Consider the following 67,470-nt stretch of genomic DNA (forward strand, 5'->3'; position numbering starts at 1 on the left):
TGTATCTTTGTGTTGTCTTAGGTTTTTTCTACTTTACAGTTGTAACATTTTGTTTTTGAATTTTAGTTTCTGTTAATAAAAATAGCTACAACGGTCCATAATTAATTAAGCAAATAAAATCAAGTCTCTGGAAATAACAATGAAGCAGTAAAATCTTACTTTGCTTCTAATCAAGCTGCAGCGATCCATCGCTATAGACAATATCTTGCATTTTCCGAGCAGCAGCAGTCAGTGTTGCTTCGCTCTTGCAGAAAGCAAACCTAATGTATCTATTTGGATAGATCTCACCATTAGAATCCAAATGGAAGAACCCGGAGCCGGGCACTGCTGCCACACTCGGCTTTTCGAATCAAGGCTCTAACATAATCAACCTGCAAAGCTTCATGTCAATTAAGATATAGCAGCATTCAACTTTTTCAACCATACACAACCAATTTGATTTTCAGAAGCATTAAGTATTATAATTTCAAAATCGAAGAAAATGTGTGATGCATACATCTGAGTGTAACCAGTTCTTGGGAATCTCTGCAAAGTGCAAACACAAATACTGAACCCTGAGGTTTGCACTGGATTTCAAAGCCGAGCTTGGACAATATGACCACAATGTGATCTCTCATGGCCTCATATTCCTTTAACCACAAGCACAAGTAAAACCAAAGCTGAGCCGTTCATTGCTCGATAAAAATTTATATCCATTAAGAGCATCGCGTGATAGAAAGTTGAAAGTTGATTTGTGATGGTCACTCTTCATAAGGATGTAAAGTAGGATGGGGAGCTCGTCAAAGCAGTTAGTGCGGCTTCCTGAAAAGGTGAGGGAGCCGAATCTGTAATCATGATGTGAATGTTTCTGATTGCAGATGCTATGTTTGCTGTCGCACAAGCCCAACCGATCCTCCAACCCGTTTTGGTTTCATAAACATCACAATAGTGTGTATTGTCTAACAATTAGAGCATCTTTGAAGCAGTTCTTGTTAGTCAAGGACTCAAATGACTCAAGTTAAATCATCAAAGAAACAAAAGCAGATAAGAAGTTAGAACTTTCATAGGATCAGCGTATTAAACAGCATAGAAGAAGTAAATCCTCAACTCTAGTGGTTCTTATTTCTTATTGATGTGAAAAATATTAGATTAGATAACCAAAGCTTCTTGTTGCTACCTGTGACACTGAAAGTCTTGGATAGTGAGGATGTCACAATGGTCCTTTCTCGCATTCCAGGAAGAGAAGCAAGGCATATATGTTTGTGATCGTCATATGTTATATATTTATAAACCTGGAGAAATTCAAGATATTAATAATCTCAATATATATATACATACATACAAAAAAACAACTTTTCAATTAAAAACTAGTTATATAATGACAAATTGACAATAGAAATGTAATTACAATTGAATGATTGGAGACTTTTAGAATTTTTTTTCCCAGTATTAGAACATTAGAAATTAGCTATAGTAAAGTGTTTAACACAACAAATGCCGTGAAACTTAATTCAGCTCCCAATTCTCTTCAATATTTTTTGAAGTCTTAGATATTGAAAATTGCAGCAAACGAAGGCATTCACATCTTGTACTTAATATTAAGAAAGTAAAAGCAGAATTCATACTTCATCAGTAATGGCAAAGCAATTCATTTTGCCGCAAGCTCCAGCAATGACTTCAAGCTCTTCCTTGATGAAAACTTTCCCAGTTGGATTATGGGGACTGTTTTAATGCCAGTTAGTGTTTTGTGAGTTCTAAAGCATAGGGAAAAAAATAACAAGTTGTCACTTATTTATGGCCAAGGCATGTAGCTAATTGGATATGCCAAAACAATTTTAACAGAGGACGGAGCAAAGTGCATGCATATATGTTCAGTCATGACTACACTAAACTGGCACTGTGTACATCAGTGAATGGGAAGAATAATATGAAAACATAGATAGTAACAAATATGATTTGTTCTTAATTTGTGTCAAACAATAAAAGAAAAGTTACCATCACAACAACATCAAGTTCCATGACACAAATAATTCTTATATAGAACAGATTTCCAAATTGCTCCTCATTGTTATTGATCAGAAGACAAGGCTGCCAACATACAAACAAAAAAATATAATGCTTCTTCTTCCCAAATAACTGGCTACATCATGAGTGAATAATTCTTTAAGAATATAATCTTGGAAAATGAAAGCATAATAAGCGGCTACCTCTCACCTGTTCAAAACCACAGCTTTTGTTCGTGCATTACAGGATTTCATGAATTTATCCATATTTAAACTCCAGTGAGATGGATCCAGTGGCACATAAACCTAGTAGAATCAATTTGACAGGTCATTAGTGAAAGTAGTATAGCTGAAACATAAAATAAGCATAAGAAACTTATCAGATCCAAAGTTAGTACTGAACATATAAAGCATTCGATCTAGACATGTTAATTTAATTCAGCAAATAATCCATGAAGAGCTCAATTATGCAGTTATTTATAACAAACTCACAGGCACTCCTCCAGCCAGCTGCCAGACTGATGCATGTTTCGTAAGTTTCATAAGCAGGATCAAACAACAAAACTTCGTCACCTTGATCTATTACTGTTTCAAAGCCATCCAAAGTCCTGAGTTTTCATCATTTAAAGTGTGTTTAGATGGAAGAAAAACAGAGGAAAAGAGAAGCAATAAGACATTTTTTTTTTCTCTTCCTTTGGTTTCCACTTTCCATCGACCACAACACTGCATTAAAAAAAACTATACACAAAACATAACATACTTGCAAACACTGTTGCGGAAAATGCTTTAGTCTGGTCACAAGAAATCACATAATCAGTAAGAGGATCAGTATCAAGACCATAACTCTCTTTCATCTTCATTGCCAACAAATCACAAACTCCTTGCACATGACTGAAACAAAAACAACTTTCACCAGTAAAAACATAACATACGACCATCAACATCAAGAATAAGATCACAGACTTAATAAAGTTACAACAAGAATTAAAACGAAAAACTCTCGTGTAAAAGCATAACAGGCCATAACTTGCTTTCATCTTTATGCCAACAAATCTCCAATCCTTTCAACATGCCTAAAAACAAACAATTTTCACTACTAATAACATGAAAGTGGAACAGAAGCATTAAGAACAAGGCCAAGATTTGAATAATGTTACAAAAAGAAGTGAAATAAAAATAATAATCTCCAAGTGGTTAGTATGAAAATCATAACTTTCTTTGTCTTCGTTGCCAACAAATCACAAACCTCTTGCAAACGCCGAAAACCGACTTTCACCGCTAAAAATATGAAGTAAGAATGTCAGCATTTACATCAAGAATTGGAACAAAAAGGTAACATTTGAATGGCTAGTCTAAAAAAAAACCAACTTTCACCGCTAAAAAATAAAAACATAATATAAGAACAGTAAAATCAAGAGAAACTCAACAGAATTGAAGAAATTTAGAAGAAGATTTGAGAGCTGGGTGAGAGAATGCCTGTATTGATTGAGGTCCGCATCAATGGCCGAGATGGCGGCCTTTTTGACCGCAATAGGGGCAGGGAAGTCTGGAAATCCCTCGGCGAGGTTAATGGCTCCGCAACGCTGCGCTAAGTGGGAGAGCTCTTGGATTGGCGATGGTTTGAGCTTCAGAGCAACCTGCGAGAGCTTCTCGTCCATTGCGCTCTCTCTCTCTCAAACTCTGTTTTTTTTTTCTTGAGATAATGTGTTTTTCTTTTTTCCGGAAAACACCCTCAATTTTACTTTAATTTTAAGCAACTGAATTAATTTTGGTGTATTTTAACGTATATATACATATACTTTTGAAAATGGGAGGGAGGTTGGGGATGCTGATCTTCAAAGGCTCTGACCGGAGACTAGGTAAGAGAGTTCTGATAGTCTTCTCAAATACAGATTCTGATTCATCTGAGTCATAGTCTATCTCAGGGAGACCGCTCTCTGTAGCAGAGACTCCCAGAGAAAGATCTTTGGGAAGGCCACCTCCCAAGTTCCCCGAGGACACCGCCTGAGAAGCGGGAACCGTCGTGTCAAAGGGCGCCAAAAAGGTGGGCGGAGGTATAACTATTCCCACAGACGGGACTAGAGACCACAATCCAGCAATCAATTGCCATTTAAAACCACTGAGGGAGCAACATAAGGGAGCTTCGAAGCTATGCCCAACTCATCCCCTGGTACCCTTAAAAAGAGATCCCTATAAGGGTCCCCAGGTCAGGTTGCATCACCACTCTCCGCACCAAGCGTGTCTACCACCACTTCCTTTGTCACAAGGCCCCCACCCAAGTGCTTTCCCAGTCACCTGCAAAGGTTGTTCACCCAAAGACACGGGGTTAACTTCGCTAACAGGCTGCACCGGGGGCCCACTACCGACCAGGGTGGGCTCAATCTGAACAACCAAACTTCAGCCAGCATTAATACAATTCACCTCCAATTCTGACCCAACATAGGAGGGATGGCCCACGGGAGCTGAGAGTTTCTCATGAGACGGGCCGAGAATTCCATCCTGGGTCGTCTCAACCTCATCCAATACAAGGGCAGCCACAACACTAGCACCCTCGCGGACCTCACGTGCCGCAGAGTCACCCGTACGAGGTAACATGGCTCCATATGCGTGGGCCAATAGAGGATCGACAGCAACCATATGGTGAGCTGGCGGGATGGTCGACACATGGCAGCGATGCATGTGAGGGGGCGACACGCATTGTTTCCCGATTCTCATGCACGTCCAAACCTCGGACGTCGCTCGCTTCACGATTTTTCCAGAAACCATCAGTCCGTCCGCGATCTCCCTTGTGACCATCGGTCCGACGAGGCCTCCAGGTTTTTCCGTTTATCTTCATCCGCGTGACGGGGACACATCCCTCGGCACCGGTCTCCGGTGACCATCACCACCGCGGGAGTTGCACTCCACCGCGTGTAATGGTTTGGAGAGAGCTTGAGCCCCCTGCTCTGGGAACACAGTCCTCCACACCAGTGTGACTCTCGAAACTTCTCGTCTCCAGTGAGGAATAGTTTGCAATCTTCTGAGAAGCCACCGACACCTCCGGTTTATCAGTTCACACCGCCACCGGGGGCTGAGTCATCTGGCTTTTCCCTTTATCCGTCGCCCCATCACCCGTGAGGCCGCAAGGGACGGTAGAAGACCTAGGTAACACATACCTCTCCAGATCCCTGCGATACAAAGGAAGCTCACTTCTATCTCCGGTGATGAGGACCCGGCAGCGTCTCATCCCGAAACTCAGATCACCCTCCACCGGTAAAGACACCTCCATTTTCCGACGAACAAGAACTAAGATGAAGCTCTTGTTCGGCTGGGACATCTTCGACACAACAACGAGATCTCCCACCGGCTTCAGGATCTCAGTGATTACGCTCCCACACCAGCCATGTAATGGCACGTTCCACAAATGCACCCATTGACCAACCCCGGACGCCTTCCCCAGCGCTCCCAGATCTGTCGTCCAAGGAGCAAAAGACATCGAGCAAAGTCCCTGCCTCGACGAGAGCTCAAAGGTACCCAACGAGCAAGCTTGGTGAGCATACTTCTACACTTCGTCGCAGCTTGGTGTTCTCTGGGCAGCAGGAGGATCCCATCGGTGGAGATGCTCCCAGTGGAGGGGTCTCTGATCGAGGCTGGGGTAGTGCTCATCTGTGTGGGTCCTGGCCAGTCCGGTGTTTGACTGGCATGTTTTGTTCCCATTTCTAGTGGGACTTTTGTGTTCTGTTATTGTATCTGACCGGGTTGAGTCTGACTTTTGTTCTTTCTCTTTTATTTATTGCATGTGGTTTATCCATCTTTTTAAAAAAAAAAAAAATTTTTTTTTGAGGGCTGCCAATTATTTTTATGAATTATTTTGATTTTATAAGTTTGTATATCTCTGGATTTAAACTTTATAGATTTATCTTGAGATTGAGATTTTAAATTGTGAGTTATTTTTTCAAAAAAGAAATCTAACATGCTGGGGTTTTGACTTTGATTGAAAAAGTAAATTATTAAACAAACTTTCCACTTTGATGAAAATCAGTGAAGGAAGAATTTCAAAGAAAAAAGAAATTGGTGGTTGATTCCAAAATATTGTTTTCGGACCATTCAAGTAAATTTTTATTATATTACGATTTCATTGTTGTATGCGTACATCATATGCAAATTATATATTGTTTTATATTGATTAGTACTTAGGAGTTATTATAACATGATAATTAAGCTTTACAATATGATAATTGGAATTTCAATCCCTTTATAAGCCGAAAGTTAAATGTTCAAATCTCTCTCCACATGAAGATTGGCGGTTTGTTGTTTGCCCACATCTATTTTTAAAAAATGGCTTGATATGTTTAATTAGTATAATAAAAAGATTTATTGATTTTTTTCTCCATTTATAGTATAATTGGTAAGTTTCACGAAGGCGTTTGTTGCTTCTTTGATTAAATTCAAAGAGATGTTTCGATTTGAAATTCTTTATTTTGTTTTGTTTTTGTTAATAAAAACTATTTTTTTTAGCAATAATTGATTATGTAGAGTGTGGATTAGATAAATTATTTCTTTATCAAATAATAAAAATTTGTGACAACCACTGTGTAGCAAGGTGGGCAAACATAGTGTCAAAACTCTGCTCCATGGTATTATAGCAATACTTTTCATCCATTGTTCTTGAGCCTAGGTATTGTTTACAACATTGTTCAAATAGATCCCGAGTGGGTCCTCTATGGGAGGTGTCGTATCCCTCCTTTCCAATGTTTCATGTTAGGGAGATTTATTAGCTCAGTATAGTTTTTATATATCTCTTGGGCGGGAATGTGGTAAATTTTCATTACCCCATGTGACACATGACAGAGTTAATAAATCCTTAAATGATCGATAGGCCATCATAACTAGTGCACTTCTGTACTTGTTTGTCCTTTGATAAATCTTAAACGGAGAGTGCTTGTCACCTATTGTAAAAAAAAAAAAACTTGATTTGTTAGCAAAATATTCAATTTTTCTCTTTTAAAATTTTTTTATGTAAAATTATGTTTTTAATGATATTCTAACTTGATGCAAGTCACTTCTCCTAATTCATGTAATCAATTTGTAAAAAAATTAATTATATGATTAAACATAATTTATGATATTGATTATGTTAAAATTAGGCTAGTTGCTAAAGACTGTTTAATCTATTGGTGGTATAAGGTGTTTATGTCCGCTGAAGAAGCGAACTCAATTTTTAACTCACATATAGGTGAAAGGCATAGGTGTTGTAGAACTTGCATTCTCCCTCCTCACGTATACCATCCCTAACAAGTTGCTTATCCACATTATTCAAAGATTTTCCACTCTTTGGATTATCTATACTGAGTGACACTAGAGATCCTTACACAAAGGCGGAGAAATTATTTTTAGGACAGTGCATCACACACCTAATCCTAGGTTTTGAGTTTCTAACTTGGATTTACTAGTTTTAATTAATTGATTAACATGTTCTAGTCTAATCATATATTATAATGGATTAGATTGATTAAATAAAAATATAAATCAACACTTTTCTATGAATTTAGATTGAGTTCAAACTTTTAGTCTTACTTGAACTTTATTCATATTGAAATCGTTTGTAGTTTCAAGTAAGATTAGAACTCTTATTTCTAGTCTAGTTTGGAATAATAAAACTATAAAAGCTTTTTGTTATCCAATAATATGATGTAAGAGTTTTATGTAGAAGAACAACGTAGTACACATCACAGTTGTCTAACTGATTTGCAGGGAAAAAGCTTTTGAAGGTTTGGTTTTTTTCTTTTTCATGTTATATTTACTGTAATATATGTGGAAATTATGTTATCGTTTCTGAGATGAATAGTTAATGATCTTGAGTTGTTCTCTTTTGCTTTATCATTATTTTTGTATGCATATATATAAATAACTTTTAATTTTTGTGTGAATCATGTGAATTAATCATGACTTAATCTAAATTTATGCATCCATTTAAGAAATCCTACTTTTAGTCAAATTCAAAGTAGAAAAATAACTTTTAATTTTTTGTGAATTATAGGGATTAATTATGACTTAATCTAATTAAATTTATGCATACATGTAAGAACTCCTAATTCTACTCAAATTCAAAGTAGAAAAATAACTTTTTAATTTTTTTGTGAATTATATGGATTAATTATGACTTAATCTAATTAAATTTATGCATACATGTAAGAATTCCTACTTCTAGTCAAATTCAAAGTAGAAAAATTATAATACTAGATATTGGATAATAATTTAGAGTATTGCTTTCAATGCTTAATCCCAGGCTTTGAGTTTCTAATTTAGATTTAATGTTTTAATTAATTGCTTACATGCTATATATAGTCTAATCATGTATCATAATAGATAAAGAGATTGATTAAATGAGAATATAAATCTATAATTTTATCTGAGTTCAAACTTTTAATTTTACATGAACTTTGTTTATATTAAACCCTGAATAGTTTAGAGTATGATTAGAACTTTTCTTCTAGTCTAATTGGGAAATAATGAAGCTATAAAAGTAAAATTGTTATTCTGCTGAATGAGTTCTACATCCAACAACAACATAGTGTAAAATAATTATTATATAAAAGATTCTTGAAAAAGAATTTCATGTATATTTCTTCCTCAAAATTATTTATATGTATTTTGTGCAGATGGGAGACTATATGAGATCAAATACAGTAAGAACATGACCAATAGGATTATCTTTAGGAGATGATGAAACTTTTCTAACACGTGTTAGAAGAGTGTTTAATCTAAATAGAGGAATCAACGAATCACAAGTTCAAAATTCATTAATACCATATCAAGGGAATAATAGTATTCAAAATAGAGGAATTAGTGAAGCACAAGTTCAAAATTCATTAATCCTATATCAAGAAAATAACAATACTATTCAAGTTGAATGCAATGACACAAAAAATCAACTTGAGAACACCAAAGCTTCACACGTGCCAGCATTGAAACTCAAGATTGGTTCTTGGGAGGCGAGTTCTATTACTCTTATTTATCTTTCATATAAATAAATTCACCTTTCTTTGATATATACATACATATATATATATATATATATAGAATTTATTTATTAGGTACGTATTTAACTTTCTAAAATCCATGAATGTTTGAGAGTAAGCTTTAAATCATAATTTAACGATTGCTATTTATAAAAGTGGTATGCAAAGTTTACTATTAACTATTGTGGTGCTACATCGTCAAATGCTATTAAGCACTGTGAGATATTGTCAACTACTGTTAGTTAATGTGCATGAATGAACAGTGTTGTTAGATGCAAATCTAACCACTAATCTGGGAAGACCCCTAGAGGATGTGCCCATATATATATATATAGGTCTTTTACCCATTGGTTTTCTAGAAAGGGTGAGAGCCATGGCTATGGAAAGATAGACCTTTCTATTAAAATTAACTCAAATGATTATCTTTTTTATGTTAAAATTAGATTTCATTATCAACTAGTGTTGGTCCAAACAATAGATTCTTGAATTGCTTAAGCAAGTAATTTTGAGTTTGATTTTTGTATATGTAAAAAACACTCATTGACAGAGGTTTATCTCTTATAAGCTTCCTAGTATCTCACCCTAAAAGCCTAGTTAAAAAAAAATACATTATTAACAATTTATATTTTTTTTTTATAAAAAAGGAAAGCAAAACCTAAAATACTCTTTTGCCTATCATTATTCTTTTGAACATTATTATCATTTTAAATTAAGCTAGAGGTCCATACTTAAAAAATTCTAATTAGTTTTTTTTTAATTCTTTTTATTGTGACATTTTATTCAGAAAGAAACAACAAGTGATGGTGAGGTTAGATTATTAGCAAAATTTTATTATTTGAAGAAAAGAATCATTTGGGAAATATTAGAAATCAAGGTGGGCAGGAAGAGGAAGGTAGAGATGAGATTTGATGATATTTTAAACATGAGAGCAAATTTCATGGAAGGAAGAACAAGTATTCTCAGAGTTGAGGTTTGTCCATGAATTACCAAACCTTTTCAATATTTATTATACATATGTATATATGTTTTTTTAAGCTAAAGTTTATGTCAAATTATGTGATATTATTAGCTAAAAAGAGTTCCTGAGATGGGTATTGAAAAAGATCCTGAACGTGGCAAACATACTATTTGGATTCGAGAAGAGGATTTCACTAGAGGCCAAGCACATGTGAACATGTAAGTAATAGTTCGACATCGATATATATATATGGAAAATTTCATTAAAAAAAAATCTTGTGACTTCCCAGTTTTACGAAATAAGAATAGAATTTTTTTTTTCATTTTAAACCTATGTGATTTTTTTATATAACAAGAAAAGAAAAAACAGTTGATGGTGTTAACTCGTCCTTATTTGGCAGGGGTAAAATTGTCCATCCTGATAAAAATATGCCACATGGCATAAAAACAACATAATTTTCAAACATGATTTCCTTTGTTTTTGTGATTTTAGGTTTATTTTGTTTTCTTAATTAAATTTTGGGAGAAATTAATAGGAAAAAAATTATACCATATGAGCACGCTTTTTAATGAAATGACAATTTTGCCCAATTAAATAAGTAGAAATTAACAACATTAATGGTTTTTTTTGTTAGCTAGAGAAACTACATAATTTAAAAACGGAAAAAAAACCTTCTCCGCAATGACTGTGGAAATAACTATATTTTTTTATAAAATATGTATAAGTCACGTGTTAGGGGTATCAACAAGTATGAAGTTAATTCCTCAATGCATTTATGGGCTCACTCCACGTGAGTTGAGCTTCAAATCTTTTTAGACATGGACACAAGCGGCCTATGTAGGGGAGTCATTGGCAGTAAACCAAGATGTGATTGGCCGATATTGATAATTAAATAAATGTTTGTTTGATTAATTTGTGTGCTTTATTGTTTTAGGATTCATGATGTTGAGTTTGAAGAAGGAATCTTGGAGCAGCACTATGAAAAACTTTTGATTGTTGAGCCTCGATTCCGTGGGATCACTCAATTAAATTCATCATCTCAACATTTTAATTCATCCATGGAAGGTAAATTTATTTCATTAACATTTTAATTCAAATTTTTGTTTTAATTTTTTTTTTCTTGATGTTAATTAATCCTTATTTGAACAAAGGTTCAGCCTTCAAACCGATAAGGAATGATGTTGGAAGCTTAGCAAATCATGCCAATTTCAACAATTCAGGTATTAATCCAACAAACTACATTGGAAAGTTAGCAATTAATATCAATTGTGAAAGGGCCTTTGGTCCAATTGCACTGATCCTACTATGAAAAACTTTATTTGAGGGACCCTCATTGCTAGAGTTCAAAATACACTAGATGTAGTGGTATCAAAGGGTTTTCGACTGTGAGTGCGGTCCTATAGCCCAATTCCCTTACCAACTAGGTGAGGGTGCATGGACTCAACGATTAGTTCTCGGCTGTGTGCATGCCTCTACATGTGGTTGTCATGTTTGTCAAAATAACAATAATAATAATATCAATTTCTGGGATTTAAATATTAAACCAATAATGACTACTCCCTCTTGTCTAAACTAACTGTCACTTTAAATATTTTCATTTTGTTTCAAATTAGTTATCTACCAATTATAAGACTTCTATAAATGTTAATTATGATTTTTCCAATTTTATCCATCTTATTTAAAAAAGTTTATTTAAAAAGAGTGTATACTAATTGTATACTAATGGGAGTAAATAATCCCAACACAAGGGTAAAATTGTTCTATAATACTAATTTTTTTTAAAAAAATTTAGGAATTTTAATAGCCCTCTAAATCTTTGTGCAAAAGCCTAAAATATAACATATAATAATTTTGACTAAAGGGAGTTATAATTTTATATTTTTCAAATCTTCATTTCGTCAACAATGTTAAGATAGATAACATATGAAATCTTTGTTTAAATGCAGTTGTAAATGCCCAACTAATCAATAGATTTGGATCTTTTGATGATCAAAGACAACTAATTAATGAGTTTGCATCTATCCAAGAGACTCTGACAAATAATGAATTACATTTTGGATTAAGTGAAGGTGCAAGAGCAGAAATAACTGAAAATAACTCGCAACTAGTGAACGGTAACTATATTTTTTATTTTATTTTTTATCTTTAATGCATTGACAATATTGATAAATCTAATTAATGAAATTTCTGTTTAAATGCAACTCTAAACATTCAACCAAGTAACAATTTTATAAATTTTGATGAGACTTCGACATATAACAGATTGCACGACGGAGCAAATGAAATTGTAAAAGGGACAAATTGTCCAAAATGTAGATTTTCAAAAGATGGAGAATCTCATAAATAATAATAACTCAAGGCATTTTCAAGATGAGAATAATAACAACCCCTCTTCCAACTAATGAGGAACTTCAAGATATATATAAGGATAATGACTTTACTACTATAAATTGGTCATTTGATGATGTTGATTTTCCTCCAATGTAATTTTTTTTTTTCTAAACAAATATTGTTATTTTTATAGGATAAATTTAAATTTTAATATATTGATATTTGATGATTAAGAGATGGGTGAGAAGATGATGGTGAAGAAGAAGAAGAAAACAACAATGAGGGGACGTGCATGGAGATTAATACGTATAGCATTGATATGGGCTAGAAAAGGTGGTGCATTCAAGCAAAGTCTTCTTCTTTCTCTTTAAAAAATGACGTGGTCACCAAAAAAATTTTACCCGTAGATTTTTTTTTAAAATATATGTGAGAAAAGCAAATGGCGCGGAGATGAGCACGTGAGAGGAACGCCTCCATCGAATCGTCTTCTCACCTGCGTGAGACGTGATATATATGTTTTTTTTTTAAGAGTAAAAGCTAAAAAAAGTATTTTAAAATAAGATTATTATTATTATTATTATTATTATTATTATTTTAAAACAAGATTAATATTAGTATTATGTATTACCTTGGTTCTGTTTATGAAGTTTTTTTTAACTTATATTAAAAAAAAAATTAAAATTAAATATATCGAAAACTTGCAGCAGTAGAATAATAAAACTAAATCCATGCAAAATAACATTTGCTTATATACTCCCTAAAACTTATTTATATTTATTTATATATCTCCGACCAACTATATTAATAAAAATTCATATATATATATATATATGAACATTTTTTTAATTAAAAAATAGATTTTTAAACCAAAGTGAGAAACTAAGAACAAAACTCAAATTTGTAAGTTTTGCTTAAGAAAAATTTATATCATTTTTGTTGCCACTTGCTGTAGTATTTATTTCCATTATTGTTAGCATTTAAATCTAATATTTTCTCTTCGGTTTCATAACCTTTAAATTTTTTATTTCGAACAAAAAACACCTATTACCAATAAATCGAGCAATTTAATTAATTTTGTATATTTTAATCTACTACCAAGTCTACCATTACTTTTAACATAAAAATAAATATAAATGATTGGATATTATTTTCAACTGACATAAATAATTTTTGAAGTTATTAAAATCCAAAAAAAATATTTTTCAATATTTTTAATCCAAAATAATTTGTGAAATATCTGCTTTACTCCTACCGGAGAGATGAATTAGAAATTTATTTAGAACTTGAAAAAAAAAAAATTATTTAAGCAGGATCATGCGATAATTTCACATTATCAGGGACTGATGGGGCGTTCGTCTTCTATTTGTGAAAAAAAATTATCAGGGACTAATGAGTAATTTACATTTTTTTATTAATTATTTAATTCCCAAATCGTAATTTAGTGACTATGATTCGCAAAGTTAGGGCACACTCTTTGGAGGTTTCGAAAGCCCATCCAGCTTCACCGAACCCTTCTCACTGCTCGATAGCACAGGGTTGCTCCCCGCCGGCGAGTCCCAACGGCCGGCGACGATCTCACCGTGGTCCCTCGCCGTTTCCTCCGTGGCAAGAGCTCTGTTTGGTCTTCGTTTTCGTTCCAAACTTCTGTATTTAGCTGCAGGTCGGCCCATCATTCTTTTTTCTAGGGTTTGCCCTTCCTTCTTGTTTGGAATCAGGGTTTCCTTTAGTTCATGCAATTTTAAAGTTTATATGTGTTTTTCTTTGTCGATTTGTTCTTGTGATTTGCTGAGTTTTGAATGGATGTTGGTAGTATGTTATTGTTGTCGCATTTGTTTGAAGTTTTCGTTTTTATATGGCTTGGTTTAAGTCGTTCTAGCATGATTAGTTAAGAGAATTTTATGGAGAAACTGGTTAATTCAGGATTCTTGAGTGTTTTCATTTGGTTTGGTTGTTCTTGATTGATTCTGATTTTTTGTTGTTGTAAATTGATTATTCGTATTCCAAAATCAGGATGTTGGATTTGTTTTGGACTTTTGATTTTTCGGATTATTTATTTATTTATTTATTTTATGTCAATGCGTCACATAAGAACAACTTTGAGTTTCTATTTGAAGTTTGTTTGCTCTGAACACATATGTGTCACGTTTTTCAGTCAATAATCTTGGCAATGACAACTCTATAAAACTGGTATTTTTCTGATACAATCACTGTGAAATCTGAGACTATATTGCTGTCAAGTTTATACTTTCTAGTCTTTTGACTGTTAAGATGAGCGGGAATTGCTATATCTCTCTGGAATGTCTATCATTGTCTGTTGTCACTACAAATATCCACAAATCCCTTATGGTTTGTTTTTCCTGTTTTGTTACAGGCAACTATGTCATCACCGCGTTTATTAGCACAGGAAACACAAGTTTCAGCTCCAGGGGATTCAGTGCAACAGCAAGTTTCAGAATCACCAGTTGGAGGGACACCTGCTGGTTGCTTAAATCCAGTTTCTGCTTCTTCAATATCAGTTTCACCTGCTTGTGGTCCAGCCACTGATGGCGTCACTCCGTCTACATCGTTCCCTTGTGCAGTTAATGGGCTATCAACAGCAGTCTCTGGTTCAGCTACCCCTGCTTCTAGTTTGCCTAATCCAATAGGAACACCCCATGGAACTGTAAATGAACCATGGAAAGAACCTATTTGTGCAAATTTGCTTACTCCACCTGGTTATGTTGTCTCTTCATCTTCATTTTCTTATGGTGCACCTCCACCATTTAATTCTGCCTCAGGAAGTACGCAACAGTCCTCTATCAATCCTGTTAGTTTTCACTTTCCTTCTCTGCTCTCATGTGCTCCCTTTCCTCAAATGTATATTATGATGCTTGAACATGGTGTTTTTTGTGATTCATGCAGGCTCTAAAGTTGACTCCATCTGTACCTGCAGCAGCTCTTCAACCTCCAGTCCCTGGGCATTCTTTTGGAAACAGGCCATCCTTTTCCTATAATGTAGTTTCACAAGCTAATGTTGGCTCTGCATCTGGTCAGCAGTTTCAACCTGCCATTGTAATTATCATGGTCTTTTCTTAGTTTTAGTTTGGTACAGTATCATATATGTTTCAATAGCTAAGCATGCCCTTCAAAGTTATTCGAAGTTAGTCAAGTAATTATTTTTTGCTTTAATCTTCAGGCAACAAATTTATCTCCCTTGCCAAGCGGGAAATTTACTCCAGCAATGACTGCTGCATCCTTGCAACCTCCGGTTCCTGGGCAACTTATGCGACCTCATTCAAGTGTTCTTGGAACAACTGCACCCAATCCCTCACCTCAGATGCGAATGCCTTATCCTATCTCTAAAGGGCATGCACCAACGCCAATGAGTTATTCTTTTGGTGGGACCTCCCGACCACCAACCCTAGGAGCTCCTGATGTATTTGCCCACAAGTCGGTATGTTCATCACTGCATCATGCATGATACAATTCTAAATGTTTTGGGTGTAATAAATGATTTTATGTTCTATTGGATTGATACAGAGTACCTCAGATACTGCTGTACCTGAAGGTGGTACTGGTTCAGCAACATCCCTTGGTTCTCAGTCCACGGAGTCATCTGCTACTTTAGCCTCTAGCTCTGTTATGCCCTCAGCTGCTGGTCCTAGCATGAACCACCCCCCTACACTGCCGCCAATGGCCTCATCTTTTCCTGTGCATTCTGGGACAGCAGGCCAACTAGGTGTAGCTAATGCAATGGCATTCTCTCCTAATGGTACAACAGCATGGTCAAGCATGGGTTCTTCTCCATCTTTTGGGTCCGTGGTGCCATCTCATGCCCCTGTACCTCCAAATCCTGCTCCTACTCAAATTGCACAAAATGTGCAGCAAAATTATCCACCTTATGCCTCATTGCCTGCTAGTGGTCCATCCCCTCAGGCGCCTTGGTTGCATCCCCCATTTCAGGGTGGCATGCAGCATGCTCCATTTGTACCATACCCTGGAGTTGCCCCTAGTTCTTTTCCTCAACCAGCTCGTAGCATGCCTTTTCCGTCAGGTTCATCACCGATTGTTCAGCCACCTGGTGTTTCGAGTGCAGCAGCTCATGGAGGAACAATTCCATTTAACCCAGCATCTTCCCAAACCGGGGTTAATTTGGGTGCGGCATTACTTTATCCAGTTAGATGTATGATTGTGATTCTTGTTTGCCAAATGATTAAAAAAGGTGACTGTAATTTTTCTCTGCCTGACAGAGCATGAAAGACAAGGCAGTGAACTGTCTATGGGAGGAGGAATTCCCAAGAATGAAGAGGTAGATGCATGGACAGTACACAAGACGGAGGCTGGTACCTTATATTACTATAATCGTCTCACCGGAAAGTCAACATATGAAAAGCCTTTGAACTTCAAGGGGGAGGTACTTGTAAAGAGAGTTGATTGTGAAACTCTTGTAATTTTGATTCTGCAGTGTTTTTTATTCTAATAGATATTTTTTCCTTCTCTTTACTCATGTAGCCCAAAAAAGCGAATGATCAGCCAACGCCTGCCTCTTGGTATGTATTTCTTCTCTTAACTGCACATGACCATAATTTAAAAGGTAACTTATACCATCTATTATCTATCTATGACTTTCATGATGCAGCTGGATCATGTTATAGGTAGACCCATATCATAGGTCATAACAATTGCCCCTGCACGATTTATTAGATATAGCTGTATGACCAGTGTCAAACTGAATATATACTGCATTTGGATTTATCCGCATTAATTCTTGTGGAACTCATCTCATTCACCAGTCTGGCACAACTGGACCCTCTATTAGCAGCCAACCTCCTTATCTTGAAGCCGTAGTGCAGGGATCCAAATGTGGTTGTGGCATTTATGCATAGTTTGTTTATGTTATCCTAGCACGTACCTGGTTTATGCAGTGATTCTGTATTTGAACGAGTTGCATGTTTCTGTGGGTTATTTCTATTTGAAAAGGTAATGCCCTTGTAGGATTGTTACCTTCTTCACTTTAAAAATTGTTCTATTGTAGGTCAACTTAGGTTTAAATGCAAGCAATCTACTTCAACTGAAATTTCCAATTGAATACTCAAATCCTGAAAGAAACTATAGAAACATTATTGAGGGTATGGGTAAGTGTTTTTTAAAAGTTTATGGAAGTACTTTTAGCACAAGCATTTTCCCTAGAAAGTCTAGTGGTTTTGCATTTAGATGAGTTATTATAAGAACACTTGTTGCATCTGAAAAAAATCTGAAAGGCATTTTGGTATGAAAGTTAGATCCAACTTCTTTTTTAAAACTCCTATAAGCATTTTTTAGTTTTTTCCAGAAACAGTTCTTTTCCCTGCTTATGCCTATTTTTCATAAGCTAATCCAAAGATCCTTAAATTGCTTCAGAAGTGCTTCTTTTATTAAAAAAAAAAAAAAGAAAAATGATCCAAACAGGCCCCATATCTTGATCTTTAACCTCATTACATGTTTCACTTTCTTTTCTTTATTGTTCCATATACTTGATTACATTTGTTATACAAGAAGTGCACAATTCTGCTAGAATCTATATTGTTTCACTCACTATTTGGTACAGTCATATCTATATGCAGCTTTTCTCTCATTTTTCACATTATGTGATATCAGCAGCCTTGCTGAGTTTGTTTATGAATATTTAAGACCAACAACATAAAAATGAGGATGCTTGACCTTTTTTGGTGCTTGCACTAGTTCCAAAATTTGAAATTACTTCTAGTTATAAACATCCTGTGCCTATATATTTCAATCGATCATTAAGTTCACTGTTTGTTGTTGCCAAAGCTTTTTCTTACATGTGTGCTTTAGTCATTAATGATTAAACACCAATATTCATGGTAGTTGCATTAAAATTATAGCCATCATAATTACTTGCCTTGCTGTAATTATCATATTGAGTTTTATGGAAATATAAATATTTTGTTTTCTTTCTCAGGGAGAAGTTAGACGGTACTGACTGGACATTGGTTACGACAAATGATGGGAAGAAGTATTATTATGACACCAAGAACAAGGTACTTGTAATGAACTTGTCCCAAATGAATTGATACAAACTAATATTTGTGCCATTTGGATTGACTGGAATTTTGTGTTGTAATTGTAATTATTCAGTTGAAACTTACTTCTTGCTTTGGTGTTAGTTATGATTTGTTCAGTGGCATGATTATATTTTATCCTCCATGTTCAACATAGGCATGCCTTTTTATTTTGCTTGAGTATATGTGTTCAGCATTTTCCATAATTACATGATGTGAGTCCACAGGATCTAATGGGTGGTTCATATATTTTAAGCTATCAAAAGTTTAGTAGAATGTAACTATTATTCTGTGGCCATGAAATTTTTGTGGATATAGTTATCACTATCTGATTGCCTCAACGATCGCTAAAGTGGTGGTTCCAATTTCAGGTTAGCAGCTGGCAACTTCCAGCAGAAGTTGCAGAGTTGAGAAGGAATCAAGATAACGTTTCCTTGAAAGGAAATGCATCTCCTGTGCAAAATGTGAGCCTTGGATCAGATAAGGGATCTACACCGGTGAGTTTGAGTGCCCCTGCTTTGCAAACCGGTGGTCGTGATTCTTTGGTTCTTCGGACTTCTGCTGCACCTGTTTCTTCATCTGCTCTTGATTTGATCAAGAAGAAGCTGCAGGATGCTGGTTCTCCAGCTGCATGCCCACCTCTTCCTGCTGCTTCTGGTCCTTCTGCCTCTGACTTAAATGGCTCAAGAGTAGTTGAAGCTACAGTTAAGGGAGCACAAAGCACTGCCAGTAAAGATAAAGTAAAAGATGCAAATGTTGATGACAATGGGTCAGATTCCTTATCTGATTCAGATGTGGAAAGTGGACCCAGTAAGGAAGAGTGCATTATTCAGTTCAAGGTAATAGGCATCACTCAAGAATATGTAGCTCTCTGAATTAAGTTCAGCTGATGGTATAATTCAGTCCTCTTGATTGTTTGACCATTGATGTTGGGTACTTTTGCAATAATGTTGTTTTTCTATAGTAGGTTTTATATTTCTGACATTTCTACTGGTTCTAAATGAATCTTTTCATTCTTAAATTTGAAGGAAATGCTTAAAGAACGAGGAATAGCACCTTTCTCAAAATGGGACAAAGAATTGCCAAAGATAGTCTTCGATCCACGCTTTAAGGTTTGTTGAGTCTAAAGATTATGAATTTTGGGCCTTTCCTACCACAACTCCATGGTGCAGGTGTGTTTGTCTTAAATGTATACTTTTTGACATGGTGAACTTTTTCTTCTATTGTTTGTTCAGTAATGTGTTTTGTGATGCTATGATTTTTGGCACTGATTTTCCATTAGGCATCTGGTATGTTTGTTATGATCTATGAATAAATAAGAAATTTCTACATTATCAACAAAGTACATTTGATAAATGATGACCATAAATGTTACTAGGGGATGAAGGAAGGTGGTTCGTTCTTCGTGAATTGCAGGGCATTGTCATCTAGATTGACATTGTGTCTTTCAAAATATTTCTTAGTAGAAACAATGCATGTTTTTTATGTTGTGCACTAGGTATTAACTTGATTGGTTTATCCACTGGTTATATTTTTTGCTCCCAACTTATTATTAGGGTTGTAAATGAACTATTTTGTTATAAATTGCTATACATTCTTACTAAGCATATAGAACAAAATTTAACTCTATTTTAATGCTGTTTATTGCCTCTCCCTAGAAATTTTCGTTCCTTTCATCTGGATTGGGATTGGTGGTATGACAATGTGACACAAGCATAGTTTCTATGAAGTTATTATATGCAAATGTCATGCATCTTGGGGGCATTATCTGAATTATGGAAGTTGAGAATAAAATTGAAACTAAAATAAAATTTGCCAGCTAGGTATGGTAAGGTACTAGATTGCTTTGTGGTTTCCTGGCTGTGGCTATAGTCTAGTAAGACACTTAGGTCAATACAAACCACAATATAGTTGATCAACGTTGCTGATTTTGATTGGTCTCAACCTCATTGTGTCACAAGTTAGAACTCCTTTTATATGATTCAGATGATTGTGCTTTGATTGAGAATTTATGGTCTACTTTGAATTGGTTACCGTCATCTTTTTATTGAACTATGCAATTTGGAACATGATCACATGTTCTTTAAGATGTTTACTGGTCCTTATCTGATCTTCTTACTTGGATGGCTACTTGTGTAGGCTGTTCCAGGTTATTCTACTAGGAGGGCCTTATTTGAACAGTTTGTCCGCACACGAGCTGAAGAAGTTCGCAAGGAAGAACGTGCAGCTCAAAAGGCTGCTATAGATGGCTTCAAACAACTTCTGGAAGAAGTTTCAGAGGTGATGAAATATGATTTTTTACATGGTTCAGTGGTTGAGTCTTGGTGCTTAGAATTTGGTTGTCAATGGCCTATCAAACCAATTGACTGTTAACAAAATATTTCCTTTCTGTAATTCAGGATATTGATCACAGAACTGACTATGAAATGTTTAAGAAGAAATGGGGGAGTGATACACGATTCACGGCTTTAAAGCGCAAGGAACAAGAAGTTCTCTTGAATGAAAAGTAAGTCTTTCCAAATTTTCTGTGCTGAACATTTTTTTTTTACCAGCATTTATTGCTCAATTATTTTAGTTGGCCTTGATTTCTTTGTAAAATGAATGCTGCAGAATCCTTGAAATCCCTTGATTGAAAAATATTCTTTCCATGTATGCCTGCAGTAAATGACGGATTAAGTAAATATATGTTTTGGTTTATTGGCAGAATACTTCCTCTTAAAAAAGCAGCTGAAGAAAAAATTCAAGCCATACGCATGGCTGCTACTTCCAGCTTTAAAGCAATGCTTCGTGATCAAGGAGATATTACACCAATTAGTCGATGGTCCAGGGTAAGTTATGGACAGTTCAGATATTGGTGCTTGTCAGCCAGCGACCCATGATATTATTTTCCTTGATGGTTTATACACTATTATTCTTGTTTTATTATTGAACCAACTGGATGTTGTGAAATACTGCCTTTTTCCCGTCTCCAAATAATGTCTAATGCCTGTCTTGTTCTATAATGACTTTATTCATTAAGTAATAAAGATACCTTTTGAGAAAATTAATGACCACCTCTTCATGAACTCTGCACCATCGCATATTTTTAAAGCCAATTTATTCTTTCAAGGCCTCATTACCTCATTGCACTATTTTAAAGGTATAACCTGGCTTCACTGCAAGCAAGTGAATGAAAACTTGTGGTTTACTGTCATCTTTGTTACATCAGGGTGCATTGACTTCGTGGCCAATTTAAATGTGTTGAAAGCATTAAAAATTGGAACAGATAGACTAGAGCTGATTTGATAACCTTGGTTTGTGTACCTTATGATAAAATTTCTTTGTCAGTATCTGTCCTTTTACTTATGGTCTTTGAGGAAATAATCTTTTATCCCTCGGATATTTACAAATTTTGATATTATGTTTTAACATGATACTTAATTTTGATGGTGAGATGGACTTCTGATGTTCTCTAGGTGAAAGATAGCTTGAGGAATGATCCAAGATACAAGACTGTAAAACATGAAGATCGAGAAATTTTGTTCAATGAATATATATCTGAACTTAAATCTGCTGAAGAGGAACTAGAACAAGCTGCTAAAGCCAAAAAGGATGAGCAGGTAAAAATTTTAATTTTTATAAACTGCTAAAAATGTTACATGGTACTAAATTTCGATCCCTGCATTTACTGGTTTAACAGTTTTATTATTCTGTGATTTTTATAGGAGAAACTTAAGGAAAGGGAGCGGGAGTTGCGAAAAAGGAAAGAAAGAGAAGAGCAAGAAATGGAAAGAGTGAGATTGAAGATCCGCAAGAAGGAAGTAGTGGCATCCTATCAGGCCTTACTTGTTGAAACAATAAAAGATCCGAAGGTTACCTTTTTTGACATTAATTTTCTTTAGGAAATTGTGATTACTTGTGCCTATTTTTCTAACCTTGTTGCTAAGTCACTTAGATGCCAGCTGTTACATCTGTTGGTTTGCAAATTTAGCTTGGCTGATCACTAAAATCTGGACTCACAGGATAGTCTTCTTGAGTGTTAGATTAAAATGTGCATCCGTAGTTCATTATGCGCACCTTATGTCGGATTCAACTTTACAATTTTTACTTCTATGTTAATCTTTCAAGATTCACAACAGCATCCTTGATAAGCTGCACAATGTTTGGTTTACAGGTTTCAAAATGCTTATTAGTTGATTAAGGTTTTTTTAAATGCACATCGGACACCAGTGGTTACTTGTTTCCTCTTTCAGGCATCTTGGACTGAATGTAAGCCTAAACTAGATAGGGATCCCCAGGGTCGTGCAACAAACCCAGATCTTGACCAAGCTGATGCTGAGAAACTCTTTCGCGAACATGTTAAGGACTTGTATGAGGTAATGTCATGTGTTTTATTTGACACAAAACATGGTTTGTTTGCCAGGTAAATACATACCATGGTTGTGTCCAGATTTATGCTGTTTGTACTTTTTTGTGCACGCCTATTTAAAAGTTAACATCATAATTGTCCATCCAGTCATCTGAATAATTCAGGATTTCATTGCTGCTCTAACAATTAAATAGTTCATGCTAATTATACTCTAAGCTGCATATGTAACTCTTATATATTTGCCTAGTTACCCAAAATCAATTGCTGTGCTTGGCAATGATGAATTTAGCAGATTGCAGGTGAACATAATGAAAGTAGTATTTATTGACTGGTTCTTTTGATAAATAACTTTTGCTCATTCTGTCACTTCTCTAGTCACATATCTTACCACTTGGTCCCAACATTGAAGGTTTTTCTTTGTCCACAAGGACAATTGGATTATTGTCCCATGTTCTAGCTCTGTATGAACCTGACACAGTATGACGACATTGCTTATAAGGTGTCCTAACATTGACTTTGCATGATGTTCATATGGCTTACAGATTGATTACCATACATGGGGTGTTTCTCGGGCCCTTTGTCGAACTTGATTGCCCTGTTCTGTGGTTTACTTTCTGGCGACAAGTTTCACTATTATATTTTTAAGTTTCCTGCTTTGCCATTCATAGATATTTTCTTGACCAATTATAAATTTTGCTTATATTAGCCATTATTTCAGAGGGAAATGATTTCAAAGAATTTTCTTACTGATATTTGTAGTTTATTTGACTTAGTTTGGCCAAGTTGGAACGACAAATTTCATATGACCAGATGATAGAATGTGAACAAATCAACACATCGGACTGTATCAATTTTGCTTGACAGTTTGATAAAAATGAGTTTGCCCTTATAAATAATTTTGTGGGTGATCTTGGATGTTCCCGTGTCTTGTCTTTAAAGTGTCTGACCCAGCTATACTCATGCAGCGATGTGTCCGTGATTTTCGTACTCTATTGGCTGAAGTTATAACTCCGGAAATGGCCAGCCAGATGACAGAGAATGGGAAGACAGCTCTTACTTCTTGGTCTGAAGCAAAACAGCGCCTGAAGCCTGATCCAAGGTATACCAAGATGCCCAGGAAAGATAGGGAGTCTTTGTGGTCTCGACATGCAGAAGATATTCTGCGAAAACAGAAAACAGCAACGTCCGATCAAAAGAAGCCAGACGCTGCTGAAGGAAGAAGTAGAAAGACTGCTGATTATTCTCAGCGGTGGCATGGCCGGAGATAGTTTCAGAGGAGTTTTGTTTTTTCCAAATATTTGTTTCAAGGATTTATTAAAGTCATCTGAGGATAGTGTTGTTTGCTAGCTCCCTTAACATAATAGTTGTTAGATTCTCTGTAATTTTCACTGAATTATATTAGTCTTGGGCAATGAGATGAAAGTTAAAATATATATATATATATATATATATAAAGCATGTTAGCATGCGGATTAGGCATTTGTGTACCATTGGAAAACAAGGTTTTTTTAACTGGATATGTTTTAAAAATTGTTCTTTCAATTGTTCTTTAAAATTTCTTTTGTCATTTCCAGTTATTTCCTCTCTTTGTTTAGAAGCCCCCCTTGTTTTTTTAACTTTCTTTTGATTTATACATATGTTCTGCTTCAGCGTTGAAGGTGGAGTAATCCCTCAATGTTTGATTTTCAGCCATTATGATCATCGGAATGAAAGGCCTATATATAACTTAATTAACCCTGATTGAGCAAAAGCATTGTAGATTATGTCTAGTTGAATAACAAACAAAGGATGCTTGAGATTACTTTATGCTTATCCAAGTTTGATGCAGAGTAACTATATAGGGTAAAAATTTGATTCGTATATAGGGTAAAAATTTGGATCGGTCACCATTTCACGGTCTTTTTTCATTTTAGATACCGGATTTTGATTTATATCTTTTTGGTCACTAAGCACTAATTTCATTTCACCATAGGGTCCTAATCGGTTTCCGGCCAATTTAATCCTACCTGGATCTCATTAAGCCAACATAGACTTGGCACATTAGACTTTGTCCAAGAAGACATTTTCTTTAGCCACATGTGCACTCCATGTGAGTAGGCAAGCCTCTTGACATGTTCGAATTGGGCAAAATTTGACGTGCAGCCACGTAGAATTAAATAGGCCATAAACTTATTAGTACCCTTCCGGTGAAATGGAATTGGTGCTTGGTGACCAAAAAGATATAAATTGAAATCCGGTACCTAAATTGAAAAAAAAAAAAGTTATAATATAATGACCTAGCCAAGTTTTTACCCTACCTATATAAGCAAAGGAAAGTAGTTCTTCTGAGTACCAACTCCCTAAGCCTTCATATCGTTGATGTAATCCTGAGAGAGTGGAATATTTTGGCAGACAGGATTGCAGCTCAGGGAAGAAGATCTCCTCAACTGTCTTTATTCCACTAAGTAAGAGATTTACCTAATACCTAAGTGGCTCATGAAGAGATGCACCAGTTTTGGTCTTAGCTTTTGATTTGCTTCTTTGTTTGTTCAGTTTTTCTTTAGTTGTCTAGCTGCTGCGCAGCTCATTTATCACCCAACTCCCTAAGCCTTCAGAAATCTGGTGACAAGCACCTAATTACTAGTAGCATTAAAATATCAAGAGCCATACAATGTGAGAGAGAACCCATGGACTAACATTTAACAGCCAAATTAATAACTTTAAAATACTTAGTAGAACATTCAATATGAAGAAGATGATTAGTTTCAAGAGATTATTAATCAATTGAATATCAAGGAACAAGAAGTCTATGAAGAAACAAGATTGCTACATCAAAGCATAAGAAAAAGCTATCTACTTTTTGAGCTCTGAAAACTAAAATAATAGTCATGAGTCATGATAAAGTTTAAATAATTCATACCTTTGTAACATGACACACTGATGCCACCCCGAGGCCGTCTTCGGATGTTGATCGGTGAGATTGAGAGTTTGGGGCTAAGAAGAGAAAAATAGAAGAACAGAAGGGAGAAGAGAAGAGGAGAGAAGAGGAAAGAAAAGAGAAGGTAGCTACGCACATACCCTTCTCATCATTCATTGGCAGCTATTATAGCCTGGTAACATAACAAACATCATAACAACCTGACGAATTACAACCATTGGTCATACGTCAGCCACTACCCCTGATTCCCACTACAGCCACTACCCTGATTCCCACTACATAACAAAATCCTTAAATTTAGTACCACTTGTCACGCCTCTATTCACACGACTGGACATCCTCGGACGCTCGTCAACATATTTCTTCTTGACCTGGTCAACTGGCACATTCGTGACAATAGCCTCCCGTTCTTCATTCACCTTGTCCTCAAGGTGAAACGCTGGAAAATTGCGGCGTAGATGGTCTTCGTCTTCCCACGTCGCATCAGCAGCTGCTTGATGTTCCCATTGCACCAAATATTGTGTCACTGGTTTGGTTTGCAGAAGCAATCTTCTGGTGCGTAGGATGGAATGAGGTTGAAAGACTGGGCGTTGCTCTTGAAAGGTTTCTGGCAACGGATGATGATGCAGGAGTGGATCGCCAGTGCACTTCTTCAGCTTGGAGACATGAAACACGTCGTGGATCTTGGCCGTAGATGGCAGTGCCAAGCGATATGCGACAGCGCCGATCCTCTCTGTAATCTGGAAAGGACCGAAAAAACGTTTGGAGAGCTTGTGAGTGTGTTGTCTGTGGAGAGAAGATTGCCGAAAAGGTTGAAGTCGAAGAAACACCCAATCATTTGTTTGGAACTCAACATCCTTTCGCTTAACATCAGCTTGATTCTTCATTCGGAGCTGAGCAGTGGCTAAATTCTCCTTGAGGGTGCGAAGTATCTGATTACGAGTGGATAAAAGCTCATCAACAGCTGCGACCCTGGAATCATTTTCCATGTAATCTAGAAGCGTTGGAGGGAAAACCCCATAGATTGCTTCATAAGGTGACATTTGAATGGAGGAATGCCAAGCAGTATTATAATGCCACTCTGCCCATGGGAGGTAGCGCAGCCACTGTCGAGGTTGCTCACTTACAAAACTCCTCAAATAGTCCTCCAAGTATCGATTTACAACCTCTGTTTGTCCGTCGGTCTGTGGGTGATAAGCGCTGCTTGTCGCCAATTTAGTACCCTGTAACCGGAACAACTCCTGCCAAAAAAGGCTCATAAACAAAGGATCACGATCTGATATGAGGGAATTTGGCACTCCATGAAGTCGGACAATCTCTTTGACAAAGAGTTCAGCGACTTGCGGCGCAGTGAAGTGGGATGCTAGAGCCACGAAATGGGCCTGTTTGGACAAGCGATCAACTACAACCAAAATCACCGTTTTTCCATTGGATGGTGGCAAATGCGTAATGAAGTCCAATGAAGCTGACTCCCATGGTTTCCCAGGGATGGGAAGTGGTTGTAACAGCCCTTGAGGAGGAGAATTGAAGGGTTTAACTGTCTGGCAAATGGTACACTGACGCACAAATTCCCGGACATCTTTCTTCAGGGTCGGCCAAAAGAAGGTGCCCGCAATTCGACGGTAGGTGCGCTGAATGCCCGCGTGACCACCAGTGGGGGTACTGTGAAACTCAGCTATTAATAGATGTTGGATGGCTGAATCTGAAGGAAGGAAGATGCGACCCCTGAAGAACCCAATTCCATCACGAATAGAGTATTCAGACGGAGATAGCTGATTTGTCTTCACAGAATTAAGAAACTCAATAGCTTCATTGTTAGTCAGATAGTAATGTTTAATGGAATTCAGAATGGCTGGTTGCGGCTTGGATGCAGCCAATGAATAATGCACAGGAAGAGTATCCTCGTATACTCGTGACAGTGCATCCGCTTGCTTGTTATGAGCTCCTGGTTTGTATATAATATCAAACTCATAACCTAAAAGCTTGGTGAGCCACCGATGCTGCTCTGGTGTCTGGACCGTTTGATGCAACAAAGATCGAAGGCTTTGATGGTCAGTGTAGACAATGAACCGTCTTCCCAACAGATACTGTCGCCAACGCCGGATGCTTTCCGTAATAGCATACATTTCACGAGCATATGCAGAGGCCACCTGCAATTTAGGAGACAGCTGCTTACTGAAATAAGCTATAGGGTGATTTCTCTGGAGTAGTACTTCTCCAATGCCTGTTGAAGAAGCATCTGTTTGGATTTCAAACTGGCAATTGAAATCAGGCATATGGAGAATAGGAGTCTTAGTGAGGGTTGTTTTGAGCTCCATGAAGGCTTGTGTAGCTTTCGGTGACCAAACGAAAGCATTCTTGCGGAGTAATTCTGTTAATGGTTTGGATATTGTGGCATAATCTCGAACAAAGCGACGGTAGTAGCCGGAAATGCCGAGAAATCCCCGAAGACCCCGCAGTGTTGTGGGCATGGGCCACTGCTGAATGGCTCGAATTTTATCAGGGTCTACCTGCACTCCTTTGCCACTGATTTGATGGCCCAAATAGCCAATGCTTGAACAACCAAATTCGCACTTGCTTCGTTTCGCAAACAGCTTATGCATTCGGAACAGTTCAAAAATTTGTTGAAGATGTTCCAAGTGTGTCGTCCAACTTGTGCTATAAACCAGCACATCATCAAAGAAAACCAGAGCAAATCTCCGTAGAACCGGCCGGAAAACTGACTGCATCAGGGCCTGAAAAGAAGATGGTGCATTCGAGAGCCCGAAGGGCATTACGAGGAACTCGTAATGGCCTTCATGCGTTCGAAATGCGGTTTTCTCAATGTCAGGAGGATGTAAGCGTACCTGATGATATCCCGATCGGAGATCTAACTTGGAGAATACCTGAGCTCCTGCAAGCTCATCCAACAGCTCCTCCACAGTTGGTATAGGGAAACGATCCTTTACAGTCACAGCATTCAAGGCCCTATAATCGACACAAAATCGCCACGTACCATCCTTCTTTCGGACAAGAATAACCGGTGAGGAGAAAGGACTAGTGCTTGGGCGTATGACACCCTCTTTGAGCATCTCACCTACAAGGCGTTCTATCTCAGCCTTCTGGTAATATGGGTACCGGTAAGGACGCACATTAACTGGCGCAACTCCGGGCAAGAGAGGAATTTTGTGGTCGAATTCTCGCACTGGAGGAAGTCCCGCAGGGAAGGAAAAAATATCTTCATATTGAGTTAAGAGCTGTTGTAATTGTTCAGTAAAGACAGTAGGTGCTGTTGTCTCTCCATCAGTGGATAATTTTGAGATTTGGTTATGATCTTGATCAATCAAGGAAATAGATATATGAAGAAACTCCCCAGTGATGTGATTTTTAGCATTCCTTCTCAAAGATGTATGTGTTGTGTCCTGTTTATCAGGTTGTTGAACCCCATGCAGACGAACCCTGGTTCCTCCACTCTCAAACTCCATCCAGAGCTGTTTATAATCAAAAATTATCTGGCCTAGCCCTGATAACCAATGTACTCCGAGTACTATATCAGCTCCAAAAACTGGTAACAATAGAAGATCCACTGGAAATACCATATCTCCCAAGTGCAAAGGTACTTGCTGGCATTCACCTCCACAGTTTAGCACCTCACCATTCCCCACTGTCACTCTGAGGTGTGAGGATGGCTGCACTGGTAATTTCAAATGGTTTGCCCACCGAGTTTGTATGAAATTATTTGTGGATCCACTGTCAATAAGAACGACAAGCTCTTTTCCATAGATCTTTCCAGCTATCTTCAATGTTGAGGGAACCATGTAACCATTTAAAGCATGAAAAGAAATACAAGGAATACCTTCCTCAGCCACAGCAATGTCTGGCGGTTCAGGTTCCACATTGTTGTCCTCTGGTTCTGGGTTTTCCACTTCATCATCAACTGTTGCTTCTTCATCATTCATGAGGCAAAGAAATTGGGGAGGATTACATCGATGACCACGAGTGAACTTGGCATCGCAGTTAAAGCAAAGTCCCCGTTCCCTTCTTGCGGCCATTTCAGTTGGTGTTAGCCTCTTGATGGGAATCGCCCCGGGTGCCGGGAGAGCACGATAGGGTGGAGCGTTTGTATTTGGTGGAAGAGCAAGAGGTGTGGGTTTGGGTGGAAGGAACCGTTGCTGCGTTTGCCGTACAGCATTATACTTATCTTCCATGAGTTTAGCCATTCCCATGGCCTCATGGAGTGATAGAGGCCGCAATACATACAAATCTCTCTGGATATCATCCCTTAACCCTGACAAGAAGCAATTGAGTAGACTGGTAGAACTGAGGCCCGGAACTCTGGTCGAGAGGGATTCAAACTCCGATAGATAAGCCGCCAGAGTCGTCTTTTGCCTGAGCTTGAAGAGTTGTGCTTCATGGTTAATGAAGGTCGAAGGTCCGAAACGAAGTTCTGCTTGCCGGGCGAAAACCTCCCAGGTTGATAGTTGCTGTGTAGCACATAGCCAATGAAACCACTGCAGCGCATCTCCGGTCATGTAGAATGCGGCGATGTCGATCTTTTGTTCCGGCAAAATCTGGTGGAAGGTGAAAAAATGCTCGATCTGGCAGATCCAAGGCAACACTCCTTCTCCCGAGAACAAGGGCACCTCCAGCTTCGGAAGACGGACTTGGGAGTTTGGTTGTGTGGGGTTGGTGACAGTATGGTATGGTGGTGTGTGTGGAAGAGTAGTAGATGAAGGTGATGGTAAGAGAGGTGGAGAAGGGTTTGGTCTCTCTAACCTGGCGAGCTTCACCATGATATCAGTCATAACCGATTGCTGTGATGCCATAGTTTTCTGCATAGCCTCAAAGAGCTCTTTGTGTTGATCTACAGATGAACATAGGGTTTCCAGTTTGTCGACCAGTGAATCTTGGCGTTCATTAATCAACGCTAATTGTTCCTCCATGGCTCGGGATCGCGTCTTAGCTCCGTCTGTCATAAACGGAATGCTCTCTCAACGAAAGCACCAATTGATGCCACCCCGAGGCCGTCTTCGGATGTTGATCGGTGAGATTGAGAGTTTGGGGCTAAGAAGAGAGAAAATAGAAGAACAGAAGGGAGAAGAGAAGAGGAGAGAAGAGGAAAGAAAAGAGAAGGTAGCTACGCACATACCCTTCTCATCATTCATTGGCAGCTATTATAGCCTGGTAACATAACAAACATCATAACAACCTGACGAATTACAACCATTGGTCATACGTCAGCCACTACCCCTGATTCCCACTACAGCCACTACCCTGATTCCCACTACATAACAAAATCCTTAAATTTAGTACCACTTGTCACGCCTCTATTCACACGACTGGACATCCTCGGACGCTCGTCAACATATTTCTTCTTGACCTGGTCAACTGGCACATTCGTGACAATACACAGTCCCATCTCTTTAGAGAGCTCATCAACATTCCTAAAAACCACAATTTCTCTAAAAAGGAATAGCTTTTTTACTACATCATGCAGTCTCTAGTTTATCAGATAAACCTCCTTCAACATCCAAGCCAAGCTCCTTCTCCAATGCCTTCCAACCACCCAACAAATTCTCTGGAAAGCTCTTCCTCACCTTAGTAATCACACTCTTTGCATCTTCAACCCTTGAAGCCTTCACCAATCTCTCCACAAAGCCCTTCATTGTCTGGAAATCTGGAATCTTATGACATCTCACACTATCCTTGAACACCTCCAAACCCCAATCCAAATCCCCATTCTCATACAAACAAGGCAACAACTTCTTATAGGTCGCCGCATTTGGCCTCCGATTCTTCCCTTTCATGCTCTTATAGACCTTCTTGGCATCCTCATACTGCTTGGCATTGCAATAGCTTGTCATAAGATAGTTTAAGGTAATGGTGTCCGGCTTCAACCCGGCAGTCTCCATCTCTTCTATCAACTTAAGAACTTCCTCTGGCTTCCCATGAAGTGCACGGTATGAAACCTTCACATTGTATGCAGGCAAGTCAGGCACACATCCCTTCTCCAACATTGTTGTCCAGAGCTTCTCAGCCTCTTCAAAAAACCCTTCTTTGTAGAGTGAATCAAGAACAGTAGTGTAAGTGATTGCAGTGATCTCCATGCCTTTGTCCTCCATTACCTTGAGGGTTTCCAAAGCTTTGTCAGAGTTGCCCGAGAGGAAGAGGGATTTGATTAGGATGGAATAGGAGATGTTGTCCGGGACTATGGAGTGCTTCTCAGAGAGATCGAAGAATAACGTGGGGGCACGAGCGGGGAGCTTGGCTTTGATGCAGGCGGAGAGGAGGGCGTTGAAGGAGATCACGGTGCGAGGAGAGCCGAGAGAAGGGAGGTCCTCGAAGAGGGAAAGGGCGTCGTCAAGCATGCGGCCGGTGCCGTAGGAAAGGATGAGGGATGCGAGGAAAGGCTCATGGGAGGAGGAGGAGGAGTTGAGCAAACGGGAGCGGAGGAGGGACTGGATGTCTGAGAGGCGGCCGGAGCGGACGAGGCGGCGGACGGCGAGGTCGAATGCAAAGCGGGAGGAGGGGGATGGATTGGAAGGGAGAGAAGAGAGGATGGCGAGGGCCTTGTCTGGATCGAACTCACGGCGGAGGCGGGATTTGGCAGCAGAGACGGAGATGATGGAGACGGTGGGTGGAGATTGAGCATCTGAAGACTGGGCTCCGCCGGAAGAGGTGATAGTGGAGAGGCGGCGGAGGTGGTGAAGCAGCGAGTGGTGGCGGCGGCGAGAGGCGGAGATGATCGCCATTTTTCGATCGTGGAGTGAGGGCGAGAACGAAGGTGAGGTTTATATAAGGGTTTAGGGATTTGGGTTTCGTTTTGCATTTATAACCCTGAATTATTTTTATTTATATGTTTATATATTTACTCATAAGTCATAGTGTTATATTTGTAGTTTTAGCCTAAAGATGTTTAGTATTTTTAGTATCTTTAGGAGTTCTAATGGAAAACCAAACATAGACTTTTATGGTTACAAATAAACTCATGTTTTAGGCTTAAATCATAAATTATTTGTCTACTTGTTGATCATCAATTTTGGGACAAATTAGCAATTAGTGCTTTTTTTTTTGAACTCGTGACTTCTGAAACACAGATAAGTTACATTGGTTCCTATCATCAATTCATTACTATCTTTTATTTTTTAATTTTAATTTTAATTTTTTACAAAAATCACAAACTCCGTTAAAGAAAAGAACATACCGATATATAAGTGCATGAATTACCACACTTTTGCAGTGAATTACCATTGGTCTCTCATTCTTTTTATTTTTTTAATTTTTTATGAATTGGCTTTTCCAAGGAAAAATTAAAGCATAATAATTTACCTAAAACAAATAAAAAATGACTGTTACAAACATTATGCCATAATTTGATTTCAAAAATCTTTTACATCTATTTGGTGATCAATATAAGGAAGAACAAGTGGTTCAAATGAATTCTAACCAGTGATTTCAAAGGAATCCAAATGAACAATTAAGGAAAACAGTTAAAATTATCTTATTTCTATTTGCACACAAACAAAGTAACATCAGAAAGCTAGTACATTAATACATACTCAAACAATCAGCATCTCTTTGGCACCATCCTTAAATCTTCATGAACAACTAGAAGACAATGTCAATGAAATTAGGTTTTTGCTTTCGGATCTGGGCAAGGAATGATTCCCCATTTCCTTCTCAACTCATCCAAATTCTCATTGAAATGCTTCTCATAGTACACACACATTAAGTCAGTGCAACTCATTCCGGCACGAGCTGCCCATGGGAAATAATGCCTGAAGAATAAAGCCCTCTGTTTCTCACTGAACCTTGCTGATCCGCCGATCACAGAAAGAAAGCACATTGGGAGAAGCATTTGCTCAAATTCTATTACTTTAAGGGCAGACTCACCAATCAAATTAGTTGGAAGACCAAATAGGACGTGCCAGAAGTCGTGCACCTCCCGAGCACGTGTGGCTACATATGCCAAGTCTTCAGAGTCCATAAACCGAACTGGTGGTCGGTCATCAGGGGAAAAGTTTCTTGTTCCCATGAACCTCGCATAAGCCCAGCCGAAAGGTGTTCTCTGGCATGTCCCATGCATGAGAGACTCTGTGCAGATACAACTCGCGGCTGGTTCAATAGAACTTCCTGAACCCAAAACAAAAAAATGATCAAGAAATAATTTGCAAGCAGCTTATATATAGGAATCATCATAGTGTGCTTTGGTATGATGTCATGTTTAAGTACACTTATAAATCAAGATGCTATATTTGTAATTTAGGTGTTCCCTTTCATGTTCTGTACCCTATGCTGCAGAATTTTTTAACTGCTGTGCTCTCACTACCTTTTCAAGGTAGGCATCCTTTCTCATTGCAGATCTATAATATTTCACAACAATCAAATCCTGCTTGGTTGGCACCATCTGCGTTTATCTACCTGAATGTCAAGGTTATCATAAGGTTTCATGAAAATTGAACTGACTAGTCTCTACAGTAGAAGGCGAGCATAAGTGAGAATGATAAATGAAATAGCTAAGTACTTCAGGCATTTGAAACAGGTGGATTCAAGCACCATCAAGTGAACTATAATCTGTACAGAAGCCATATTACACCCTTTGAAGAAAGTGTAACTATAGTTATTCTACTTCCTATTAAATGTAATAGGGAATTTGGCAAGGTCCAGTCATGCCCTCACAAATATGATCTTCTGGATCTCTCAGCAAAAGAAAATTGAAGGAGAATGTTTGGCCAAATTAAATACAAAGTTTACCTCTGAAAAATATGACAATGAAAAATAAATGGACAATACTATGAACTAGTCTGAAGGGAATGAGGATAACCATAATATACAAGATCTGCACTTCAACATCTTAAAGAAGGATCATACCATCCAACCAAATGGAACCACCCAGAACTTGAAACGCATAATTCCAGAAGTAGATGACATCTCACAAGGTTGAGTTGGGATTACCATTGTTTACCAGATCAGAGACGTGGAATAGATGAGTGAAATGTGTATAATCTTTGCATACATAAATAGTAATTGAGAGTGGGGGAAAAGACTCATTAATCACTCAATGGATAAAATACTTAATGTAATTTTATGATCCAAACTACTACACAAATAAGATAACTTCTCCGAGATTAAGTACACATGAAAATAATATCAAATACACTTACTCTTCCTTCAGGATTCTTCTTCATTCGCTCGAGCACTCTTTCAAAAGCTGGTTTACCAGTTGTCTCCCCAAGAGCAGCAATTAGGTCTGCTCTTCTGGGGTCCATCAGAGCACCAAAAGCAGAACCAATAGCTACTGCTGCTTGCTGCCATCCCTTCAGATGAACACGTGCTCGTTCAATCATTTTACTAACCTCTTAAAATATGATCTCTGATGAAAAAAGAGCCACAATGAAGAAATTAAAATGATTATCAAATCATAAGCAAATTTAGACTGTAATGGGTTCAATCACTCAAAATTTCATCTTCTCGAAACAAATAACAATAACACTTCACAAACCAGATATAGCACTATAAAACATTATTGAATTGGATGCTATACAACACAATTGAACCCATAAAACCTATTATTTAAATGTTAAACAAATAATTATGTGAACCCCCATCTACACTACAAGAGTGCAACATCAATTGGTCCATGCTATACATAATATCATATGTGTCACACCTATCATCGATGCTTTTAACCATGGTAATAGGGTGTTTAATTTATCCTCATATATGATCGGTTCTTCCAAAACACAAGATAAAAACTACATAAGAAGATAGGTGTAGAATCAAGATGCAAAAATTATGCTCATTTGACACAAGTTTTAACCATTAATGGTGAATGCACCTCTGCTCAAGTTTCACCATTGCGCACAAGTATGTCTAGCAGGATATAAGCTTATAGACAATAAGCAATACAATGCTATTAAAGTTTGGATCTTCAAATCAAATCAAATGCTAATATGATCACTAGTTACAGAATACACCAAAATTTGGCTTTGAAATCCAAATTTAATGAGAAGCAGGATTTCTGAAAACCCAAATGACAGATAAAAAGTTCATTGAATCTTCTTCACATTCAGAAGCCCAACATCTAAAACTTGTTTCCCTTGAAAGGTATAAACAAAGCTTCTCATTCAAACAAACAACATCAAATTAAGGACAAATTGAAATTAAAAACCCTAATCATTCATAGATACGCAGAGAGAACAACCACAAGATTAAGGCTTCGGAGTAGTCATACCTCAAAGAGATCAAATCAAGGAAGATGGTCGGATCTCAATCAGAGAACTCGATCCCGCGTCCAGCGCTCCTCACTGCTGCTCTTCGTCCACGCCGCGTTAGCAATGACGTTGTTCGCTGCCGAATCGACTTGGTGGGTGCTGCGGCTTCTTCGCCGCAAGCGACGGCGAGCCGGGGATCGCCGGTGAAGGAGGTGTGCCTGCCGGCCGAGTTCTCCCGTGTGGAGACGATCATCTGAGATTCGTTTTATAGGTGGATTGAATCCAATCCTGACCGTTAATTTTTTTCCCCCATTTTTCCCTTTTTGGTCAATAATGTTCTGTGAAATTAAACCCTTATTTTCATGTGTTTTAGATTAAATTAAATATAAATTGGGTTTTAGGGATGTAAATTATACTCTGTTCTTATATATAAAAAAAAATTAATACAAAGAACAAGGCATATATTTGTAGAGAAAGAAAATTATTAAAATATCTTAAATAAACATAAATACTGTGCATATTAATTAGGGCAAGTCTTAGGTATATGAGACCAAGGCCTATGTCTAGAACCCCATGATTTCCGGGACCCCATAATTCATATATTATTTTTTTAAAAAAATTATATTTAATATCTTCATTTAATTATCTTTACTACATAATTATCATATTGAAAATTTTAATTTTTTTCCAACTATAAAATGTGCAATAAATTTAAACCTAGGGTCTCATAATTAATTTTTTTAATTATATTTAAATTTTTATTTAATTACCAATAATAACATTATAATTTTTTTTTTGATAAAATAGGAAAAGTACATATCATATTCCTTACTTTAAGTAGATTTTAAGATCAGATTTTTCCCAAACACAAAAACATTACCCAACCACCATAAATTTCATAATATATATAATAAAATATAAAATGAATTTTATGATTAACATTTTGAAGAACAAGAGCACATTAATTAAAATACTTTAAAAATCATTAACAGTTGATACAATGCAAACACTCAACTCAACACTACTTCCTCTTGAGAAAAGGAAAAGGAAGTGTAGCAACATGATTATGAGCCACAGTTCCAATCCAAAGTTTACCAGCCACTTCCCTGACTTCACTCACCAACTTCACAACCTCCCCTCCTCTATCTTCAAGCACCTCCAAAACCTCACCATCTTCACTGAAAAGACAAACAACAGTGAACATCTTCATTGACATTATCCTTCCCAGAAAGCTCAACTTGAGAGGAAGCTTGAAGTAAATGCTCCTCAGCCATGGATGTTGTGAGAGAACTTCTTGTGCTGGAGTTCTACAGCAATCAATGGCCACCCAGAACTGCCCTTTATCATTCATTCTCACGTTGTCTGGAAACCCTGGCAAGTTTGCAAACAGTTCCAGTTCCCCAGTTTTAGGACCTTCAAGCCAGTACTTCATAATCCTGCAGTTAGTTGTCTCAGTGAAGAGGAGAAAAGATTGGTCTTTAGATAACTGAACTCCATTTGGAAATGCTAAGCCTTGCAAGACAACATGAGTTGTTTTTGATGGAGGATCATATCTTAATAACCTTCCTGTTGCTTCTCCTTCCAGTAGTATAATGAAGTGATCCCTTAACCAATTCATACAACAAAATCAAGTTAAAATGAAAGATGATAGACTGTTGTGTGTATATATATATATATATATATATGTTTGTATGTATGTGCACTTACTTTCTAGTGTATCTCATGCTGGTGTCAGTGAAGAAGATAGAGCCATTTGAATGAAGATCCAAGTCATTTGCAAAGATGATAGGATTCCCATGAACATGAGATGCTAGAGGAGTTGCAAGCCCTCCTTCAGCCCCTAGTTACCATTAAACCATGATAGGCGTCGGCGATATAGAGCTCGCCGGTGATTTTGTTAAATCTTAGGCCCAGAGGGCGCCCGCAAAGCTTCTCCTTCTTGTGTTGCAGTGGTGTTGTTGAATACACACCATTTGCACATGCCTTCTCAGTCCTTCATTCATATTTATCAAATTAACTGATGTGAGACTATTAGTTATACTCTGATGATAATAATTACCGAAAAGAGAAGTTAAAGAGTTGATTACCAATTAGGACTAACAAGAGAAAAGGTCTCCCATCCTAAGGCACCTCCCATCCACCTTACAATCCGGCCATCAGCCAAACCAGCATAAGGACCTCTGCCCTTAATATCAAACTCCAAAGACTCTGGTCCAAACACCTCATCAACAAACTCCAACCTCCCAAACCTTAACTTACTGCCATTGTCTGCTCTCCATTTCTCCATCACTTCTTTATATGGTGCTATATCATGAGCCTTCACTGGCCTGTAATCATACCCACCCAATGGACCCATTTCAAATGGGTCCATGTAAATCAACCCCAATGCTAAGGCAAAGAAGACAAGCCATGGTTGTGGCATTAGACAATCTTCTCTTGTGTTTCTCTTCTCCTCCATTTTGAAAGTCTCTTTTGGTTTTGAGTTTGCCTTTGTTTGGGTTCTAAATAGTTGGGAGTTGTGTGCATGTATGCATGTCACTTGTGTGATTGTGTGTGATGGTTGTGGAGTAGGTTTGGTTTCACTTTTGCCTTGAGATTTTTGAAACCAAACATATAGCTACCATTTCATTCCCCATTGGTTAATGATGTGCTGTTTTATTTTCTAGGCTACATCTCCTATGGTCACATATATAAATAGAGAAAACATCATCTGAATAAGTACTTAGATAATGTTTTCTATGTATGTTTAACTGCCAATGGTTCTTAGTGTTGTTTTTTTTTACTGTTTTGCACTATGTTGAATTATTTTATATTGTTTACTACTGTATATGAATAATCATAATCGTTAAATACAAATCAAACTATTACTGTAGCATCCTTAGATTTATAATCTAGGGACATCCCTAAATGATGTGCCCTCATATATATATATATATATATATATATAACATCGATTCTCTACGCACGTTCACAGATTCGTAATCTGTGAAAATTGCTCTGAGCCGTTGGATTTCAATCCAACAGTCTCTGCACTATTCAGTGAACATTAACACTGTGTTTATGAACATCACACAGTAAAAAGTGGGGTGAACAGTATTTTCCAAAATTAAATTCTCCCAATTTACACTATTCATAGTATTGTTTCATTTGAATAATACTGTTGAGTTCAAATTCGAAATTGATTTTAAATTTGATACACTTGTTTTTAGTTTTTCATATAATAATATAGAAAAAAATATTCAATGTAGCTATTGTTGCTGTGAATTTTATAATTTATTTAATGGAATTAGAGTCATAAATTTATAACTATATTATTGTTATTTTAATAAAGTGAATAAATCATGAAAATATATTAAAAAAAAATATGAACTACATTAATGATACAAAATGGAGATTTTAAAAAATATTAATTAAATTTATCTACTAAAATTTGTAGATCTGTATAAATAAAAATAAATAAAGGATGAAACTGAAAAAAAGTTCGACAGTGAAGACGGTTTTAAGAGCTTGGAACTCGAGCGTCTTCTCCGGCGACGGAGTCTACGCCGGAGCTCCATATCCATCTCCGAGAGCACCATACAGACCGCTCCTTCGCGACCTTCCACGTCTCCAGAACGCTCTTCGCGACAGCCTACTTTGTGATCTCATCTCTCTCTTTCCATCTCTATGTTTAGTTCTCTATGATTTGATTCTATTTGTCAAGAAATCCTTGATGTGTTTGATGTTTTTCTTCCGATTTGATTATATCCTGGTATTTATGTGGATTTTGCCAGAAATGGATTCGCTTTGTTTGATTATTTTTTAGGAAAACTTGCAGTACTCTGTCAATGCCACCATTTGATTACTCTTTCACTTTGATTTTCCATTTTGGATTTTTATTTTAGTGTTTGTTTATTTTGTTTTCGTCTTGGTATGTGTTCAACATTGAAGAAGTTTACGCACTCAAGGTGCTCGGCAAAATGTCTAGCTGAATCGAACTATTGTTTATTTGTTTTCTCTCAGGGGTGTCTCAAATGGCTGACTTTAGAAAAGCAAGAAGGTTCTTCAGGTAAACTTTTCCCTATTCATAATCTTGGCTGGTGGTATTTATGCTTGTGCTTCTTTTTTCTTTTTATTTTTAGAGTCTTTACCTTTTGCCCTCTAAAAAAAAAATCTCCTTTTTGAAAGTCTTAATTGGATTTGAAAATGGTATAGTTGAGATCATATACTATCTTGGTATTTCAATATCTGGTGTTTGTGATCGCGCTGTGCTTAAGTTAATTTTTCCTAAACCTTTTGGTTTTTGTTGGTGGGGATTTCACTTGTGCTCATGGGATGAATGCTCTGTTGCAAGACATCGTATGTGGAGGAACTTGTTACCTGAATTTGTTTGTTCTGTAATGAAGTTGTAATCCATGATATTGGTTGAAGCTTGTTCATGAGAATCCTGCCTTCCATTAATGAATCTTGTGACCTTTCTAACACTCCATTTATGAAGACTAATAAATATAACCTAGATTGCTTTGGTTACAGGTCACAGGTAGAATTACATACAATGCTTCGTATTTTGTTCATAATATACTCATGGAGCATCAGAGGCTTTCAGTATGATTTTACTTAAAAAATGAAACAAACATAATATTCTAAGGTGTCACTTGCAGCACCAAGCAAGCAATGGCCTTTCTCATCACAAGATGGTTGGCCATGGAGCTTTGCTGTCTTGATAATAAATACTTATAGTTAGCTGTATGCCTGTATGATGTGTGTTCATCCTTTAGGCAGATAATGCACATTCTCTCATGCAAAGCCTGGATGGGTTTTATCAGGAACGCTTTCTTTATGTTGGTTCTTGTTGGTTGAATTTACTCTTTATCAAAAATTTAGTTTTTGGGCTTTATCACTAGTTGAGCTGGATTCCAGTTGATTTATAATATTAATGAGCATTCCATATTGGCTTGCTTTCGTTTCTCACATGTAACATTTGCACAATAATTTAACATGTCATATAGCAGTTGCAAATACTTGGTATTAATTATTGAAAAATACCAATATTTATACTTTTTATTCTTTTGAGTTTTAGGAAGATAGGGATGGGGAAGGATGATTTGTACTTTTGGAAGCAAATGGGGAAGGCTGCACTTTGCACTTATACACTCTTAGGGCTTTGCTGGTTATGGAATGAAACCTCTCCACTTGGTTGGTGGACTCTTAAGCCGCGGCCCAAGGTAACTTCTGCTCTTGATTTTGGTGATCGTTGCAAAACATGCTTTATGGTACCCATTTTATGACTCTTATATTTGTGAGTTTGAGTCCTGAGTTTGCCAATGAGTTGTTGTGATGAAAGAGATGCATCAATGTCAATACATGTTATGTGAAGCTTTTTTGGAATTCATGGTTTATAGCTCCTGTCAAATGAAACTTGAGCTTTTTTCTTTGATCCGAATATTCCACCATGACAAGTCGTCAACTTGAAAATCATGTAACAGTTAGAGATTTCATTTATGAAGATATATTAATAATAACTCATTCTTCATGTGACTTGTATGCGCCATATAACATCATGATTACTTTGTTTTTAGCAGACACTGAAGCAACTCCCAAGGCTTTATTTATAATCTATGGAAGCAGAATCTAAAAGGTTTCAGTTAAATAAGAATTTGAGTAGTAAAATCAACCAAATATTGCATAGATAGGTTTACTCAATAACTAAAGTCTCATTGGAGCCATATTTTAGCTGCTCAGTGTGCACTTCATCTTCTCTGCCATAAATCTTTTTTTTTTTTTGCCTCTCTTTTCTTTTATTATGTTGGTTTATCTCTTGAACATGTCATGGCATATGAAGAGGCATTATTTACTTTTGACAACCCTGATTTAGTAGAATGTAATCTCGAGACAATTTACTTGTATTGTTTTTCACTTGTTAAATTAATTGAAAAGTAATGGATTTTGTCGTATCATTAGTGTACACCACACAGTGATCCCTGATCTCTCTGGCAGTGAACTACCAAGTTTAATGAATGATATCATCCTTTCTGTGCAGGAAGAAAAGGAAATGGCCCATTTGTATGAGCGAATTAAATTCCCATATCCAGGCGACAAAGAAGCCATGGAGGAATTTATCAAAAGTGGTGGCTCAATTGGCACTACTGTAGGACCCAAGGGAAACATCGAGTCCGGAAAAGATCCTGATAATTTTCAGAAACAATTGCAGTCACAGAAATTTGAGCAGGAAGCTCAGAAGCTATGGTTCCGAATGAGGAACGAGGTCATCTCAGAGCTGCAAGAGAAGGGATTTGATGTTGAATGAATATGCTCAAAGAGAAGACCATGAAAGAGTTTTGATTTATCAAGCAATGCATTGAATTGTTCATGGTTTCTTTACTGTTTTACATTCCAAGTTTTATACATTATATGGCTGGCAACTTGTCTGTGAAATTTCTGGTAAACAGATCACAGCAGGAAAGGGGATGTTTGTTTCAGGAAGTAAAACTAATAAGGTCTGTACAAAAAGTGGGTTTTGGTTTTTCATTATGTTTTTTTTTTCAAGATATTATTTATTATAATTTTAGATTTCATAAATCTTTTTTATCTGTCATAAATTTATATTTTTTCTAACTTTTATTTTTTAATATTAAGAAGTATTTATCATTTTTTTTCAAAATTATCTTTAATATTCTATTCAACTCTGTTGTTAGAATTAAATATAAGAGAAAAATTTAAAGATATAAATTATGGATAATTTTAAAAAAATAACTAATTTTTTATAAAATTTTATAAAATAACTAAGTTTTTTGGTATGTAAGATTTAGTTAATAACAACAGATAAAATGACACAGAAGGAGCATGAACAGTAATTTTTTTAAATTATATATTATTTAATTTTAATTTTTTTAAAATAAAATTATTGTTAAAATAAATACTTTTTGTAGTGAACAAGACTTTTATGAGAATTTTTTTTTCTTAAAAATGATACTTCTAACTTTTATATAAAGTATTTATAATTTCATAATTACTTTGTAATATAATGAACGGTTTATAAAGATAATATATTACATGTTATATCAAATATATATTTTTTAAATACATAGAAAATTTTTTAAACAGTTATTGAAAACTAAAAACAAAAACAAAAAATAAAAAAACAGTGTTTGGTTCATATAAAAAAATGGAAAAGTAAAATAAAAAATACTATTAAACTCCTCTCAAGTAAATATAAATATATGATGCTCTACAACAAATGATTCTTATTATGAAAATAGAATGCCCAATCTCATTTTAATATTTGGACTTGTAATAGTTTGGAATGAATGAAAATTTTATTCCTAATAATTCCACAAAAAATTAAAACCTATTGGTGTATATAAAATTTTAATATATTTTAATTATAATATTTAATTTATAATTACAAAAAATAAAATTATATTTTAATTAAAATTTTTGATACAAGAATGGAAATAAAGTTTTTTTTGAGTAAAAGAATGGAAATAAAGTTGTAATTTCATATTTACATTTTTTTTATTTTTTTATTTACTTTATTATATATATATTTATTTATTTATTTATTTATTTTTGTGACAAAAATGCTTATTTTAGAAGTTGGCACAAAGTTCCCATTTTCTCTTTCTTGCGAGCAAAAGAGAAGAGTTCGAGCGAGCATCAGCTGCGGCTTCTCCAATGGCGGAAGCCACTCCAGGGCTCCGCATCGTCCTCCACCAGCACACCAAAGAGCGCGCTCGAGCCCCTGTCTCTGTTTCCAGTCATGCCGATCGTGACCGCGTCGTCGTAATACCCCTTTCCCCTTGTTTCTTGATTATCTCAGCGAGAGTGAATCGCTCTAGGGTTAGGTTGTATGAGTGTATGGTTAAAAAGATTAATTTTGGGGTAGGTTGTCATGTTGATTTGCTTGTATGCATTTGTTGGTTTTGTTATTTTTTGGATTATGTTAAAGTAATTTTTAGAATCGATGATGGTTGTGCTTGCATTCTAAAATGTTTCGTTGTAGATTTATCCTCTTGTTGTGTTCTTGTGGATCTTGCTAGCAGCAATGTGTTCTTTTTCTTTTTTTGGTTATTTTTTTTTTATAGTATGTTCAATTGTTGATTCTAATCTGAGTAATAAAGTGTGTTTGATTTTCCTTAGGAGGTATTTAGGAATGCATTGTCACGACCTGAATCTCCAGAAAATTTTGCTCTTCAAGCTGTTCAGGAAGCTATTAAACCCCAGGTACTTAAAAGCTAGGTCACATCAGTTTCACTTGTATTTCTTATTTTCTTGAATATTTTTGAGGATGTTTGTTGGTCTGCGTTTTTGTATGCATATGATCCTTAACACTGTGTGGTGCTTTTTTGCTTGGCATTATTATTATTATTTTTTTGGTGGCTGATATTGGGAGCTTGCCTGGCAGAAACAAACTGTTTTGATCCAAGATGAGAATCAAACACTGGAAAATGCCCTCCGGACATTACTTCAGGAATTGGTGGTGAGTTGTTTTAATGAATATGGCACTTGAATTAATGTTCTTCATTATTTTTGGCTGATGTCTCATCATTGATGTTATTTTGATAACCTTGTTGCATATATTCTTCTCTAGAATTTGCCTTGAGAGTAGTTTTAGTTGAACACCTAATCCTGACTTTGTCTGCTCTATTGCATTTTGTCATCCCACGTAAGGGCATACACAGGGAATGATTTAGTTCCAACTGTCATGCAAAACTTGTGCACTGTTTAATATAGTCATTTTCTATAACAAAGTCAATGACCGCAGAGCACGTAATGTCTAGACTATGAAGCATACATGAAACACCCCATACAACAGGGCAGAAGTATTGATGATCCCAACCCTATCTTGATGGAAATCATCCTAAGATTTAAGGCCAAAAGCTTACCATCTCTAATTTGTATGGTCTTGTTCATGAGAAATATGTTTATTTGTCATGAAAGTTTTGAGTGGAGCTGAACGGTATTGACTATTCCAAATATGTTCAACAATTAATAATGGTGAGGACTGCCCTCGTTTGTTGTAACATTTTTTTTTGTTGCGCTAGTGCTGTTTTGTCTATGCTGACTTTTGATATGGATTCCTAACCTTTTACTTCATAATCTGATAACACATTTATGCAGTAGTGCTTCTTTCATTTGATTATGCCATAGTGATGGGCTTGTTGCATTTGTCTGCAATTCAGTCAGCTGCAGTTCAGTCAGGCGAGAGGATAGTGCAGTATGGACAATCAATTGATAACGAGGATGCTGTTGGTCAGATACCACGTCTACTAGGTTGATAAACTTCCTATAGAAACATTTAGGCACTCAAAGGAAAACAGTCAAACACACACACATGCACAGAGTATTCACTTTACATGAATGAACATGTCATTATCTTCTTACTTTTCTGTTCTTTTCTTGGTTGTTAGATATTGTCTTGTATCTTTGTGAAAGAGGACATGTCGAAGGTGGTATGGTGTTCCAGCTTTTAGAAGATTTGACTGAAATGTCCACTGTGAAAGATTGCAAAGAAGTTTTTGCATATATTGAGAGAAAGCAAGATATTTTGGGAAAGGTATGTCATATTCAGACGTTGTAGACCAACTATTAAGCTTTTGCCTGTTTATAGGTTGAATAAACATCTTCATCCACTATTGGATTGGATGGTAGCTAGTTGATGTTGATTGAATTTATTGCAGCAAGAGCTTTTTGGAAGAGGGAAACTTGTGATGTTGAGGACATGCAATCAACTTCTTCGTAGACTATCTAAGGTAACACTTTTGGGTAAATGTTCTCCAAATAGTGGATCAAGAGTTTTTGCAAATACATAATTTGGTTGTTTGATGATTTCACTTACTTTGTGGTATGAGAAGTTGTACTACATGGGCATTACAGGTTAGTTTTTTATAATATTAAAAAATAAACCAATGTTGACCTAATCAACAATAAGAAGCCGTTCGTTTCAACTATTTATGGTCGGTTACATGGATCCTTCCCTTTCACGTTATTCCATTAAGGGTCAAAAGACCAGATAAACTAAGCTTAGACATATTATTTTGTAATGTTTTTGCTAAACATTTTTTAAGTTTACCTTTGCCTTTTCTATGGCCCTTCACCTGAAGAGCTTTCATATTTCTTATGGGAGGCATTTACTGGTCGTCTAAGGGCAAGGCCATACTATTTTAATTGATTCTTTCTCAACTTGTTGGCGATGGGTGTCACTTCCAATTTATTTCGAATAAGTTCATTCCTTTATTGGTCTTTCTTAGCTAATCTTACCAACAATTACAACATTCTCATCTCAGTCTTCTTAATTTTCCGACATTCTAACCGTACATCATAGTTGGCCTAATAACTATTATGGGAAATTTACCTTTCAATCTAAGAGGCTTTCTACGATCACATAGCACTCTAGAAACTTCCCTCCATTTTACCCAACTTGCCTTAATCCTATTTGTGAATTCTTCGATAAGCTCCGTTCATCTTGAAGTATAGAGTTTACGTAGTAAGGCGTTCTACTTCTACCAATTTCAATATCATCGATACTTAACCCTTTCTCATTTCTATATGTCTTATCACTGGAATTACAATTTAGATATTTCATCTTTACCACACTTAACTTGAAACCCTTATCTTCTAAAGTGTTTCTCCATCTCTCTAATTTTAAGTTAACGCTTTCTCTACTTTTGTCAACGAAGATCACATCATCCGATAAAGACGCACACCAAGGAATCTGATTTTGAATATGCTTAGTCAATTCATTTATAACTATAACAAACATAATGTTGAACCTTAATGGAAATGTAAAGTAATGGGGAACTCTATAATTTCTTCCCTTACCGTTCTAGTGCTAGTGACAGAGTTAGCATACATATTTTTTATTAGATCTATGTACCTAGTAGCGACCTTTTTTTTCGTAAACCACCAAAGGATCTCAGTAAGTACCGTATAGTACGCCTTTTCCAGATCAATAAAGGTCTTATGCAAATCTTTCTTTCCATCATTTTACTTATCCATCAATATCTTAATATATAAATAGCTATTATAGTTGACTTCCCATATGTAAAACTTTATTGATTTAAAGAAACATTTGTTTTCACGTCTCAACCTTTGCTTAATTACTCTCTCCCTGAAGATTTTATTGTATGACTCATAAGTTTAAATCCACGATAGTTATTGCAACATTGAATATCACCTTTATTCTTGTAGATGGATACTAAAATACTCTTTCTCCATTCATTTGGCCTTTTCCCTAGAATGAAATGTCCTACTAAACAATCTAGTCAACCATGATATCCTCTCATCTCCTAAGAACTTCCAAAGTTTTATTAATATACCATTTGGGCCTACACCTTTCCCTACTTTCATCTTTCTATGGGCATCTTTAATTTCACTTACTGTAGTCTGTAATATTCCTAACATACTTGATTGGAATAATTGTATGTGGAATTCTTGATTTGGAATTGTTGTTACCTGGACGCCTCTTACTAAGTTTTATAACTTTGTAGTTTCTGCAACAATTTGGGCACACAAAAGGAGAGATATTGTCTTTGTTAAAATACTAATTCCCTAAACTGGTGGTTATACATAACTATCAATGCCCTTGTCCTAGATTAGTTTTATGGATGCTTTATGTAGTTTGACTTAAATGTTAATGCCAAATGTAAGGGTAAATTGAGGAGGAGAATCCATTTTGAGTTTGGTCATGTGTGTAGAAAAGAAAGATCTTATCAGAGATATGGAATCCTAACTATAATGCAAGATGTACTGCTATATTAGGTCTGATGGATAAATCAAAATTTGGGTATGTTCATGCTTGCTATAACTTGTGACTGTATACTAGGATTGGTTGTGTTATAAGTGATGGAATGGAGTAGCTTATTTTGTGACTGTTTATAAGGTTTAATATAGGTTGTATTTTCCCAAGGATTCAAATTCTCTTACATTCAGAATCTAATGGAATGAAAATCTTCTTATCATCCAAAATCCCAGTATCCCATGTATCCCATGCATAATTCAATATTCTTCCCAAGATTTTTTTTTTTATTTAATTTTTTTTTTCTGGTTGTCTGTTTGTGTCTGGATTTTACATGGATTGAGTTTAGGTCTATGCCTTAATATTCCACAAGGGCATGCTATACGGAAAATTACCGTACTGTTTGCAATAGAGCTCAAAAACAGGTTTGGAAAAAGGAATTCCTTGTTTTTAGTCTGTTGTGTGATTGCTGTTGAATTTAGGTAATAAAGGCTAGAATTACTACAATGTTGGTGATCATAAACTTATCTTGATGCACTGTATAATATGCACTTCTCTTTTATGCTCATGACACTCAGTTGGTTTTCAATAATTGGAAAAAAATGATTTATGATACTCATGAGAAATTATCATATTTCTGCATGCTATTTGTTGTTAATTGTTGCCTTGTGTTTAAAAGAACCATGATATTTCTGATGTAGTGCTCTCATTTCATGATAAATCAATTCAGCTGTTTCCCATAGTTGAAACTTTCTTTGAAACATACTTCTGTTAATGTTTTAACGACAAAATGGTCTTTCAGGCAAATGATGTGGTATTTTGTGGACGGATTCTTATGTTTCTTGCCCATTTCTTTCCATTGACTGAGCGTTCAGGTTTCCCTTCTTTCTCTTCCTTTTATGATGTTTCCTTTGCACATGCACATAAGATCAGCATATTCATTGTTAGTAGCTTATGCTGCTTCCAGCTGTTAATATGAAGGGAGTTTTCAACACATCAAATGAAACAAAGTATGAGAAAGATGCTCCAGAAGGTATGATGAGGTCCACTGTTTTCTTTGCAAAATATGGCATCGGTGGTTATTTGCTTGCCATTAACTCTAGAACATCTCTTTTCCTGATCTGTGATAGCTCACATACTTTGATTCCTCAGGAGTTTCAGTTGATTTCAACTTCTACAAAACCTTCTGGAGTTTACAGGTTTACTGTGCTGCCTGCCTTCAATTATTATAACCATTATGATAGATTTTTGCTATAATTAATGTTCAGGGAAAGTTGGAAATTGACTAATTGTAAACTACAAAGGCATTCAAACTGCCAGATAATCATAGTAAACTTGTGAGTGCAAACAAAAGAAATATTAGATTTTTATATGTATTAGTCATACTTTAAATGCATTGTGATGTGTATGAGTTAATTATAAAGTCATAAGCTGCTATTTTAACTATGTTGGAAATATAGTACCACACCGGTTGTGTAATAGAAGTGTAATGAGTTTATATATAGGTATAGAGGTTGAGCCACTAAGTCTTGAGACTTTTTGGTGTAAGACCCCTAAGCCCATATAGAGCCCATATAGGGCCCACTAGTATCAAAAATATAAAACTCTTAACATGGTATCAGAGCAATATAGTGGAGCCCAATATATATTTACACAAGTGGTGTAGGACCTCTGAGACACAAGTAGTGTACAAGTCCATGTAAACAGACCTCTGGTGTACAAGTCTGTGCAAGTTCGACCGAGTTGAACTTAAGGGAGGGTGTTGGAAATATAGTACCACATCGGTTGTGTAATAGAAGTGTAATGAGTTTATATATAGGTATAGAGATTGAGCCACTAAGTCTTGAGACTTTTTGGTGTAAGATCCCTAAGCCCATATAGAGCCCACTAGTACTAAAATATAAAATCTAACAAACTATGTAAAAATAATTATTCTTATAACTAATATAACCATTTGTGCTCATATGCCTGTAAGTTACACAATTTAATGCATTAATTTTATTGAATTTACGGCTTTATGTTGGTGCTTGAAGATAGGAGACAGCTATTTTTATGTCTTATGCTGATAATAGTCTATTTAAATATATAGTAAGTTTGAAAATGGTTATATAGTTTGGAAAATTAAAATGTTATGTGAACTTTTTGGTTTATGTTCTTATGAAGTGATATGTACAAGACTAATACTAGTAATGTCAGAATCGAAACCTGCAAAAATGTGCTATAGACTCTCATTGAACAGTCATGAATGTTGAAGTTGATGTAGCTGGTTTGGAACTGAGAATATTCATTGCACCTTCTGGTGTTTTAATGTTTGTAAGGGCAAGGCTTGATGGTTCCTTGTGGAATATGTACAGAACTATATTATGTGGATGTGATCTAGTAAAATTCATTCAGGTAGTTCAATGATTATGTTTGTTTTCAGGAACATTTCTGTAATCCAGCTTCATCAACACTTGCTCCATCCAAGTGGCAAAAGTTTGTATCAAGTTTCACGGTAAATTTGCTTGCGCCAATATTTTCAATTTGATACTAAAGCAAGGTGTTCGTCCGCTTATCTTATGCTTTTTTGATGTTGGTGTATATGCACGACTTACCAGTGCTTTGTTTTCTGTTTCTAGGTTGTGTTAGATACATTTGAAGCTCAACCTCTTAGTGAGGATGATGGAAATGTTAATAACCTGGAGCAAGAAGAAGCTGCTTTCAGCATTAAATATTTAACCAGCAGCAAATTAATGGGCTTAGAGGTAAATGTGATTAACCAATAGAAGGGTATTCAAGTCTTTGATTTATGTTATTCTTAAGAACATATTTATCCCATTAATAAGTTTCCTTGTTTGTGCAGTTGAGAGATCCAAGTTTCCGTCGGCATATTCTTGTGCAATGTCTTATACTATTTGACTATCTTAAAGTGAGTTGTAGGGACTTTGAATTTTGTAAATACATATCTTCTTGTAAGTCATTATTTTGGGTCATATACTTAATTAAAGTCCTAAGACAGAATTCCTAAAACCTATTGGACTGTTGACATCTTTCCTTCAAACTGTTTAATTTCCAACATGTACATATGGAAACATGTGACTGGGAAATTGGTAAGTTTATATATTAGTGTCAAATGTGAAATAATTCTTATGGTACGATCTTGAATAAGCTCCTACATGTGGCAGTGGCCAACTTAGTTGTTGGATGAACTATATTGTTTTTCTGCTGTAGTTCTAGTCATAAGTGATCTTTCTTATCTTCCATGATCCTTGACTTAATTCAACTCTTATTCTGTTCAAATGATCTATATCCTGGAGCGATATATCAATACTTCATCAATTACTCTTGGCTATTCTCCAAATGGCTGATATTTATGCTGCAGTATTATGGACAAGTCAAGTATTTTCTATCGTTTTGATAATGCACCATCATTTCCAATTAAATGCCACCATTGAGCTATATGTGATTAATGTGGTTTACCACTTTAAAGATAATTATTAAGTGGTTTTGTATGACTTTAGTGTTAAGTTGTGTAACCAGCTGTATATAGATGACATGAGTCTTGTTTTGCAGATTTTTCGCTGCTACTTCTTATGTGAGTAACCATGCAATCAGTTGTATACAAATGATCGATTCTAATATAATTGTCCATGTGAACAGATTTATGTAGATATTTTACAATTATTGGGTTTTTTTTTATCTTATACTGTTCCACCGATATCATTTTGATTAGCACTTGGATCTGATCACGTTTCTGTATTTTCAGTCACCTGGGAAAAATGACAAAGATGGGCCTTCAGAAGGCATGGTGAGGCTCATATCACATCTACTAGGGTGTTTATTTGATGTACTACGCCAAATTTGTTGCATTTTTATATTCATCATTCTTAGTAGTATTTTCTCTTTCACTGGCCTCAATACATTACCATATTGTTGGAAAATGGGTGACACCACATCCTTATGCCATTTCACTGAAAAGTCATTACTCTACCGGCAATCATTATCACCCTAATGTGCTCAGGGAAAACAAGCTACCATTCTGGTGTTTATAGTTTAGCTGGCTGGTGGGCCGGCAAGTGTCTTGCTGTCAAGCCCATTGCTTTTAGACAAGAAACCCTATGATGATTAGTAAATTTAGAGCGAAATGTGTGGAACCTTATGCTTTACAAGTTATTTTGTGGAGTATGTATGGCTAAGTGAGACATGCATAATCACAAAACATAATTTCTATATCTTATACTGGACTTTATAATAGATTATTTTTTTTCCCTACTTTCAGAAAGAAGAAATTGGTGCATGTGAAGAGCGTGTAAAGAAACTTCTAGAGATCACTCCACCTAAGGGGAAAGAATTTCTTCAAAGCATTGACCATATATTGCAGCGGGAGAAAAATTGGGTGAGCATTGTCTTCAAGTTCCTTTTCTTGCTGCATCCATTTCCCATCATGTAATGACTGGTCTGTGAAAATTGTTGCTTGCAACTTGATTATATCTGATCAAGCATGTATATAGGTTTGGTGGAAACGAGATGGTTGTCCAGCATTTGAAAAGCAACCTGTTGAGAGAAAGGCATTACAAGATGGTGCTCGGAAACGGTATTCTATGCATTTAGATGTTTGTCTATGTTACTTTGTTTTTTAAGCGTGAGAGTAGTCTATCATGAGGAGATATAACACACATACTTTTTCTATCCCGTTTAGGTTAATTTTTTTTTTTTTTTGTTTTTAAATTTGGGAACTCATTTCTTACTATTGGTTGTACTCCTTTTAGAAAATAATAACTTTTTAGCATGCTAAAGTCTGGACTCTGGATGAAGCTGTAGATGGTTCTTGAAAAATTTTCTTAAGCCTGTTAATCAACACATTATTTACATATTACGGCTTAAGTTGTTGATTAAGCATATTCAGGATCATATCTCCTATTATATTCTTTTTATCAAGTGTGTTGTCTTAGTTGATGAAAGCAAGGAAGGTGTCAACTTAAAGATGGAGGTAAGAAAGACCACTTTAGAAGCTAAGGGTTTCAAGTGGGATAAAGAGTCAAGACGGAATATATGAAATGTAATTTCAGTAATAAGGTGATTAGAAATGACGGAGGGGTTACGATGGATGATACTGAAATTAGTTAGTAGAGGCAGAAATTTTCGACATCTAGGCTTTATAATCCAAGATAACATGGAATTTATAGAGGATGCTACAAATAGGATTAAGGAATGAATTTATTCAAAATACATTAGAGTTATTGCTGACAAGTTGACAAGTTAAGAAAGACAGATTAAGATGGTAATGAACATGTCCTTAGATGATTGGTAGATGCCCTCATAAGAAAGATGGAAGCCCTTAAGGTGGACGCATAAAAGAGGAAAAGGTAAACCTAGAGAGTGTTTAGCATAAACTCATAAACTTGATGAAGGGATATGTTTGAGCTTGGCTTATCTAGTCTTTTTTCTTTTGATAAAGCAACACTATAGGGAAGGGTTTATGTAGCTGACCTCCAATTGTTGGGACTAACAGCTTGTTGTTGTTCTTCAAGTTGCTTATTGAAGAATGTTGGTATTTTAACGAGTATCTAGCTACATTCCTAAGCATTTTGATAGGCCTAAACATGTTGGTAATGTGATCACACTTCATTGTTATTGGGTGAAGCAACCACTAAGGCTTATGTATTCTGCCTTTGGATTGGATGGCAAATAGGCAGTTAGTAAGACTTCATCCATAAATAATTGAATATTTGAACTGAAATTTAGTCATGCCCTATGAAGTTATTTAAGCTCAATGAGTTTGATATTGTATTCAAGTTATTACGATTAATAAAACTATTTAGCTAAATAAAAGCTTTATCTTGTCACAGAACTTTTATAACCTCAACAGGGTTCCACCTATACCTGAGACCTTTGAGCCATGAGATTGAACCACCATAAATGTTATTTCATTGAATTTACCAAACCAACATGGCTGATGACAATGGGGATATTGTAAGTTTTATGTTATCACATTAGTCAGTTACAGGTGGGACCATGTAAGTTTTACAAGATGCATCAGCATAAAACAAGGAAGATAACATTGGGCATGGAACTAAAGGCAAAAGAGTAGTATCAACATGCCACACTATTTGTTTAATTCAAGGAAGAAATTGAATTCCTAGGGCTCAAAAGAAGAAGATAATCATGTGTAAATAGTTAATCGGTTAATTGGTGGGTATGAGATGGAGGAAATTAAGATTAAATAATAGAAAACAAAATGAATATTCTCGAGTTTATCTTCTCAACATTTATGGATCTTGACTTTGCAACTTTCTTCTATTGAATAAAATGTTGTCTATTTTAATATCAAACATGGATAAAGCTTCATATCATTTATTGTAATATTGCAATATATCGTCAGTTTGTTACATCTAAAGTTGTGCTTGTATTCTCCTCTGAAGCAATATTTTGCACAAGTGAACATGCAGTGGTATTTATTTAAAACAATTCTGTCACTAATATTTTCATCAACGCATATATGTAAAAACCTTAGTTTTAGAAAGGTATGCAAGAGGTTACAGAATTTGCAAGTTATATATATATATATATATATATATATATATGTATATGCAGTTGTGAGTTCTGTGAGGCTTATTTGCAAAAGAATCCATCTCCCTTACTATCCTAATTTGGTTGTCAATTATGGTATTATTGTTCTTGGGAAACTTGAGCATGGATATTTTGTGAGACCATTGGCAATAAAGTTTAGCTGGAAGAAATTGGCCCTAATTTTCATGGTCGAAGTTCATTTCAATTACTATATTTCACGCCTTATGCTGCTTTTCTAGATGAGTGTTAGCATTTATTATAGCAATCTTATAATGGAACTAATTCATGGTATTTTTGTCATAGTAAGCCAAGGTGGAGATTGGGTAATAGAGAATTATCACAGTTATGGAAATGGGCAGATCAAAATCTGGTATGTGATGTTTATTGAATTTATTTTCATGTTCTTGCAGGGCTCCTTTTAATCTTTCCTGTTATTATTAATGAAAAATAGATTTATATATAGTAGAATTCTTAAAGCTATCATTGTGCATATCTGTTGCATAAATAAACTTGAAGTCTTATCTGTTAAGGTCTTTTAAATTGTATTCCTTATTTTTTATGATAGATTGCCTATTGGGCCAGTTAGTTTGGAAATAGCTGTATCAAGAACATTCCATTTCTGGCAGCTTTCTCACAAAGAAGACTATTATCAGCAAACATTTTTTATCAATTTTATTCAGGGGCCTTTGATTGGTTGACCATGAGTTCTAATGTTGCGCAATATGAATCATGTTTTTCCCTGTACCTCATAGAATAATATGAGTTCTGCCATAATTCTTTTTTTCTAGTCTTGACAAATTACAGATTATGTTTTGAATTTTACATCCGAATCTGAGTTTGCTATGTGGACTGGTAATCAAATTCTCATACTAGAATAGTGATTTTCCACTTGTTGGTCAACCGGGTGAGGGTGCCCTGAGACCATTGTTCCCCACGCGCATGCACAAACTGAAAACCAGAACGTTCATAAGCAAGGGACGTATGGACCGACCAAAAGGCCATGCCCCATAGTCCCTGCTTAGGATTACCTAAGCAGGAGGGTGATATCATGAGTAGGTCAGGCCTTCCCTTGCAACAAGCATCTTCCTCCCCCATAGCCTTTTGTCTGCTGCAGGATTCTAATGAAGATAACATTTCATGCATGAGAATGGAATTGTATAAAATGGACTTTTGTAATTTTGGATTTATCGTTTCTATTTTAGGTGGCCACGTAAGAAATGTGAATGGGCATATACATTGGTACGCGGACTCTCACTTGAAGAGTACGCACTTGCTGCCACGTGGGAGGGAGTTCCCAAAATGAATTGTTTTTTTCTATTTGTTCACTAATTTCTCATTCTATCCCTATTGTTACCTCTGATTGTACTGTCTGCTCAGCTTCTCTCACCACCATCACCACTCTCTTTAACTGTCCTTTTCTATCTAGAAAATTTAATTTATAATTAATATGTAATTATATATAACTTAGAAATGAAAATGTGCTTTGCATTCCACTTTGCATGTGAACATTAGCAATCTAGAATGAGCACCATCATTTCCAGGTTCCCCACCACTCCATTCCATTCCATTTCCATGTATTAAATGCCACCATAGAGTATCAGATGGAAATTGAGGCATGTAGATCAGAGTTGCCCAACTAAAGCATACATGACCCCTTCCCATGGTAAAATTATCTTGCATTTTCTTAGATTCCCCTTTTCCTCTGAATACAAAATTAGAATGTCTCGTTTTTAGATATTCTTTGTGATGTACCTTATTTTCTTAATTTATTTGAATTGCAAATTTAGAACGCTCTGACTGATCCGCAACGTGTTCGGACTCCTTCAGTTGCTGAGTACTGGAAGCCCCTCGCTGAAGATGTGAGCCTCCCTTCAATCTCTCTGTGTTGCAGCTATTATTAAAATTTTTTGAATGACAAGCTCATTTTATTTTCTTTTTAAACTGCCAATTTACTTATAAACATTAACATGCTACAATAAATGCAGATGGATGATTCTGCTGGAATTGAAGCTGAATATCATCATAAAAACAATCGTGTAAGTCTTATATATCTTGTTTGTGTTATACTGTGACAACTACAAGTTTACTTGTTGTAATCTAGTGGCTGGGATGAAAAAGTAGTCACACTCCATGCAAGGGCAATGCTCCATATGGTTAATCTGTCACAAACCCTTTCAGCTCTTCAGAACGTCTGAATGATTTTGTCGTATATTTGCTTCTGTGATGCAGGTTTACTGTTGGAAAGGCTTGCGCTTTTCAGCCAGGCAAGACTTAGAAGGATTTTCTAGGGTATGGTCTATCATTGGTTTTTGTTTAAAATTTGACAAAATTGCCTGCACACCCTTATAAAAAAAAGCTAATTGTTAATATACCCTTGAAATTATATTTGCCTATATGCCCTTAGAATGCATTTTCATTTGCTTTTATACCATTTATCCTTACCTTCTACTAATAAAAGTGAATGTTGTCCTTTTCATAAAATTGTTTTAGTTAAGTTCCAATCAAAAGTGTACATGAGCCAATAATGATAATTTGGAGGGCTATCCAAGCACATGGCTTTTACAGGGATAGGATAACAATTACTTATTTTTATGGGAGCATGCAAGCAAATATAAAATGTTGGTAATTTATAAGCCTGTTGTTTAACCACAATATTATGTTCATACTTCTATGCAGTTCACTGATCATGGCATTGAAGGAGTTGTTCCTCCTGACCTATTACCACCTGAAGTTCGGTCCAAGTATCATGCAAAACCTAGTGAGAGGAACAAGCGCGCCAAAAAGGAAGATGAACAGAAAAACATGGCGACTCAACAACCTGAAGACAACCAGGTAAACCACGGAGATTTGCTATTAAATTTTGTTTATTTGATTCCTAATTTACCAAGAACCGGATAATTTTAACCTAAATCTGCTTTGAAAAGCTTCTTTAACTCTCTTCTTATCTAATACCTGAACAGGCTGTGTAAATTATTGGCTTAAATGTTCTTATTTTGTTTCTTAACTGTCTCCCTAGGCTGCAAACACAGCAGTTGAAACTGACGGTGGTGGAAATGGAGGTGATCTAGAAGATGCTGCACCAGAAAGTCAGAAACAGAGTCCGGAGATGGAACTAGGGCAGGAGGCCGCGCAGTCTGAAGTAGAAACAGGTGAAGTTGAGGCCAAAGATGACATCGAAATGAAGGGCGAGGATGAAGCTACTACAGCAGATGATCCTGAAGTTGAATCTGATCCACCCGGCAAAATGTAGTGCAACTCAAACACAGCTCTCTTGACTCGAAATATTTGAATTGGCTCTTTCAAAGTTGCCACTGGAGGAAGCTGTTATCACCGTCATCGACTTTTAATCTTCTCTTCTCAAAGGACAATGTGCAAGGCCAAGTTGCACGGAATTTGAGGACTTGATATAATTTGGTGGTAGTGAACAATGCAGTAAGATGTGAAGATTGGTTGCATGCTTTATCATCTACTGCCATCTGCATGGGAGTTGGACATCCTTGTTTCTGAAAATGAAAGATCAGTTGATAATGTAACTCTAGTAATTTTATTGCTGCTCATATATAACAGTTTTTTTAATGCTATGGATAAATCTTGTAGTTAATGTATTTATTAGGTACAATAGTTTCATTTCAATATTTGGTTTCTATACAGACAAACAGAAGGTGGTGGTGAGTGGTACTGGTATGGTAGTTGTTCAATGGTTGTTTGGAATGTAGCAGGATTGCTTTGATTCACATTAATCTTTTTGGAATACAAGTAACAGTAATTTTAATTGAGGAAAATGCGCATATCCCCAATATCTGTACTGCCTTATATATATATATATATATATTCTCACAAAATAAAAATATTTGCCTATGTTATGTATATTGTCAAACATTATCTGCAAATTTTTCACCAAAAAAAAATCATTTTATCATCATTGATATCATTATTACATTATCTTTTGCCTGTAAATTGCTGTGAAATCAAGAATACAACTGTCTTTTAAAGTAACATCAGTTTTAATGTATATACATCAACGCTGCTGTTTGGTGGGGATTAAGACACAAATATAATTTTTATGAGGTGAGGATGTATACACAATTGTAAATTTTTTGCATGCTGTATTCATTTTATTAAAAAGATAAGACTAAAGATTAAATTCCAATAGCTGATAAAGTTCATGACAGCAACTAATTTTGCATAATGCTACATAAGGAAATAAAACCATACAACACCTCAACAGACTACAACATAGAACAGAATAGACTCAAACAAATAGTGATAATTGAGCTTATATATCCAAAATATTAAATTTATCTCAAGCCCTGAGCTTACAAACATAAGTGTAATTTTTGTCAAGCTTACCTCTTAATCTCTACAAAATTTGACATGAGGCTTCCTCACACACAGGAAAAACTAACTCTCATACAATTTGAACTCTTCCGTGGAAAAAAAGATTACTTAGAAAAATTGATTCAGGCCGATAAATCTGGTTCCATGGCTGACCGAAGACCACACTGAAGCATCATTTGCACATAAAACTCAGCATGTTCCTGTTGAATGACAAATATCAGTATCTCATTATAAACAATAATTCCATACATGTTTTTCATACATTTTCTTTCTAAAGAGATCTCAATGGAATGGCTTTGCAAGGTCTCCATATACTTCAATTACCAACACTGATACGGAAATTTGTTAATAATTAATGAAAAATATATCATGCCTGTATTGCACCATATTAAACAAGGTTTGAATTCTTATCTAATAACTCCAACAAAGCAGTTTTGATGATCAATTATTTTTTATCAAGATACAATGCATCATCTTATGGATTTATGTAGACTTGCAAAATTATATAGTTCATACCTTCACAGTAATGATGACAATCGCAAGGCCATTCTCACGAGATTCATGAAATAGCTTCCTCGCTTCAATAACTGTTAGAGATGGAACAACCTTTGGCAATGCCTTTTCCACTGTAAAGAAATAGTAAAAACTCAAAATTACAAGGGAATAGAAACAATAAAGCACAATTAAATACAGGAAAAAAAAAGTTCATCTCATTACCTAAACTCTCAGTGTGATGTTCATCATCAATCAGCAAAACTCTGTAACTGTCTCCACTTCCTATACCTCTTTTAACAATTGACTTCCCAAAATCTCCCCCTATAAACAAAGAAACAGTAAGCGGCAAAATATCATATATGTAGTAAGTGAAGATCCAATAGTTCAAAATGAAATACGAAAGCTAATCATGCCTAATTCATATTTTTTTCTCCAGGTTAAATCCATCATTAAAAAACTGTGGCAAGGTAACAATGCACATTTGATGAATCTGAAGAAAAGGATAACTTGCATTCGAAAATTAAAGTAAAAACACTCAGAAGCAGAGTATTTTTGCTAAAATATGAAAAACATTCTAGCTCTGCTATTTCCAAGCTATATACTTCAGCTATCAGACCAGAAAGGGCAATGCTCCCAAATCAATATGAAGGATGAACAAATTAGAGAAGATCTCAACATAATGTCAAATTTTTTTATTTTTATATAGGAAAATAATAACATTTAGAGCACCAAATATATTAAACAACAAACATCAAAACATGCAATGGGACTTGCTATGGAAATCAGTAAATCACAACTCTACTTGTCGATGACTTCAGAGGATTAGAAAAATTATCCACCTCACCTTCAACATGAAACAAGCGTAACAAATAACAAAGATTCATTAAATCAATCATATAATTTAATCTAAGCAATCACCATACATTCATATAATAGAACTAAAATATGTCATTCATAACAATAAATTCTAGAACTATAAAAGCAAGGGTTCCCTGCCTTTTATTTATCAACTTTGGGTATCTTCCTTGCAAGATGAACTCATATCTACCAAATGACTTCACTCAGTTAATACTTGTCAATGCTAAGACTTCCACAAGAATCAGGATTTCTTTTCTGCTTAACATATTCAAAAACTAACACTGAGTTTTTCAGAAACTTTCCATCTTAAACTGAGCCTAAGTTTTTGCAAAGAAGTTATCAACTGTTATCCAACCTCACTTACAAATTCTCTGGTTTCTTTGTACTTCCCCCAAAAACTAGTTACAAAGTACAGTGTTCTTCACATGAATCCTTCAAATTCACCTTCAATTACTGAAACAATTAGTCATCCATTGTCACTAATCATACTCCAACTTCCTTTCCTTTCAAACCAACACTAATCAAACCCAAGTTTGCCTTTTTCTTTACATGCAATTTAACTTTGATAAGAAAAAACAACAAGGAAGAACAAAAAATTAAGGTTGTCATAGAAAAAAAGAAAAAGATTAGCAAGCAACGTTAAAGGAAAAGAGAAGAGAAAAGATACCTTCTTCTACTTGAGGGATAGGATCAAACTGGGACTGATCGAAGGTGGGACGCTCCAAAACACCAGTTCCACCTCTCAGAGATCCAAAGCCACCACTAGATGAAACAGATAAACCTAAGTTCCCTTGATGATTGGAGTTCTTCCAAGCAGGAGTTCTCAAGCTGATGGACTTGGAGATGACGGAGAACACAGGAGGAGAAGAAGCAAGCATGGGATTGGAGAGTCTCAGCGTCGCCATTGCTGCTGCACTGGTGCTAATCGCCATCAAAAATCGCACCTTTGGAGAGACTTCACCGATCTCCTTCGAAACAGAGACATAAAAATAAAATAATAATAATAATAATAATAATGATTTTATTATTTTTTAAAAATATTATTTTTATTTTTATTTTTATTTTTTTGCTCCAAGTGTACTAATTGTCAAGAAGTATCTAGAAAAAAAGTGTCAAATATTTAAATATCAGTTAAATTGAATAATATGATAAATCATATTTTATTAAAAATAAAAAAAAGTTAAAAAAATATCTCTTAATATATATATATATATATATAGAAAAAAATGGATAAACAGACCGATATATTTATAAAAAATGAAATAAACTTAAACTTCATTGTAAATCTCAACTATATCGATTCAAAACATAATCTTTTTTTATGTAAATCTAAACTGAACTTTTGCTATAAATCTTAACCATATTGTTTGAAAAAATAATCCTTTTCAATCTAAAACCAACAATACAAAATAAAAATTAATTTTTTTATTTTTAAATTATTACAAGATCCCCAAAATTTTTTAAATTTTTAAAAATTGTAATGACACAATAAATGCAAATTAAACCATCCCTTTTTCAGTATATAAATCTAATCATTATATTCAATGGATATACACAAACACAATTAATGTTTCCTAAATATATATAAATATTCAAACATCTAAATTTGGAATCCACTTCAACAATTCATCAACCAATCAAAGAAAAATAAATAAATATCCGAAATTTACCAGATTTAAAGAAAAAGATAAAGATGAAACTATTATCCTAATCATATTGTTTTTTTAGTATAAATAGACCCTTAAAGGAGTCATAATAATACACAAACAATCTTGGTCTTGAGATCATTGATCTTAGAACTAAGAAACATGGCCATGGCTAAGTCTTTGGTTGTGGTTTTGGTTCTCTTTTTACTTAGTTTTTTAGCTTATTCTACAACTGTTTCTCATGATGGAAGAGCTCTTCTCATTAATGGCCAACGTAGGATTATCATCTCTGGTTCAATTCATTATCCCCGTTCTACTCCTGAGGTAAAATTTCATATATATACATGCTTTTTTGTTTTATTAATTAAATTTATATGGCATTGAAGCTTGTGAGTTTTTTTATTATTTCTGAATATTTTATTGATTTCAATGATTTGGATGTTCAGATGTGGCCAGAATTGATTAAAAAGGCAAAAGAAGGAGGTCTAGATGCAATTGAAACTTATGTTTTCTGGAATGCTCATGAGCCTGTTAAACGTCAGGTAAATAATTAATACTTAAATTTTCTTTTTTTACAAAAACAATAATCCGAGTTTGTGCACGGGAATCGGCCATCTAACCTGAGCATTCTCATATGGGGATCAAGAGTTTCAACTGCGAGTCTGTACCTACAATCGGTAACTCGTTACCATCAATACTTCTAATAAGGCCAAATACCGCTATACTATATGCATTTTCGTTAATTAGTACTTAATTACTATTTAATTAAGTTTTTTTTCCGATGAATATAATATTAATTATTGTTTCTTTTTTTTTTTGTAGTATAACTTTGAAGGCAATCTAGACTTGGTTAGATTTATCAAAGAAATTCAGAACGCTGGATTATATGCAATTGTTCGCATTGGTCCTTATGTTTGTGCAGAGTGGGATTATGGGTAATTTAATTAACCTTTTTAGATTAACTAAGCACTAATTACATGCAACTTTAATTTATATAATGTTTATTTAACATTTTTTTTTTCTTTTTCTTTCAGTGGCTTCCCTGCTTGGTTGAGGCAAATCCCAGGGATGGAAATGAGAACTGATAACAAACCCTTCAAGGTTATATATTAATTCAGAATTAATTATATCAATAATATTTATATTTATATATTAATAGTGTTTTAATTATTTTTTCTTAATTACAGGATGAGATGCAAACATTCACAACATTGATTGTGGATATGTTAAAGAAAGAAAACTTATTGGCACCTCAAGGAGGACCAATTATACTCTCTCAGGTGATATCATTAGTGTTAATTAAATAATTAAGATTATGTTTTTGATTAATTTGATGATTAAAACTGATAGATTGAGAATGAGTATGGAAACATTCAATCTGGATATGGAGCTGCTGCAAAAAACTACATTGAATGGTGTGCTAACATGGCTCAATCTCTAGACATTGGTGTTCCATGGATTATGTGCCAACAAGCTGATGCACCGCAACCAATGGTATGAATATTTATATTTCATAAGATTAACATTAAAAAAATAATTAACCTTGATTTTCATGTAATCATCCATGCTAATTAATTCCTTATATGTTTCATCAGATAAACACTTGCAATGGATTCTATTGTCATGATTTTCAACCTAACAATGCAAACAGTCCCAAGATTTGGACTGAGAACTGGACTGGCTGGTATATATGTTTTCTCTTATCATCTCTATATATCTCTATATTTATATAATTATATAATTAAGTTTAACATGAAATATATATGTATATATAGGTTTAAGGATTGGGACAAGCCAGACCCACATAGACCGGCAGAAGATGTAGCATATGCAGTGGCTAGGTTCTTTGAAACCAATGGAACAGTGCAAAACTATTACATGGTTTGTATATACATCGTATATTTATATTTAATTTAATAAAGCATTATCTATTTATGTTTCTTTGTTTTTGTTTTTGATTAAACATTAAGAGTAATGAATGTTGCAGTATCATGGAGGAACAAACTTTGGACGTACATCAGGAGGACCATATATCACTACTAGTTATGATTATGATGCTCCCCTTGATGAATATGGTTTGTATAAAGTTTATGCTTTTATTATTTTTATTAATTAATTTTATTTTAATATCATTATTATTATATGATTATGATTATTATTATTATTATTATTATTTATAGGAAATATAAGGCAACCAAAATGGGGACACTTGAAGGCGCTTCATGCAGCGTTGAAAATCAATGGAGAAAGCTCTTGTTTATGGCAACTACAACTCTACACAACTTGAAAACGGAGTTCAAGTATGAACTAATTATTAATACTAGTTTTTGTTTACTTTTATCATCGATGAATTGGAAACTCATGTATATATGTATTTTGTGGTGGTTTTAGATCACTGAATTCACTGGAAAAGGTATCACACCAGGTTGCTTCATTTCAAACTCAAACACCACTCTTGATGCAACTGTAAAATACCATGGTCAAAACTACTTTGTCCCTGCATCCTCTGTCAGTATTCTTCCAGAGTGCAAAGAAGAAGTTTACAACACTGCTAAGGTTCATATTAAATCTATATATACATATGCATGCAAATCTTTTGTCTTAATTATCTTGTAATAATATTATATATGTATGTATCATCATATGTGTTTGTATTTACAGGTGAACACTCAAACATCAATAATGGTGAAGAAGAGAAGCCAGGCTGAAGATGAGCCTGAAGAACTAAGTTGGTCATGGAGACCAGAGGAAATGACAAGCACTCTCAAAGGAGCTCTAGGGAACTTTAGTGATCACAAGCTTTTAGACCAGATTATTGGCAGTGGTGATAAAAGTGACTACTTGTGGTACATGAATACTTTTGATCATCCTTATGATATGGACATGACTCTGCAAGTTGCTACTCAAGGTCATGTTCTTCATGCATTTCTTAATGGGGATCACGTTGGTAAGTGCATGCACACTTAATAATTAATTCATTGAGGTTGATTTGATCATAATTTATAATTTATATGTGTTTGTTTGTGTGTTCAGGATCTCAATATGCAGCTGATGGAAATTTCAGCTTTACATTTGAAGCTGGTGTGAAAATCAAAAAAGGGAAAAACTATATTTCATTGCTTAGTGGCACAATTGGTCATGCGGTGTGTTATAAATAGATTCTTCTTGTATTTTATTTTTTTTTCTTGATTAGTTTTATATTTTCATGTATATATATGTTTCTGAACTTGTTAACAGAATTATGGTGCTCGTTTTGAATTGGTTCCGACCGGAATTGCCGGCGGGCCAGTGTTCCTCATAGGAGATGGTGGTATGAAACATGATTTATCATCTGAATTGTGGGCATACAAGGTATGAATTTGATTCATTAAAACATTAAATTTAATATATTAAAGAAAACATGAAACATTTACATTGAATTATTATCAGGTTGGATTGAATGGTGAGGATAATGAAATATATATGGATAACCCTAATGACAAATGGTACACTGATTCCGTCCCTTCCATGAGACCCTTCACTTGGTACAAGGTAAACAATGTTTATGAACCTTTTTATCAGTTACCAATCTATATCACTTATAAACATATATTAGTACTCATAATGTGTGTATAATGTTTATATGTATCATTAGACAACCTTCAAGGCTCCTCTTGGAACTGAGGCAGTGGTGGTGAACTTGGAAGGCATGGGAAAGGGAGTAGCATGGGTGAATGGCAATAACCTTGGGAGATATTGGCCAACCACCATTGCAAACAATCAAGGTTGCGAGCTGTGTGATTATAGACAACCATACAGTCCCTGATGACCATTGTCGAACTGGTTGTGGCGAGCCTGGTCAAATTTGGTATGTATTTACATTATATAAATACTCAAATCTTATGTATGCATACATATATAAATGTGTGTGTATGATTGAGTTTATGTTCTATTGTTTATAGGTATCATGTACCAAGATCATTCCTCAAAGAAGGAGAGCCAAACACTTTAATATTGTTTGAAGAGGCCGGTGGAGAACCATTCAATGTGAACTTCCAGACAATGGTGGTCGGAACCGTCTGCGGGCATGTCGAAGAAGGAAAAACCCTAACTTTGTCTTGCCAAGGAACTAGAACTATTTCAAATGTTGAGTTTGCAAGCTTTGGTAATCCTGTTGGCATGTGTGGTGCATTCCAGAAGGGAACTTGTGACTCTCAAATTGCTCTTGATGCAATCCAAAAGGTAATGTGTAATGCATAAAAAGATTTCCTTCATGTTTAATTAGCATGTTAATTAGGATTATAATTCTCAGAAACTATCTGAGTCTAATGATTTATGATTTGTTTAGGCATGTGTTGGAAAGATGGCGTGCTCGATCAAAGGATCGGCGAGAGTGCTCGGTGACTCTGAATGCAAGAACATGCCTGTGAGCTTGGCTGTTCAAGCAGTCTGCTCTTGATCAGCTTCATTTACTTAAGTAGTTCTTTCATTTAGGTTGTTTTTAAGTGTCTTTTTTTATTTTTTTCCTAAGTTATTTGAGGTTTGTTCCTTTTGAGTTAGATTTTATATGGATATTGATAAACATTATAATATGTAATCATTTGCTTTTAATAATATATATGATTGAACTATAATTATAGCACTTTTCTTTTTCTCTCTTTAATTATATATCTGTGTGCTTGTTGTCATCCTTGACCATCAATGTTTTTATCTCTTTCTTATTCATACATATACACACACGCACACAAACACATATCAAGAGACATCTTCATATCTTCTCTAAGATTTGCTTGCACAACCTTACAAAGAACAATGAGATACTCATGCTTTGAAAAATAAATAAGTACGTCGACAAATCATTGAATTCTAAGAATATCCATGAATTGGCATGCATGCATGCATATGATAAATTCATAAATTATAAAGAAAGCAAATTGGACACTCAAAAATGGTTGAAAAGTAAGAAGAGAGAAAGAAGAAATTAAGTTGCATTGTTTGATAAGGGTTGAATTGGTTAGGCGTGCAGTGGTCCTAACAAAGTTTTTGTGGTCCCTTTAGAATCTAAACACCATCACATGAAGATCTTGTATCTTTGGAGTTTAAGTGGAACAAGTTATTCTTCATAATGGATAGTCTTTTCCCTGTTTCTTGATGCCATATTAGAAATCACAAGCCACTCAATCTCCTCTTCCAATGCATGTGCCATTCACTTTGATAGTCTTCACAGTCTTCACACATGCACCACTTCAAAGATCATGATCTCATTTGTATTTTATAGATATAAATAAATCATATATTCCACTTTTTATCCACGTAATTTTTTTTTTATAAAAATAAGTAAACCAAAACTTTGTTAATAAGTTAAACAATAAACTAAAATAAAAGCTAATTAAGGCAGATGATTTCCACTCTCAAAAATGTTCAATATAATAAATGTATTTTCTTTTTTATTTAATTAATCACTTTCATCTTTGAAGGTATATCATGGTTGTTATTTGATAAGGTCATTGGTATCGCATACATTGTTTTTATATATATATATATATATATATAATACTATTGATGAAAAAACAAAGTAAATCATGTTGAATTTTTTGAAGGTATGGTAGTGATAAATTTGACTTTTCCCTTATATAAAATATAAAATTATAATAAAATTATGGGGAATAATTATATTTTACATGAATGATTTGGGTATATAAGTGGAAAATTTTCAATGTATGCTTAACTAGATCTTTAATTTTTTTTTAATTAGTAATTATTTAAATCTATATGAAGTCAGTCAAATTTTATTGATTGCTTCCCATTCACGATTGTTCAATGTATATGTATTTGTCTCGATATTATTATAATCAAAATTATGTGGATATTAATATTTGTGTAAACTATCACAATAAATATATATCCATCTCATCTAATAACGCAATCAAATGATTCATCTCCCCTACTTCTTCAAAATCTTCATTCATTTTTCTAAATTTAGTAATTTTAAATTAAATGTCTTATTAGATCTTTTTTTGTCTATGTAGTTCTAGAAATATTCCTAATGATTTTGCTTTCATATGCCTTCCCATCAAATAAGTTCACTGCTTCTTACATAAAAATTAATATTTATATA

The 67,470-nt window shown here is 35.4% G+C and overlaps 9 protein-coding genes and 1 pseudogene across 12 annotated transcripts; 5 read left to right on the top strand and 5 right to left on the bottom strand.

Moving 5' to 3' along the window:
* Nucleotides 1-90: 90 nt before the first annotated feature.
* Nucleotides 91-3,665, bottom strand: LOC120268268 (annotated as a pseudogene).
* A 6,216-nt stretch (nucleotides 3,666-9,881) lies between these two features.
* On the top strand, nucleotides 9,882-13,641 carry LOC120268626. Its single transcript, XM_039275943.1, has 6 exons — nucleotides 9,882-9,953; nucleotides 10,053-10,159; nucleotides 10,876-11,006; nucleotides 11,093-11,161; nucleotides 11,888-12,055; nucleotides 13,610-13,641. Exons 1-6 carry the CDS (start codon nucleotides 9,882-9,884, stop codon nucleotides 13,639-13,641), a joined length of 579 nt encoding a protein of 192 aa, XP_039131877.1.
* A 77-nt stretch (nucleotides 13,642-13,718) lies between these two features.
* LOC120268367 (pre-mRNA-processing protein 40C) lies at nucleotides 13,719-24,094 on the top strand. 3 transcript variants are annotated; one of them, XM_039275797.1, is made up of 17 exons: nucleotides 13,719-13,932; nucleotides 14,644-15,078; nucleotides 15,174-15,323; nucleotides 15,448-15,705; nucleotides 15,792-16,407; nucleotides 16,502-16,665; nucleotides 16,764-16,801; nucleotides 18,214-18,292; nucleotides 18,685-19,152; nucleotides 19,342-19,425; nucleotides 20,453-20,593; nucleotides 20,713-20,819; nucleotides 21,018-21,141; nucleotides 21,769-21,912; nucleotides 22,018-22,164; nucleotides 22,546-22,668; nucleotides 23,627-24,094. In XM_039275797.1, exons 2-17 carry the CDS (start codon nucleotides 14,650-14,652, stop codon nucleotides 23,927-23,929), a joined length of 3,375 nt encoding a protein of 1,124 aa, XP_039131731.1. In that variant the 5' UTR covers nucleotides 13,719-13,932; nucleotides 14,644-14,649; the 3' UTR covers nucleotides 23,930-24,094. The 3 variants fall into 3 exon arrangements, with proteins under 3 accessions (XP_039131731.1, XP_039131732.1, XP_039131733.1); XM_039275798.1 differs by lacking the exon at nucleotides 13,719-13,932 and having other exon boundaries at nucleotides 14,813-15,052; XM_039275799.1 differs by lacking the exon at nucleotides 13,719-13,932 and having other exon boundaries at nucleotides 14,937-15,078; nucleotides 15,174-15,300.
* Nucleotides 24,095-25,412: 1,318 nt separating this feature from the next.
* Nucleotides 25,413-32,335, bottom strand: LOC120268842 (pentatricopeptide repeat-containing protein At2g18520, mitochondrial-like). 2 transcript variants are annotated; one of them, XM_039276099.1, is made up of 2 exons: nucleotides 30,969-32,335; nucleotides 25,413-25,578 (listed from the first exon to the last, which is right to left on the bottom strand). In XM_039276099.1, the coding sequence occupies exon 1, from the start codon at nucleotides 32,307-32,309 to the stop codon at nucleotides 31,047-31,049; it is 1,263 nt and encodes a 420-aa protein (XP_039132033.1). In that variant the 5' UTR covers nucleotides 32,310-32,335; the 3' UTR covers nucleotides 25,413-25,578; nucleotides 30,969-31,046. The 2 variants fall into 2 exon arrangements, with proteins under 2 accessions (XP_039132033.1, XP_039132034.1); XM_039276100.1 differs by having other exon boundaries at nucleotides 25,413-25,574; nucleotides 30,965-32,335.
* Nucleotides 32,336-33,034: 699 nt separating this feature from the next.
* Nucleotides 33,035-36,002, bottom strand: LOC120268272 (ubiquinone biosynthesis protein COQ4 homolog, mitochondrial). The gene is given in 5 exon segments (XM_039275711.1): nucleotides 33,035-33,616; nucleotides 33,618-33,650; nucleotides 33,652-33,690; nucleotides 34,722-34,930; nucleotides 35,792-36,002. Coding segments are annotated over 4 exon segments (684 nt in total). The 5' UTR covers nucleotides 34,905-34,930; nucleotides 35,792-36,002; the 3' UTR covers nucleotides 33,035-33,187.
* Nucleotides 36,003-36,712: 710 nt separating this feature from the next.
* On the bottom strand, nucleotides 36,713-38,235 carry LOC120269229 (protein STRICTOSIDINE SYNTHASE-LIKE 13). The gene is given in 4 exon segments (XM_039276571.1): nucleotides 36,713-37,375; nucleotides 37,479-37,615; nucleotides 37,617-37,764; nucleotides 37,859-38,235. Coding segments are annotated over 4 exon segments (1,239 nt in total). The 5' UTR covers nucleotides 38,230-38,235; the 3' UTR covers nucleotides 36,713-36,792.
* Nucleotides 38,236-39,231: 996 nt separating this feature from the next.
* Nucleotides 39,232-42,160, top strand: LOC120268706. The gene is made up of 4 exons (XM_039275997.1): nucleotides 39,232-39,409; nucleotides 39,774-39,819; nucleotides 40,831-40,975; nucleotides 41,791-42,160. The coding sequence occupies exons 1-4, from the start codon at nucleotides 39,235-39,237 to the stop codon at nucleotides 42,055-42,057; spliced, it is 633 nt and encodes a 210-aa protein (XP_039131931.1). The 5' UTR covers nucleotides 39,232-39,234; the 3' UTR covers nucleotides 42,058-42,160.
* Nucleotides 42,161-43,344: 1,184 nt separating this feature from the next.
* LOC120268925 (THO complex subunit 1) lies at nucleotides 43,345-57,792 on the top strand. The gene is made up of 21 exons (XM_039276193.1): nucleotides 43,345-43,532; nucleotides 43,890-43,973; nucleotides 44,155-44,229; nucleotides 44,933-45,023; nucleotides 45,161-45,306; nucleotides 45,431-45,502; nucleotides 48,290-48,362; nucleotides 48,455-48,520; nucleotides 48,640-48,686; nucleotides 49,910-49,981; nucleotides 50,106-50,231; nucleotides 50,330-50,395; nucleotides 51,233-51,274; nucleotides 51,746-51,862; nucleotides 51,978-52,060; nucleotides 54,340-54,406; nucleotides 55,824-55,895; nucleotides 56,022-56,072; nucleotides 56,266-56,325; nucleotides 56,713-56,868; nucleotides 57,053-57,792. Exons 1-21 carry the CDS (start codon nucleotides 43,425-43,427, stop codon nucleotides 57,284-57,286), a joined length of 1,908 nt encoding a protein of 635 aa, XP_039132127.1. The 5' UTR covers nucleotides 43,345-43,424; the 3' UTR covers nucleotides 57,287-57,792.
* Nucleotides 57,793-58,194: 402 nt separating this feature from the next.
* Nucleotides 58,195-60,698, bottom strand: LOC120269484 (ATP-dependent Clp protease adapter protein CLPS2, chloroplastic-like). The gene is made up of 4 exons (XM_039276817.1): nucleotides 60,395-60,698; nucleotides 59,092-59,190; nucleotides 58,891-59,000; nucleotides 58,195-58,574 (listed from the first exon to the last, which is right to left on the bottom strand). Exons 1-4 carry the CDS (start codon nucleotides 60,657-60,659, stop codon nucleotides 58,497-58,499), a joined length of 552 nt encoding a protein of 183 aa, XP_039132751.1. The 5' UTR covers nucleotides 60,660-60,698; the 3' UTR covers nucleotides 58,195-58,496.
* Nucleotides 60,699-61,510: 812 nt separating this feature from the next.
* Nucleotides 61,511-65,919, top strand: LOC120269482 (beta-galactosidase 15-like). Its single transcript, XM_039276816.1, is given in 20 exon segments — nucleotides 61,511-61,697; nucleotides 61,820-61,915; nucleotides 62,196-62,308; nucleotides 62,408-62,474; nucleotides 62,561-62,653; nucleotides 62,724-62,867; nucleotides 62,969-63,057; nucleotides 63,149-63,254; nucleotides 63,361-63,448; nucleotides 63,554-63,612; nucleotides 63,614-63,673; nucleotides 63,765-63,929; nucleotides 64,035-64,320; nucleotides 64,407-64,516; nucleotides 64,611-64,724; nucleotides 64,803-64,904; nucleotides 65,008-65,157; nucleotides 65,159-65,220; nucleotides 65,315-65,594; nucleotides 65,701-65,919. Coding segments are annotated over 20 exon segments (2,457 nt in total). The 5' UTR covers nucleotides 61,511-61,535; the 3' UTR covers nucleotides 65,812-65,919.
* The last annotated feature ends 1,551 nt before the right edge of the window (nucleotides 65,920-67,470 follow it).

Source organism: Dioscorea cayenensis, chromosome 9 (genome assembly GCF_009730915.1).
Source record: "Dioscorea cayenensis subsp. rotundata cultivar TDr96_F1 chromosome 9, TDr96_F1_v2_PseudoChromosome.rev07_lg8_w22 25.fasta, whole genome shotgun sequence".
Lineage (NCBI taxonomy): Eukaryota > Viridiplantae > Streptophyta > Magnoliopsida > Dioscoreales > Dioscoreaceae > Dioscorea > Dioscorea cayenensis.

What these genes read in the sequence shown, in the direction of transcription:
- LOC120268626 (XM_039275943.1), top strand. Translation starts at nt 9,882, where the DNA reads ATGAGATTTGATGATATTTTAAACATGAGAGCAAATTTCATGGAAGGA. An exon ending in GGCCAAGCACATGTGAACAT is followed by an intron (nt 10,160 to 10,875) that starts GTAAGTAATAGT and finishes TTATTGTTTTAG; the next exon opens with GATTCATGATGTTGAGTTTG. An exon ending in TAACTCGCAACTAGTGAACG is followed by an intron (nt 12,056 to 13,609) that starts GTAACTATATTT and finishes TCACATTATCAG; the next exon opens with GGACTGATGGGGCGTTCGTC.
- LOC120268367 (XM_039275797.1), top strand. Translation starts at nt 14,650, where the DNA reads ATGTCATCACCGCGTTTATTAGCACAGGAAACACAAGTTTCAGCTCCA. An exon ending in GAAGTTCTCTTGAATGAAAA is followed by an intron (nt 20,820 to 21,017) that starts GTAAGTCTTTCC and finishes GTTTATTGGCAG; the next exon opens with AATACTTCCTCTTAAAAAAG. An exon ending in CAATTAGTCGATGGTCCAGG is followed by an intron (nt 21,142 to 21,768) that starts GTAAGTTATGGA and finishes GATGTTCTCTAG; the next exon opens with GTGAAAGATAGCTTGAGGAA.
- LOC120268842 (XM_039276099.1), bottom strand. Translation starts at nt 32,309, where the DNA reads ATGGCGATCATCTCCGCCTCTCGCCGCCGCCACCACTCGCTGCTTCAC.
- LOC120268706 (XM_039275997.1), top strand. Translation starts at nt 39,235, where the DNA reads ATGAAACTGAAAAAAAGTTCGACAGTGAAGACGGTTTTAAGAGCTTGG. An exon ending in TCTTCGCGACAGCCTACTTT is followed by an intron (nt 39,410 to 39,773) that starts GTGATCTCATCT and finishes GTTTTCTCTCAG; the next exon opens with GGGTGTCTCAAATGGCTGAC. An exon ending in AAAGCAAGAAGGTTCTTCAG is followed by an intron (nt 39,820 to 40,830) that starts GTAAACTTTTCC and finishes TTTGAGTTTTAG; the next exon opens with GAAGATAGGGATGGGGAAGG.
- LOC120268925 (XM_039276193.1), top strand. Translation starts at nt 43,425, where the DNA reads ATGGCGGAAGCCACTCCAGGGCTCCGCATCGTCCTCCACCAGCACACC. An exon ending in ATGGGCCTTCAGAAGGCATG is followed by an intron (nt 51,275 to 51,745) that starts GTGAGGCTCATA and finishes CCCTACTTTCAG; the next exon opens with AAAGAAGAAATTGGTGCATG. An exon ending in ACTTAGAAGGATTTTCTAGG is followed by an intron (nt 56,326 to 56,712) that starts GTATGGTCTATC and finishes ACTTCTATGCAG; the next exon opens with TTCACTGATCATGGCATTGA.
- LOC120269484 (XM_039276817.1), bottom strand. Translation starts at nt 60,659, where the DNA reads ATGGCGATTAGCACCAGTGCAGCAGCAATGGCGACGCTGAGACTCTCC. An exon ending in ACATCACACTGAGAGTTTAG is followed by an intron (nt 59,001 to 59,091) that starts GTAATGAGATGA and finishes ATTTCTTTACAG; the next exon opens with TGGAAAAGGCATTGCCAAAG. An exon ending in TTGTCATCATTACTGTGAAG is followed by an intron (nt 58,575 to 58,890) that starts GTATGAACTATA and finishes GTCATTCAACAG; the next exon opens with GAACATGCTGAGTTTTATGT.